General features: G+C 32.9%; 4 protein-coding genes, 1 non-coding gene and 1 pseudogene across 5 annotated transcripts; 1 reads left to right on the top strand and 5 right to left on the bottom strand.

Annotated features, from left to right (window-relative positions):
• Positions 1-2,540: 2,540 nt before the first annotated feature.
• LOC110660132 (stemmadenine O-acetyltransferase-like) lies at positions 2,541-4,021 on the top strand. The gene has a single exon (XM_021818320.2). It carries the CDS (start codon positions 2,578-2,580, stop codon positions 3,853-3,855), a length of 1,278 nt encoding a protein of 425 aa, XP_021674012.2. The 5' UTR covers positions 2,541-2,577; the 3' UTR covers positions 3,856-4,021.
• Positions 4,022-5,793: 1,772 nt separating this feature from the next.
• LOC110660133 (vinorine synthase) lies at positions 5,794-7,228 on the bottom strand. Its single transcript, XM_021818321.2, has one exon. The coding sequence runs from the start codon at positions 7,203-7,205 to the stop codon at positions 5,895-5,897; it is 1,311 nt and encodes a 436-aa protein (XP_021674013.2). The 5' UTR covers positions 7,206-7,228; the 3' UTR covers positions 5,794-5,894.
• Positions 7,229-8,697: 1,469 nt separating this feature from the next.
• On the bottom strand, positions 8,698-10,023 carry LOC131169460 (vinorine synthase-like). Its single transcript, XM_058128691.1, has one exon. The coding sequence runs from the start codon at positions 10,021-10,023 to the stop codon at positions 8,713-8,715; it is 1,311 nt and encodes a 436-aa protein (XP_057984674.1). The 3' UTR covers positions 8,698-8,712.
• A 1,627-nt stretch (positions 10,024-11,650) lies between these two features.
• LOC110660191 (BAHD acyltransferase BIA1-like) lies at positions 11,651-13,335 on the bottom strand. Its single transcript, XM_021818397.2, has one exon. It carries the CDS (start codon positions 13,175-13,177, stop codon positions 11,735-11,737), a length of 1,443 nt encoding a protein of 480 aa, XP_021674089.2. The 5' UTR covers positions 13,178-13,335; the 3' UTR covers positions 11,651-11,734.
• A 1,805-nt stretch (positions 13,336-15,140) lies between these two features.
• LOC131169592 (BAHD acyltransferase At5g47980-like) lies at positions 15,141-16,450 on the bottom strand (annotated as a pseudogene).
• A 6,762-nt stretch (positions 16,451-23,212) lies between these two features.
• Positions 23,213-23,319, bottom strand: LOC131170160 (small nucleolar RNA R71). Its single transcript, XR_009141099.1, has one exon. It is a non-coding gene; the product is annotated as a small nucleolar RNA R71 (small nucleolar RNA).
• Between the last annotated feature and the right edge of the window lie 37,629 nt (positions 23,320-60,948).

The following is a 60,948-nucleotide window of genomic DNA, read 5'->3' as shown; positions in this document are numbered from 1 at the left end:
TATTGATGGGTTAGGGTTTAGTTGGGCTTACTACGAGTTTCGGAGGCTTTATGCTGATCCAAGTTCTAGTGCCGGTTCAGCCCATAATTTGGGTCATAACACAAAAGCTTTATAATTTTTACCCCAATCTGACATGAAATATTGACCATTATACTCTTTTAAAGTTTCTTGAGAATATATTTCTTTTGGTTGTTAAAAAATGACTTTAAGAAGTATGCAAAGGAAAAAAAAAAGATTTGTATTTTTTTATTTGTAGCCAAAATTTCCAGTTTGTATCATTTGGCTTGCCAGCAATTGCAAGATTTACCTTCAAAATTTTGACTATTTGAAGGTGCACCTAGATGTGCCAAAAATTGATTTTACTCATCATTCGAACTTGTTCAACCTAAAATTAATTATTTGTAATTCATTTTAATCCATATAAATTCAAAATGATTTGAATTTCAATGGACCATCCAAAACTGACATGTTTGAGTGAGTTGATTCAAAAATTAAAATGTTTATATATATATATATATATATATATATATATATATATATATATATATATATAAAGCTAGAAAATATTTTCATGATACTGTTATGTGGCATTATTTTTCATGGTATTACTACATGATATTATCTATGGTATTATTATATATTTTTTTAAATTTAATAGAGGTAGCTTTTTTTTTTTTCTCACTATAAAGTTGAATAATTTTAAAAGAATAAATGAAGAGACTTGAATTTGAGACCTTCCACTCTCTTAAGGTGGAAAAAGATCAACAAGCTTACTCTAATTAATTGCATAGAATTTTTTTTCTTACTGCTCATTCATCCTAAATAAATGTCAATAATAAGAGAGTGAGATTTAATTAGTGAGAGATTAGTTGGCAAGTAATAAGAAAATAATTTAACTATTATATGCATGACAAAAAGAAGAGTACACCTTGAGTATATAGAGTTCAAGAAGTAAACTAAGAACAAAGAAAATTTGGCACAAAATTATTAAAATAAAAGAGTAGTTAACCGTCCTTATTAGATTGTTGGAATGACATATCTTACAATGGAAAAATAGAAAAATTAAAGAGTAAATATAAGTAAATGGCTTATAATATTAACTTAGCTAATTATTTTAATGTATAAAGTCTAAATTAAAATGAATTAATACGTAATAGGTCTAGTTATAAGCTACCTGCTTCTCCTTGTTTTATATTTCCATTTAATAAATTATTGATTATAAAAAAAAAATTGAGTTGATAGAGTACGCCATAATTTTTAGCTATTGTTTGACTTTTCTTACAGTTACTAAGATAAAACATGCTTCCAAAAAACAAATGGAGTAGAATTTAGGATAAGGATGCATATGGAGAATAAGATAAACGAATTGATGAAGATTTTAAGAGAGAAAGATGAGTCCCTCTTCCGGTAAAAACAGCCCAAACATGCTTAAAATTAAACCTAAGAAAATACAAGTGTACACAAGCCTATATCCGTCTAGCTCAACAAGATCATCAATAAGATAAGCATATGTAAACTAGCAAATTATAAGGTCCTCTTGATCCACGGTGCATGTATACTCTATAAAGAGATAGCATCATACCTTTAAATTCAAAGTAAAATTACTCTTTTTGTAAGTAATTGGTGTACTATTTTTTAATACCTTCTATCAGCGAGGCATTCATAAAAAACTAATTAATATATATGAATTCAATCGCCAATGGACGAAAAGGGTGCAGAAATTAGCAAAGCTTCACCACGGCCTTTAATTAGCCACCGCACCAATATGTTAATTAAATCTCTTGATATATCATATGAGTGGCAGAGGCATTCTACTATCCTGTTGCCTTTTGTGTTTTCTTGTAATGCAGGAAAAAAATTATTCTATTGCTAATTTTACACGTTTGCCCAAAACTTGATTGAATCAAATATTTATTTTATTATTGCACCTTTAAACTTGTACAGAAGCAAGGAGGATTTGGATACTTTTATATTGCATCAATTGAAATCTTATCTCAGTAGTTTTGTCTATATTAGAAGATTTAGCTTGATTGATTTTTATTTTAGTGATAATGAATGAATTCGGTATGTAAGATTTTGATAAACTTAGCCTGATAATAAATGCATTTACCAATTTAATTAGATAAGCTTTAACAAGTTCAAATTCTCTTTTCCCACCTTTTCAAAGCAAAAACAAATAAAACAAAATAAAAAAAATCTGAGGCCATGGTGCTATCTTCATCTTTCTTGTTCATGTGACCATATAGGCTGTAGCCATGATTTTCCTCATTGCCAGAAGAAAAGAATTATACATGAAACTTCTAATTGTAAAGTAATAAAAGAGTGTAACGTGCAAAATATGATTCAATTAAAATAATTTACATTGGTACGTAGGTAAGGATATCCAGAACCCAGTGTTCAATAATTGCACTAAAAAAAATTGATAGCGACATTGTAAGCCCTCTCTGCAAGGAGAAAACATCTTTTCATGCCCACACGTAATGCCATACGGTTTCTATATATAAGTTTCCTTGCAATGGAGGCACTAGAGAGAAATTACACTTTCTTTTGAGTAGGTTAAACTTTGCTGGTGAAAAAATGAAGCTTGAAATTGAAATAATCTCCAAAGAGATAATCAAACCATCTTCTCCAACCCCTGATCACCTCCATCATTACAAGCTTTCCTTTCTTGATCAATTATCTCCCCCAGTCTATAACCCCTTGATCCTCCTCTATCCAACAGATGGTGAACTCAAATTCAACAATCTTGAAAAATACAACGAGCTCAAGCAATCTCTATCTCAGATCTTAGCCTATTACTACCCATTAGCAGGACGAATTAAAGACAATCGTTTCGTGGACTGCAACGACGAGGGTATCCTTTATTTGCAGGCACAAGTGTCCTCCAAACTTTCTGATGCAGTTGATAATACAGAGCCCACTGAATTCAAGAAGTTGCTTCCATTTGAACTAGATCAAGCTCAAGAGTTCCCATTAGGTATCCAATTCAACATCTTTAAGTGCGGTGGAATTTGTCTGGGTTTGTGCCTCTCACACAAGATTGCTGATGCATTATCAACCTTAACATTTGTCAAAACTTGGGCTGCAATTGCCCGCGGAGAAGTTGATATAGCGTGCCCTGAATTTGTTTCAGCCACCCTTTTCCCTCCCAGGAATATATCAGGCTTTAATCCGGCTACTGGTATCACTAAAAATGTTGCGACAAAGAGGTTTGTGTTCAGGTCCACCTCAATAGAGTCTCTGAGAGCAAGATATGCTACAAGTACAAGCTTGGAGAATCAGCGACCACCCTCACGCATTGAAGCTTTATCAGTTTTCATATGGAGCCGGTTCACGGCTGCCACCGAGGTAGAATCAAGCCCAAGTAAGAAATACTTGATGCTTCACCCAGTGAACCTGCGTAGAAGGATGAATCCACCATTGCCAGAACACTCTTTTGGGAACTATTATCGGCTTGCAATAACTATTCCATCCACTGATTCCTCTAGGGAAGAAAATTGTGATCTTGTCAACAAGATCAGATCGTCAATAAGCAAGATTGATAAAGAGTATGTGAGAAAACTCCAAGAAGGCAATGAACACTTGGATTTTATCAAGGAAAGAGCTGACAGTTTCATTAGAGGTGAGATGGCTACGCTTAACTTCACTAGTTTGTGCAGGTTTCCCTTATATGAAGCAGATTTTGGATGGAGCAAACCTATGTGGGCAGGGTCACCCAGCTTAACATTCAAAAATCTGGTTGTTTTCATGGACACTGCCTGTGGAGATGGAATAGAGGCACTGGTACACCTGAAGGAGGAAGACATGGCAAAATTCAAAGAGGATGAAGAGTTGCTTCAATTTGTTACATGCTAAAGACTATATATATAGATAGTAAGTCCATATATATGTAATTGGCATATTCTATAGCCTTCTTTGTTAGGGTTTAGCCAAAATTGTTGATTTTATGTTATGATGTTACAATCTTCAAGTATTGCAATTCGAATTTAAATGGACAGTCACTCATTTGTTTGGTGTATTATTCTCAGTGTAGGAATTATTAAAAAAATTTTCAATAATATATATGCATTAATTTTTTTCTAATTTTTATTCTAGTGGAAGATTAGAAAAGTAGAGATTCAAATCTAAAGTGATTAGGCTGATTTTTCATTACTAATTAATAGAGTTATTATGTATTTTTAATAATAATATATGAGAATATAATTTTTAATAATAAAAAAATAAGAATTTCTTTTAAATGGATACTTGTTCATTCTGAAAAACTTTGATTAATTTCTCAATCAATGTACAGAATAAATAATTATTTAAGAAAGAGGCGTATAGTTTATATCTAATTAATTAAAAAAATAAAAAATTATATTTTGTTATGAGACTCATCATATTTTATCATATTATTTTAATAATATGTCAATTATTAATTAGATGAATATATATAAATAAAAAGTATCTAATAGAAAGAAAATGAAATTTTCATAAAAATTATTCTTTTTTGTCCGAATTTGGTAAACAATTTTATTATTCAAATATATCTTGGCTGTAATTTTTTTTTAAAAAAAAAAAAAACAGGTTTGCTGTAATTAAATAAAAAAATTAATTTTATTTTTCTGGTCTAAAAAAGGGTAATTTTCAAAATATAAGATCTGATTCTATAATATATAGGGGAGAAAAACAAAAAGATAACTCAGAAGGGCATTAAAAAAAAAAAATCAGAAGGACCTACAATAGGATTTGAAGATCATCATACCCATTTTTATTATCGTTTACCGTGAAAGGAAAGAACACTAAAACAGATATTTGATTACCATAAATAATATTAATAAGATTAATTTAAATAATAAAATATATAATAATTTTTTAGTAGAAATAAGAGTGACAACCTAAACTTAGGAATGAGTTATATGTATTTAATTATTCAACTAAATCAAGTTAAATAAATATATAATAATATTTAAGTAATAAAGATGTGGTTACAATTATTTTTTTACTATAATATGCATATTTAGAAAGAAGTAAATCCTACGCTGATGGGGTTGCTCAACTTTAATATATATTAATTTTATTTTTATAATTAATATTTTAATATTTATTAGATTATAATTACATATATTTTAATAATATCATCAACAATTTATATAATAACATTATTTAAATATTTTTGTTCTCAACATCTATAATTAATATATAAAATAAAAATAATATTAAAATTGAATAATCATCTTCTGAAATGTGGATTATATATTAAAAATAAAAAATAAGATGAATAAAAGAATAATAACTAAATAATATATAATTAATTGATTAAATATAAATTTTAAAATATTGATATAATTGATATTTTAAAAAAATATTTGATTAAAAAATTTTAAATTCATTGGATTAATAGTTCATTTAGTAAACGGGTCATTGATTTAACCATTGGATCATTTAATTTTTTCGAGTCAATTTTTTATTTTATTTAATAAAAAATTAATTCGATTTTATATCTAAGTTATCCATTTATAAGTCGATCCAAGTTAATAACCGCAATTTTTTATATAGTAAATTAGTAAAAATTCACTTAAACTTCCATTAATTTTAAGATTTTTTTATGAGCAAATGAATTTTATTAACATTAAATATTTAGAAAAATCATAGAATATATGTCATCAGACCTCACCTAATTTAAAATAAAACATTTTAAATGAAAAAAACCAACACAAGTTAAAGATTTTAAGCGATTATTTAATACAACATAAAAATTAAATATAGCATAAATATAATTAAAATATATTTATTATTATTTTTTTAAATTATTTTCCACCAAATGTGTACCTCACTTATGTAATTTTTCTGCCCCCTTTCTAGCATATGACAGGAAGTATATGATATTTCTGTTAAAAAAGAAAAAACAATAACTATATGATACTTGGATTAAAGGTAGCATATGCAAGTAGCTCTTCATCATGTTCGAGCAAGGCCATGTCCTCTTCGCTCAGGCATAACCAAGCTTCTATTCCACCGCCTTCCCTTGTATCCATTATTGTCGCAGCATTATATACCTCCATTCTAGGGATAGCAATCCAAGTTGGCTTTCCCCACCCGAAATCAGCTTCATATAGTGGCATTTTACACCAACTAGCAAAGTTGTAGAAATCAGTACTCCCTTCTCGTGGCATCCCAGAAATTTGCTCTAAGAGCCCAACAAACGCAGACAGTGGATCATTTCTTTGAAAATGTTCCAACCAGGTCTTGCTAAATTCTTGTAATCCTTTTCTCAAGGAACTAACCAAGCTTTCCAACTCTATTATCTCCCTGACCGAGACAAAATAGCATGCCAAAATGTTTCCAACAGCGTTTTCAGGCAAGCTTTGGACGATTCGTTTACGTATATTAACCGCTTGGGATGCTACAGAGAGCTTTGGAAACCCCGAGTTCAATCTTGCAGCTTTGATTGAATGTTTCCAGATAAATGCAGTCACAGCTTCTACTCTCGTTGGGTTAGGCACGCTTGAACTGGCAGCTTTTGCCTGAAGAGCAGCAATACTTGAGGCATCTAACACCAATCTTCTTGAGGTGGGCTTACTTGCTATGACCTTTATCGCATCAGCTGGTAATATGAGAGGTACATCCATAGGCGGTAAAAACGAAGATGCAGTGAGATTTGGAACAAGTATCTCCCTGGAACCATCAGCAGCCACCGCAGCCCAGCCTTTAAGGAAGATTCCAATGGTGGCTGCATCAGCAATCTTGTGTGAAATTTGAAGCCCAATTGCTATTCCACCACATGTGAACAAGTTTTCTTGGACAAAGAGTAAAGGCTGCTCAGTGCGCACTTCAAGAGATTGATCAATTCCAGGAAGAAATCGTTCAAGTACCTCAACTGGTGGAGGCTGTTTTAGAATTCCTGAGAGGGGGCAATTGACTTGAGCTTCAATAAAGACAATTCCTTCATCGTTGCAATTAATTGAGCTATGGTCTTTGATTCTTCCTGCAAGAGGGTAAAAAAGAGTAAGATACCTTGAAAGTGACAATTTTAGATGCTGGGACTTATTTGAAGCAGGTGTGGAGTTTTTATCCATGGAGTAGAAGAGAAGTATAGGTGTGAAAAAAGAAGGATGAAGCTGGTCAATAAGGGAGAGCTTGAAGATTTTAAGTTCTGGGGAAGTTGGAGAAGATGGTTTTATCATCTCTGTGTTCTCAATCTCAACCTTCACTGCCTCTGCCATTTTTATCTGTGCTCTTTCTTTTACACAACCACCCTTTTATAAAGGGAGTCTTTTTCCATTTTTTAGAATATATAATGAGAGATTTTTTAATAAATTCAGTAGATTACATTAATCAAATTGCTCTATATTATCCATATTTTTTCATAATTATATATACATGAAAGGATAATTGAAAATTAAATCACATGTTTATTTATGATTATATTATCATAAATTAATTTAATTGATTTAAATTCTATCTAATTTTTTTTTTTTATAAAAGTAAATTTTTCTTTCTCATGAAAATTATTATGGTAGGTATTGATAACATTTAGAGTGGGGCTATTTAATTCTCATGCTTTACTTGGTAAGTATTGGTAATATTTGCCTGCTGTAATCTGCTTTTCTGTTCCTTTCCTTTCTTGGAGAAAAAAACAATTAAGCCTTAATTAGTAAGTATACTCTCTAAAAAAATATTTAATTTAATTAATATGTAAAAAAAGAAAATTATACTGTAAATTTGATATATATATATATATATTAATTTATTATAATCTTTGATTGTATTAATAAGTTTCACCATGATTAATAATTATAATAAAATTAATAATTAATAAAATTATTAAATTTATTTCGATTTATATTGACTGACCTACTAAATATGCAAGCAAATATTCACAATCAATAATAATTTAATGGATAGTCCAATTAATAGAAAATATTTAATTTATTTCTTTTTACACTGATGGTATATAATGGTGGAAATATACCACTACTTTTATATGTTAATGATTTAAATTTCTATTTTTATAGTGAATGTGATTTTTTTTTTTCATCATTTGCTTTGCTTCTATTGATTGTGATATTTATACAATAATTTTAATAAATCATTAATTAAGAAGAAAACTTCTTGCAGCAACAAGGAAATAGCAAAAATGTTAAATTTAGACGATACAACAAGGCAAAGATTGACATTGAGTTCGGAGCATTAAAATTATTTTTTTAATAAAATTATTATTTTAAATGCTATAAAAAAAGAGTTTGAAAAAAATTATTTTGTTATTTTTATATTTTTTATGATTAAAATTTATTAAATTTAATTTTAAATTATTTTTTAATATTATCAAATTAATATATTTAAAAAAGTAATTTTCAAAGCATAGCATCAAACACCAAAGAGATTGCACAAAGTAACAAAGGAAGTTGAAGGACAAATAATTAACAAATAGCAAGATTAAAAGCCTAAAACAAAGTGCCCCAAACAGAGCTCTTCAGAATAAAACATCCAAACAACCAAATGCCAAAGACCAGATAATTCGTTAAGACTGGACTCAAAACTGAAAATAAACCTGAAGAGAAACACTGCTCCCTGAATGAGAAGCCTCACCAAAGAATCAAAAATTGAAGACAAATGACTATCCACTATGCATAAGAGAGAAAACATTAATCTCAAATTCTGCACCTTAAAAATAATGAAACGTAATTGATGTTTAATTTTTCTGCCCCCTTTTTTAGCATACAACACTAACTATATGATACTTGGATTAAAGGTAGCATATGTAAGTAGCTCTTCATCATGTTCCAGAAAGGCTATGTCCTCTTCGCTCAGGCATAACCAAGCTTCTATTCCACCACCGTCTCTTGTATCCATTATTACCGAAACATTATATGGCTCCTTTATAGGTATAGCGACCCATGTTGGCTTTCCCCACCCGAAATCAGCTTCATATAGTGGCATTTTACACCAACTAGAGAAGTTGTAGAAATCAGTACTCTCTTGCTCTGGCAACCCAGAAATTTCCTTTACGTGCCCAAGAATTGCAGACAGCAGATCATTTCTTTGAAAATGTTCCAACCAACTCTTGATAAATTCTTGTAACCCTTTTCTCAATGAACTAACCAAGCTCTGCAATTCTATTTTCTCCCTGATCAAGACAGAATAGCTTCCCAAAATGTTTCCAACAGCGTTTTCAGGCAAGCTTTGGACGATTCTTTTACGTATATTAACAGCTTGGAAAGCCATAGAGAGCTTTGAAAACCCCGAGTTCAATCTTGAAGCTTTGGTTGAATGTTTCCAAATAATTGCAGTCACAGCTTCTACTCTCGTTGGGTTTGGCACGCTTGAACTTGCAACTTTTGCCTGAAGAGCAGCAATACTAGAGGCATCAAACACCAACCTTCTTGTTGCTGGCTTGCTTGCTATGGCCTTTATCGCAACAGCTGGTAATTTGGGAGTTGAATCCAAAGGCGGTAAAACAGAAGATGCAGTGAGATTTGGAACAAGTATCCCCCTGGAACCATCTGCGGCCACAGTAGCCCAGCCGTTTAGGAAGGTTACAATGGTGGCTGCATCAGCGATCTTGTGTGAAATATGAAGCCCAATTGCTATTCCACCACATGTGAACAAGTTTTCTTGGACAAAGAGTAAAGGCTGATCAGTGATCACTTCAATAGATTGATCAATTCCAGGAAGAAATGGTTCAAGTACCTCAACTTGAGGAGGTTGTTTTAGAATTCCTGAGAGGGGGCAATTGACATGAGCTTCAATATAGACAATTCCTTCATCGTCGCAATTAATTGAGCTATCGTCTTTGATTCTTCCTGCAAGAGGGTAAAAAAGAGTAAGATACTTTGAAAGTGATGATTTTAGATGCTGGGACTTATTTGCAGCAGGTATGGAGTTGTTATTCGTGGAGTAGAAGAGAAGAATAGGTGTGAAAAGAGAAGGATGAAGCTGGTCAATAAGAGATAGCTTGAAGATTTTAAGCTCAGGGGAAGTTGGAGAAGATGGCTTTATCATCTCTCTGCTCACAATCTCAACTTTCATTGCCTCGGCCATTTTTGATCTTTTGCTCTTTCTTTTACAAAATCAACATTGATAGATTCTTTGGTAAATTTTAGCATTTGTATTTTTTTAATAATTATATAAATATAAAAAAAATTAAAAATTAAATTACATATTTATTCATAATTATCTTATGGTATGTGTAGATAACTTTGCTTTAATTAGTAAGTATTTAACACTCTCTCTCTTTGAGTGAAATGAGAGAGAGCTAAGTGTCCCAGTGTGGCCCTAATTAAGGTTCGCAAATTAATCGAGTTGCCTATGGGCTAATCTTTCAGGATCCCATATCGGATATAAAGTGTGTTATATAGAAATAAGGACTCTGTTAAATTTATAAGTTTTAATAGCAGCTCATTCCCAAGGATGGCAATGGATCAGATTTTTGCGGGTACCCGATTTGACCGAATCCTAATAAGACGGGTTTGGGTAGTATATAATTAGATTTGAAACGGGTTCGGATTTGAAATTTAATATCCATGACGAATTCGGATTTTATATGTTGAGTATCTGTTATCTGAATCTGTTTAGATAAATATTTAATTAAATATAAAAAATATATTTTTTAATAATATTTATAAATTTTTATATTTTTTATTTTATATAAAACAAAATTGAAATATTTTATGAAATTATTAAAATTTTAAAATATAAATTATTAATAAAAATAATTTTTATATAGATTATTAATTAAATATATAAAATTAAACGGGTTTGGATATTTTTCAGGTAATAACAATAGAGTTTGGAACGGATTCAGATAGTTAAAAATAAATTTTAATCGGATTCGAAACAAGTTCGGGTTTTGAAAATATTAATTGGGTTCGAGTTCTGGTATGATGATTTTAGCCGATACCCTACCCGTTGCCATCGCTACTCTTATTTTAGTCTAATTAATATGGAAAATATTTAATTTATTTCCTTTTATAGTGATGCTATTGTAGTAAATTTTTTTTCTCCATTTATTTTTTTAATCAAAGATAATTACATTAAAAGACTATGAAAGGCTCAGAGATGTATGTTTTTATAGGGCCATGGCCGAAATGAAACATTAAAAGACTTGACTACAAAGGCTCTAGCCCATGTTTGTGTAAAACACATCTCCCCACCAAGGCCCAGATCCCTGCCCATGGAAAGATTCCTATCAATTTAAAAATTATTTTCTGAATATTAATTTCAATTATAGAGAAAACTTTAATTTTTAATTTTTACTTTTTAATTGAGCTCAGTTAAGCCCTCCATTTCGCAAGCGGCAACAACATTCATGCAAGTCCAGCAAATTGGAATTGCTGCCGATAATGCCGACTAGGCTCAACGGTCCCTTATAAGAAAACTATGTGTGTTTTGCACAAGCTAGTTTGCTGCGTTAGAGTCTAGGGAGGCATGAAGAGAGAATGAATGCATAAATTAATTATTTCTTGACTTTTATTAGAGAAAAAAATTTGATAACATTTGTATGTCTTATTTCATGGGATTTATGTTGAAATTTGCCTATTAAATATAAGAGTATTACATAAGAATAAGAATCGAATTTAAAAAAAAATTTCTTAAAAATAAAAATATCAAATATATTTTTTATAATTTCTCGTGAAAAATGAACGATGGCAATTTTTATATTTCAATGGGTACCAACTTATATGTCCTGTTGCATACAACTCAGAAAAGTACAATTACCACACCCCAAGGCAAATCATGGATAATCAATTAGTCAAGGCAGCTGCCTACCCACAATACTACAATGCTCAAAACAAAACAAATCAAAACAACAATACGCGCGCATATATTTCTTAATATTTAGAGAGAAGACTTGGGGGGTGATGGGGGTGGAGATTACACTAGGATTCAAAGAAGCAAAAGCAAGCAGCTCTTGATCTCGTTGAAAAAATGCCATGTCTTCTTCACTCAGAGTCACCCAAGCTTCAATTCCATCCCCATCTCTGCTATCCATCATTAAAATAACATTCTTGAATGCCCCACTTGGAATTGTGACCCAGGCAGGTTTTCCCCACCCAAAATCAATACCATAAAATGGAAACCTGCACAAACTAGTGCTTATATAGAAGTCTATATTAACTTCTTGACGCATGTGTACTGCTTCCTTGAAAGATTCACGATTTGCCACAAAAGCATCATCTCCTTGAAGTTTCTTCACATAATCCTCTCTGAAATCTTTCATCCCTTTTCTCAGCTGACCAACCAAGCTTGACAATTCTATATCGCCCTCTGTTGCCAGTGAAGCAAAGTGTCCTGCAAGATTCCCAATAGTATGTTCAGGCAAGGAAGGCACCATCCTTCTGCGCATGTTCACAGATTGGGACAGTATAGATAGCCTGAAATCTGTGTTTGATCTTGACGCATTCATTGCGCATTTCCAGATAAGCCCTGTCAAGGCTTCAACTCTTGTTGGATTTTTCACACTTTCGCTGGAAGCTTTAGCCTTAAGAGCAGTGATCTTGGAGGCTTCAAAGAAAAATCTCTTTGCAACGTACCCCTCTTTCTTCAGCTGGGCAATTGGCATTTTGAACGAAAAATTTTGAGGCGGAAAGATCGATGATGCGTTAAATAATGGGAGCAGAGCCTCAGCCTGCAGGGTTGACCCACAACCAGCACTAGAACTAGCACTAGCAGCCGTGGCTGCCCAATCCTTGATGAATATGGTCGCCGTGAGTGCATCTGATATTTTCTGCGAAATGCACACTCCAATCGCCAATCCACCACAGGAAAAGCAATTGATTTGAACCTGTAGCAAACTGCCCGTGCATGCTTCTGGGGATTCAATTTCAATAGGAATCAATTTTGTTATCATCTGGGCATCAGGTTCTCCCAGAAACGTTGAGAGAAAACAGTTGATTCGTGTTTCAACGAAAACAACCCCATAGTCGTTGCATTCGATTGATGTATCATCTTTGATCCTACCGGCTAGTGGGTAGAATCGGGTTAAGGTTTCAGATAACGATGTCTTTAGAATCTGGGATCTTTCTGAAAGTGTCAGCTGGGGATTGATTTGGGCATTTAAGGAGTAGAAGAGAAGCAGGGGACCATAACATACAGGAGCAAGCTGATCGAGAAGAGAGAGCTTGAAATTCCTGAGGTGAATTGGGGTTGGGAAGGATGGTTTGATGGTTTCTCTAGTAATGATCTCCATTATCATCTGATTAATTTTTCTTGCAAAAGGATCAAGAATTCAACATGTCAGTTGTCACATGGGAAGATTAATAGTTTGGTAAGGTTTGACTAGATTATCTTTATTTGTTTTCTTAATTGTTTCAGTTGTTAATTGTAAGCAGCAATCCAATCCAACAAAGTGCATAATGAAACTCTGTGGGAAACTGCTAAAATAATTTAAGATAGCCCCTGAAAGGTTTCAAACTCCAAGACATCTAAAACACACATTTGGAATCAGGTTCTTAAACCTGACTCGATCATTGAATTGTGGAGGCAGAAAGATAAGATTTAAATTTAACCAAAATTTTAACCGATATATAATTAATAAATATTATAAAATTATTAATAATACTATTTTATTATAATTAATAGTTATATATATATATATATATATATATATATATATATATATATATATATATATATATATTTTATAGTTAATTATTAAAATAAAATTAGCTAATTTTAATATGCATTTTTTTAAATTTTTTAATTAAACTTTTAAATAATAATATTTAATTATTTATAATAAAAGATACTTAAAATTAAAATCTTATAATAATAATTTATTCATACTAATAAAAAATAAATATTAAAATAATAAATTATATAACACAATAGATGATATTTTATAATAATAATAATATAAAAAAATAATTTAATAATCCAAGTTAAGATACTAATATAATAAATTATTTACATCATAAATTAGTCAAAAGTGGGAAAATTTTTTCAGCTTCATTTGAATTATTTATGTGTTAATAGATATTAATTATTTTAAATTAATATAATATAATTTCAATTAATGAAAGAAATAATTTTATTTAATAATTAAGTTATTAAATTTAATAAATATTAATGTTGTTTTTAACAATTGCCAAGGTGGCGTAAATTAAAGGGTTGGTTTTCTTGCATCCTAGTTTCAATACTCAGTGCTGCCCATTCTAAAATTTTTTGATTGAACAGCTAAAAAATCAATTTCAAACCAGGCTGGGTTTCCTGGCCGATTTACAATCAATTCACTCCGATTCTTAAAAATCAGATTTAATAGTTAAATCAAATCAGAACAGATTCCAATTAGTCCAATCCGATTTTCAAAACTATTGGCTACATAATATATATTATTAGACATGGCCATTAATATGATTTGAATCAAAATTAAAAATTTTAATTTAAAAGAATCAAAATTGAGTAACAAAATCCTTTGAATTTCAATTTCAGTATGATTTAATTTTAATCAAAATTAATAATTTATTTTTTCAAAAAATTATTTTTATCTAAAACTAAACTAAATAATTCTGATTAATCACTTTTAAATAATTTAATTTTAACCAGTTTCTATCCAATTCTAGATCTAATTATAGGCGGATCTTATACAAATGACTAAAGAGTATAAGCATAATTCTAAGATGAGTATTAATTTTTAATTTAATAAATTTCAAATTTAAGTCTCTCTATTTTTCTCTCTTCCTTTATCTTATAAAGACAATAAAAATTGAAAAAAAAAAAGGGGGAAGAGCATGATAGGCCTGCTTTGACCTTGAATTCTCTATGTATAGCCTTATACATCTTGTATCATGATTATCAATAGACCATGTTTGAGTAAGAAAAATTTGATATTTTTAAAATTTTTATAATATTTAATGTTAAAAGAATACCTAGTTCAATTGAAGTACTTACAATATGACATCTCCTCATGTTTCAACCCAATCTAATGAAGTTCAAATTTAATTATAACATCTTTCCTAAAAATCCCAATAATCTTTTACTAATCATATTTATTTGGTATGAGATTTATTTATGCTTGGGAGAAAGCCTCATTTATTTGGCACAAACAAATCCGACAATATTTAACACACAAATGACACTATACACAATCATAAATACAGCAACTGCAAGACCAAATTAACCAGCGACAAGCTCTAGGAAGAAAACCTATTATGAGATATTTAGGGAGAACACTTGGGCATGACACTGTCAAATTCAAGCAGTTCTTGATCACGTTCAAACAATGCCATATCTTCTTCTGTCAAAGTCACCCAAGCCTTAATTCCATCCCCATCTCTGCTATCTATCAATGCAATAATGTTCTTGAAAGGGTCACTAGGAGAAGTCACCCAGGTAGGCTTTCCCCACCCAAAGTCGATACCATAAAATGGAAACCTCACAAGCTGATGAATATATAGAAGTCTGTATTTCCTCCATGGCGCAAGTTCTCAAATTCTTTCAAAGCTTTAGTGATAGCGATCACAAGATTGCCTTCTTGGAGTTTCTTCACATAATTATCACCAAAATCTTGCATTCCTTTCCTCATTTGAACAACCAAGTTTGCCAAATCTATGTCACTCTCCGTTGCCCTTGAAGCGAAGTGATCCATCAGGTTTCCCATGGTGTTTTCAGGCAAAGAAGGCACCATTCTTTTGCGTATATTCACAGACTGGGCCAGAACAGATGGCCTCGACTGCTTTGAGTTTGATCTTGATGCTTTCGTTGCACATTTCCAAATAAGTGCAGTCACTGCTTCCACTCGAGTTGGGTGTAACACTTTCGCTGGTAGCTTTTGTCTGCAGGGCAGCAATTTTTGAGGCTTGAAAGACACATCTTTCTGTAACACACTTCTCTTCATTGAACTTGACAGATAACATTTTAAACGGCAAATTCTGCGGTGGAAAGATTGATGATACTTCAAATAGTGGCAGGACCGCCTCGTCATGAGCCCCATAAGCTGCGGCTGCCCAACCCTTGATGAAAGTGCTTACTGCGCTTGCATCAACTATTTTGTGAGAAATAGACACACCAATCGCCAACCCACCACAAGAAAAAAAGGAGGCTTGAACAAGTAAAAAGCACTGTCCCTGTGTTCTTCGGAGGATTCAATAATGTCAACAGGAATGAATTTTCTGATCACCTGATTATTAGGTTTTTCAAGGAGCTTGGAGAGGAGGCAATCAACTCTTGCTTCAACAAAAAGAGTTCCCTCATCGTTGCATTCGATTATGGCATTGTCTTTGATTCTACCAGCCAATGGGTAAAATCGAGTCAGGATTTCAGATAATGATCTCTTTAGTTGCTGGGATCTTTCAAAAACCGCAAAATGTTGATTGGCAGTACCAATTATCGAGTAGAACAGAACCATAGATCCATAAGCTGCATGCGAGAACTGATCCAGGAGGGAAAGTTTGAAATTTCTAAGGTGATTTGCGGTTGGAGATGATGGTCTTACGATTTCTTTCTTGACAATCTTAACATTGATCTCCATAGCCTTTCTAGCTGGCGCTTCCTGCAAGATCAAACTCAAATTTAGCTCCCTGGATTATGTCACAATTAAAGGATAGATTATAAAAGCATCTCTCTATATGGGAAATTCAGAAAATCCTTATTTTCAAAAAAAAGAAAAAAGGGAAAATCTTTATGTATTAAAGATGTCTTTTGCAGCCAGATTGACGTTGCCGATAGAGTTCAAGCGGCCGCTTACAGGAGAAATTAATTAATGGCAACAATCTATATTATAATAATTTCAGTTTTGACATTAGCTAGTGGCTAGCTTTGTTGGAGTTGACAATAAGATTATTTGCAAAATTTACAGCGTACTTCGCACTGTTTAGTATTATTCTTGACACTATTACGGAGGAAAGTAATTTTTTTAAATATATAAATTAAATAGTATTAAAATATAATTTAAAATTAATTTAAATAAATTTTCATTTTTAAAATATTAAAATAATAAAATTATTTTTTTAACAACATTACAATACATGATAACGCCAACAATATTTTATATAAAATATAAGAAAACAAATTTTTTATTTGAAATTGAGTTCTATCATTCTTAGTTTTTCTTATAATAATTTACCCATATTATGTTTTATTAAGTGAATTTTATTTTGATCAAATGTTTACTTTCAACAATTTTATTATTATTTTATTGTTCAATGATTGACCACTTTCTTAAATTTAATGAGTATAATTCTTAATTTAATTTCTTGCAGCACTCATCATTGTCAATATTATCTAAAAAAAAAAATAAGATTACGTTTCTACGTTTACATTTTAAAGAAAATTTTTTTTTTCTAGATCTTAAGGAAATATTTTGTTCTTTGTCGTAGATGTTCTATGCATGACCTGCCAAAGTTTGCACAACTAATTAAATTTTAATTGTTTATGGATATAATAAAATAAAAATAATAAATTGTCATAAGTAAAATATTAATTTAATAATATTAAATTAAATGCTAAATACATATAAGTGTATAAATGGTCAGTTAGATTTTTGAACTGAATCAAATTAAAAATTCAAAAATTGAATTTCATCTAAAATTAAAACCAAACCAAACTACAAAAACAACTAAAACAAATCAACAAAAAATAAAATGATTTAGTTTGGTTCAAGTATTCAGCTCTTTTAAATCTCCATTTTTTTTTCTTCTATGCTCGAATGTTAGATTCAATCATTGATTTCAACATTCATAACAAAATAATAACTAAAATTTTTTTCTCATAACCGAACCAAAAAATTTATTTCTTAAATATTTTAAATCGAACCAAATGTTTAAATTAATTTGGTTCGATCAATTTTTAGATTTGAATTGAATTCTACCCATCCCACATTATAAGTGTATAAATTAAATCATACATTATAGTTACATAAGCTATGCAAACCATAGTTTCATATAATTAATACATGATACTATAATGTGTGCTAGATTTTTCATCAATTGCTCCTTATAATTCAATTAGTACTTAAATTAATTATTAAATATATTGTAATTAAATGTGCTATGTATACCTAACTCTTTATAATTAATACATAGCAATATAATATATGTTAAATCTTTTATCAATTGCTCTTTATAATTCAATTAGCATTTAAACCATTCATAAAAAATATTATAATTAAATGCATTATTTATATCTTAGCTCTATATAATTAGTACATGACGCTATCATATATGTTAGATTTCATTAATTCTCCTTATAATTCAATTAGAAATAGTACTTAAATCATGTAACATATTATAATTAAATGTGCTATGTATATCTTATCTCCATATAATCAGTGCATAACAATATAATATGTGCTAAATCTTTGATTGATTGGTCCCTATAATTGAATTAGTACTAAGTCAATTATGAAAGAAATTATATAATTTTTAATTATAAAGTATATATATACAATTAAAGATTATGCATATTAACTAATATAATAGCACTCTTATAATTAAGAATTATTTTGTGATTTAACGTGCGTGTGTGTATGTGTGTGTGTATATATATATAATATTTAAAAATTATAGAAAAATATATGTATAAATGAATTCTTGATTCAATTATGATTTGATGGTTATTTTATGGTTTTCATTGGATTATAAATGAAGAATCAAACCTAATGCAAAATAGTAAAATAAGTTAGATTTAGTTTCAACTTTTATCTCTAATGAGACTCCATATTGAAATCAAATTATTTCACTAATTTATTTTTCATTTTTCTCTATTATGTCACGACTCAATCCCCGGGGCCAGACTGGCACTAGGACCTGGATCGATATAAAACTCCCGAGACCCGTAATAAGCCTTACTATTCTCAAGTCCATAACCAGGGCCAAAATTAATGCCCAACATGCAAATAAATTAAAATAAAATATTATATTTTTATTTGAGCTAACCCAACTCAATAACCATCAGAGACTAAAGTTAGAGAAGCCCACCTCAACTCTGATGCCATTATTTATAAACTATTTAAGTATCATAAAAAAAAATTTCATTTATTAACACTAACAACTTAAATTAACACAGTCCTTGACTAGATCAATGCTACTACTAATACATGCAGAGTTCTAGATTATAATTTAAGGAAATAATGATACAAATGAGTAGCTACTAATAAACCTGTAAGAAAGGAAGCAGATTATTCTGAAAAATAAATTCTTCTATAGCCTGGAAAAATATGGTAAACAGGAGTGAGCGTTTGACTCATAGTGTAAGATATTGATTTTAAATACAATTTCTATAACTATCTAAGTCTAATGCATTCTTAAGAATGAAATGCAACATATTCATATATTTCATCAAGTCACATAATATTCACACAAAGGGTAATTTGGAGCACTCACAAATTCATATGTCATATCCACGTATAAATATACATATGGGGGCTGATCTCCTGTACAGCTCTCTTAATTTTAATCTCTGTCAGTGATATTAACTCAAAGTCAGATTTTCTCTTGATAATTGGATGTGAGGGTCAGCGAGATTAGCTCAAAACCGTACTCACCCTGACTTATCCACAAAAAAGGAGGAGTCCCAGTGAGTCAAGCTCCAGCCGATCTATCCATCCTACCCGTATCCAATACCACACCTCACGCATGCCGACACACGCACACAGCTCCAAATTACCGTAAAGAAACATCCATAACAATTTCATCATATAATGCAGTACAAGACATACCTAAAAATTTAACTATATACATATATCTATAAGTGAATGCATGAGCATGCCTTACATATATAATAATATTAAAATTGTAAATAAAATCAATATCTACTTATTGATCACCGGAGACTACTGTGGTGGCTGGGTGGAGGAAGATGGCTAACCCTTATCATCTAAACAATTATATTATGTATTTATCAGTGCTAACTCAAATCAAGAATTTAAAGAGGCAAAGACACCCTAATTTATGCCAAAAAATCGACAGAGTCTCCCTTGTACCTAGGACCTATCCAACCTACAAAGTGTCTCAAACAACATTTCTAAGATCACAATCCTCAAATCCACATATTAACAACATCACATGGCCCCTCCTGGGCCCTCCAAACCAAATAAAACTCATGTAATCAGACAAATTAGTTATAAGGCTTAAGACTAATATTTTTCAAAAAAAAATCTAAAAAAACTTTAAAAATTCTATAAACTCACCATTTAGTCCTTAATAATATTATAAGACTATTGCAAAAGGAATCACAAATTTTTGACTACCCACAAATATTTTATGAATTTTATTCTAAACCTAGTATTAGGCAAAAATGAATAACTTAGAGTTCTGATTTACTTATGTCAAATCTGACAACTGAAACATGTCCGAAATGTCTGAAAATACTAGGGTTGACTGTAATATTGACTATGCTCCAAGATGGGCCGCCAGGCGGATTGATCTAGCCAAAAACTCAATCCTAGGTGCTGGTGAGCTATCATCGATCCGATCACACTTAAATAAAGCCAAAAAATTATCAATAATTATCATAAAATTATTTTTAATTTTTGAAAATTGAAAAAGCCCAAAAATCTCATCAAACAATCTAGACCATCCAATGATTGCCCCTTTTAAACGGTGTCCGAACCGAACGAGGTCGGTCCATCTCAAAGGTCTCGATGTGCTGAGTTCATCGGTGGTCTCGGATCATTGATCCAATGGCCAAATCATCCTAGATCTGATTGGAAAGCTTAAAAAACCTAAAATTTCTTTCTACCATATCTCACTCATCTGACTACCAAATGCTGTAAAATTGGTATCAAAAGAAAGCTCTTGGAATAAGCTTTCCAATGCCACTTGAATCGCCTTGATCGGACGTTGGATGAAGACAAAATCGTGTCGAAAAGATTCTGCCCTTGTATTACACTCATTTCATATAGGCATTTTAGGGTAGTTATGCATTCATTTTATCCTTATATTTTTAGTATATTTTATGTTTTTAGCTTTATTTTAGCTTATTTGTTAACTTTAGATACTTTATATTTGATTTTTGTAATTTTGTTGTTTTTGATAGGATTTTGTGGCAAATCGAAGATCAATGAGTGCATTAGGAAGTGATTTGAAAAAATTGGGAATTCTTTAAGCATGGAGGAAAGTTGAAGAAATCAAGCTTTGAAAGAGCAAGTTAGCTGAAATTTGCTTAAGACTTTGCTTATGATGTTGCTTAGGGTATGTCATATAAGCTTAACCTTAGCACAGATCAAGCTGAAAGTCAAGCGCGGCTTAAATCCTACATATTCAAGCTTTTACTCCATAACCTGCCGAGAATTGCTTAAGATCCTACTTAGGGTAAAGTGGCAGTGCTTAAGGTGCAGCACAGATCAAGCTGGAAGTCATGCATAAGCAGAAAGAAAACCCATTTCATTCCAGTCTGCCGAGATTTGCTGAGGGTCTGCTTAACCTTAAGCAGATAGTGCGACTAGAAGCTGAAATTTGCTAAAAAGCTGCTTAGGGTTAAGCCGAACCCTAAGCAGACTGCCCAGAACGTGAATAATGCTGCTGACTTGGATAATTTTACACCTCATTTCCTATCCACTCCTTGGCTCTTATTTACTTTTAGGCAACTTTTTTTGGGACGATATAAATTCATCATTTCCTAGTTTTTGCCACAAGAGGAAAGGAAGGAAAAACAAAAAGGAAAGAAAATTTAATAGAGAGAGAGAGGAGACGCCATTTCTTTTGGGGAGGAGCTGCTGCAACCATTTTTGGAGCTCCAGAAACCAGAGTTTTGGGTTCTTCTACTTGGGTTTTTCTATTTTAGTTCTCTTATCATGTTTTTCTTTACTTTTCCATCAATCTTTCTTGTAAATACCATCATGAGTGAGTAAACTCTTTAGATTTCAGAGTTGGGAAATATGTTTTAGATTAATTTGTGGATTTGGACTGGGTATTTCCTTATTTTACATAAATATGAGTTTTGATTTCTTCCTTGTGTGCTTGATTTACTTGCCTAATGTTGGTACCCATTGGGTATTGTGTTAATCTTTGATTGAAGGACCGAAAGTTGAAAGTCATTAATAGATAATCAAGGATTGGAACTTAAAATCACCCAGATTTAGAAATAAACTTGGGTTTTAAAGAGGAATTAATGATTGGTTACAAAACTTAATGGGTTTTAAAGTAATCAAATAACATACGAAAGTAGGTTTGGTTATTTTAGAACACACTTTGGTTTGCTTGAAAAAGATATCAAAGGAATTTAGAATCAATTTCCTTCAAACTCTATTTTTCCCTAAAAATTGGAATGCCCAAGATAAATCCCAATTAATTTATGCATAAACCCCTAACTCTAGAATCACTTTTAACATAATTAGACTTTCATTTAAATTACCCATTATCAATTTAGTTTAATTGCAAACTAGATTTAGAATTTATTTACTTGCTCTTTACATATTCCAATTAGATTAATCAATTTACTTCGCTCATTTACATTTACATTTACCATTCATTCATTAATCATTAGCCCAAATAATCGCTTCATTCATAGTTTGGTACTCAAACTGTAAATCCTCGTGGGAACGATACTTGATTCATCACTTTATTACTTGAGATGACCCGTATACTTGTGGATTTGCCACATCAAGTTTTTAGCGCCGTTGCCGGGGATTTGATTTTTGTTTGATATTAAACTATTGTTTGTTTGGTTAATTTGGGCGTTTTATTTTATTTTCTTTTTACCATTTTACTTTGAGAATTTGTTTATTTTATTTTTTCAGGTACTTTATTTTATGAGAAGGACAAAAAGTGAAGAAATCAATTTATTCTTTGATCCAGAAATAGAAAAGACAGCAAAAGCTTTAAGAGCAGAATCTAAAAGGAGAAAAGCTGAAATTAAAGCTCAACAACAACAAGAAAGAGCACAAGAGCAAGAGCAATTACAAGAAGAAATGGCCAACAACAATAACAACCGCTCTGTGAAGGATCATGCCTATCCTAACATTGGGGATTTCATGCCAAGTATCACAAGACCAAGAGTAGAAGCTAATAATTTTGAACTGAAGCCTGCACTCTGTCAGATGGTACAACAATCACAATTTGGAGGAAATCCAAGTGAAAGTCCATATGTGCATCTAGCACACTTTCTTGAGATCAGTGATATGTTGAAGATAAATGGAGTTTCTGATGATGTAATTCGACTCAGATTATTTCCTTTTTCTTTGAAGGACCGAGCTAGAGAGTGGTTACATTCTTTGCCACCGGGTTCTATCACAACATGGGATGAACTTTCTCAAGCATTTTTAGCTCAATATTTTCCACCAAGCAAGACAGCTAAGCTAAGAAATGAGCTGACTTCTTTCAAACCTAGAGATGATGAGAGCTTGTATGAAGCATGGGAGAGGTACAAGGATTTGCAAAGGAGATGTCCACATCATGGGATTCCTAAGTGGATGCTTGTTCAACACTTTTACAATGGAGTTTCACCAGCTATTAGAAGTACAATTGATGCATCTTCTGGAGGAGATCTTATGGAGAAATCTAAAGATGAAGCTTTTTCTGCTCTTGATAAAATTGCTTATAACAACTACCAATGGAGTTGTGAGAGGAATGAGATCAAGAAACCAGCTGGTATGTTTGAGCTTGATGCCATGAATATGATTAATGCTAAGTTTGATGCTTTGACAAGGAAAATGGACAAGCTAAGCATGAAAGTAGATTCTTCAGCTGGAGGTTCTAGTAATTCAGCAGAAGTTGGAGCTACAAATGTCAATTGTGCAGCTGATTTTTCTGCACTTAATCAAGATTTTTCAAGTGAGCAAGTGGATTATGTGGGGAACTACAATCAAAGGCCAGGTGGTAACTCATTTTCTGCAACTTATGATCCAGCATGGAGAAACCACCCCAATTTCTCTTGGGGAGGTAGACAAGGATAACATCAAAATTTTCAGCAACCTTCTGGGTATTAACAACATCAGAATTTTCAGCAGAATAGAGGTCCTCCTCCTGGAATTCCTAAACCTCAAAATGCACTTGCTTCACCTCTACCACAACAAGCACAACCAGACAAGACAGCTAGATTGGAAGCCATGATTGAGACTCTATTAGTGAGCCATCAAAGTCAACAAGAAATGATTTCTCAATTAGCATCTAAAGTAGATCAAATGGCAACACACAACAAGATGTTAGAGAATCAAATAGCTCAACAAGCTAGCTCTTCAAATAACAAAGCATTTGGGAAGCTCCCTAGCCAGCAAGAAAATTCAAGGGAGCATTGCAAGGCTATTACATTGAGAAGTGGAAAAATATTGGAGAATGGAGATAAAAAGATTGAAGAGAAAATTGAAGAAGAGAAAAACAGAGAAGGAGATGAACAAGCTGAAGTTGAAGCTAGAATTGGAGCTGAGAAAGAAAATTCAGTGGAAGAAAAAGGAAGTAAGGAGAGAGAGAGCAAAGAGGAAGAACCTAAATATGTAGCACCTAAAGCCTTCATGCCACCTTTACCATTCTCACAAAGGTTCCAGAAAGCGAAATTGGATAAACAATTTGGGAAGTTTTTGGAAGTATTGAAGTCTTTGCATGTGACTATTCCTTTCACTGATGCCTTAGCACAAATGCCTTCATATGTTAAATTTTTGAAGGAGATTTTATCTAACAAGAAGAAATTGGAGGAATTTGAAACCGTAGCTCTCACGGAAGAAAGCAGTGCTATTTTGCAAAATAAGCTTCCACCCAAACTGAAAGATCCTGGAAGTTTTTCCATACCATGTCACATTGGGGATATCAGTATAGATAAGGCTTTATGTGATCTTAGAGCCAGTGTCAGTCTAATGCCATTGTCTATCTATGAGAAAGTGAAGATTGGAGAAATGAAGCCTACTACCATTTCACTACAGTTAACAGATAGGTCTATTAAATTTCCAATTGGGATAATTGAGAATGTTCCTCTGAAAGTTGGAAAATTTTTCATACCAGTGGATTTTGTGGTATTGGAGATGGAGGAGGATGTACACATTCCTATTATTCTTGGTAGACCTTTCCTTGCTACTGCTAGAGCTGTGATTGATGTAAAAAATGGAAGGCTTACATTAGAAGTTGGGGAAGAAAAAGTTGAATTTAATTTGTTTCAAGCAATGAAAAAGAAAGATGATTCAAATTCATGCTTGAAAATTGATGTGATAGATGAAGAGGTCAGAGAAGTGCTCAAAAAGCAATATCCTGAAGATCCCTTAGAAGCTTGTTTGGTTTATAACATCAAAAAAAGGGATGAGATTGAAGAAGCTGCAGAATATGCTACAATCTTGGAAGGAAATCCACCTTTGCCTATGGCTAATACTGAGAAGATTGGGGATTTGAAGCAAGATACAACTTCATCATCAAAGCTTGAAAAAAGTGAAGCACCGAAGGTAGAGTTGAAACCTCTTCCAACAAATCTCAGGTATGCTTTTCTAGGTCAAAATTCTACATATCCTGTAATTGTTAATGCTAAACTGAATGATTGTGAAGTTGAAAAATTATTAAGAGTTCTTAGAAAGCATAGAAGGATAATCGGTTATACCATTGATGATATTAAAGGAATACATCATTCTGTGTGCATGCATAGAATTTTATTGGAAAATAATCATAAAGCCTCTCGAGAGTCACAAAGGAGATTGAATCCAAATATGAAAGAGGTTGTGAAAAAGGAAATCTTGAATTGCTTGATGCAGGTATCATTTACCCTATTTCTGACAGCAATTGGGTAAGTCCAGTTCATGTTGTACCCAAGAAAGGAGGCATCACAGTAGTGAAAAATGAAAATGATGAACTAATACCTACAAGGACTGTAACTGGATGGAGAATGTGTATAGACTATAGGAAATTGAATAATACAACTAGAAAGGGCCATTTTCCATTACCATTTATAAATCAGATGCTTGAAAGACTAGCTCATCATTCTTATTTTTGCTATTTGGATGGCTATTCAGGGTTCTTTCAGATCCCTATTCACCCAAATGATCAGGATAAAACTACCTTCACATGTCCTTATGGTACCTTTGCATATCGAAGGATGCCATTTGGACTATGTAATGCCCCTGCCACATTTCAAAGATGCATGATGTCCATATTTTCTGACATGATTGAGGGTATTATGGAAGTGTTCATGGATGATTTTTCTGTGTATGGTAAATCTTTCGATGAATGCTTATCTAACTTGTCTAAGGTTTTGCAGAGATGTGAAGAGTTCAATTTAGTTTTGAATTGGGAAAAGTGCCATTTTATGGTACAAGAAGGAATTGTTTTGGGACATCTTGTGTCAAACAGGGGTATTGAGGTGGATAAAGCAAAGGTAGAAATTATTGAGAAAATGCCACCCCCAACATCCGTAAAGGGAGTGAGGAGTTTCTTGGGGCATGCTGGATTTTACAGGAGATTCATTAAGGATTTCTCTAAGATTTCTAAGCCTCTTACCAATTTATTGAGTAAAGATGTGGAATTTCATTTTGACACTAATTGTATGAACGCTTTTTGCAAGATAAAGGAAGCTTTGATAACTGCTCCTATTATGCAGCCACTCGATTGGTCATTACCTTTTGAGTTAATGTGCGATGCTAGCGATTATGCCATTGGGGCTATTTTGGGAAAAAGGAGAGATAAGAAGGTGTATGCAATATACTATGCAAGTAGGACCTTAGATGATGCTCAAATAAATTACTCTACTACAGAGAAAGAGTTTTTGGCAGTGGTATTCGCAGTAGACAAATTCAGGTCCTATCTTGTGGGGTCTAAGGTAATAGTATACACAGATCATGCAGCTATCAAATATCTCCTTCAGAAAAAAGAGGCCAAACCTAGGTTAATAAGGTGGGTGCTACTCCTTCAAGAGTTTGACTTGGAAATTAAAGACAAGAAAGGAGTAGAAAATGTGGTAGCAGATCATCTGTCTAGATTGAGGCAAGAACAAGGAGATAATTTGGGAAAAGAGCCCCTAATAGATGATTATTTTCCTAATGAGCAACTGTTAGTAATCATGAATGCAAAAACCCCTTGGTATGCAGATTTCGTGAACTATCTGGTGTGTGGAATCCTTCCACCTGACCTAACATGGCAGCAAAAGAAGAAATTTCTTTTTGATGTGAAGGATTACGATTGCGAAGAGCCATTTTTGTTCAAGAGATGTGGAGATGGGTTGATTAGAAGATGTTTAGCTGATGAGGAGATAGGGAATGTTATTAAAGATTGCCATTCTTCACCTTATGGGGATCATATGAGTGTGACAAAGACTGCAGAAAAAGTTCTTCAAGCAGGGTTCTTTTGGCCACATATGTTTAAAGATGTGAGAAAGTTTGTAAATGCATGTGATAGGTGTCAAAGGATGGGTAATATCTCAAAAAGAGATGAAATGCCCCTCCAAAATATATTGGAAGTGGAACTATTTGATGTGTGGGGCATTGATTTCATGGGACCTTTTTCATCGTCCTTTGGACACAAATACGTTTTAGTTGGGGTAGATTATGTGAGCAAATGGGTTGAAGCTATACCATCTCCAACTAATGATGTTAGAATTGTGATTAAATTCCTTAAAAAGTTCATTTTTACAAGATTTGGAACTCCACGTGCCATTATAAGTGATGGAGGTTCTCATTTTTACAACCATCAATTTGAAAGATTATTACAAAAATATGGAGTAAAGCATAAGGTTGCAACACCCTACCATCCACAAACTAGTGGTCAAGTGGAGATCTCAAATAGAGAGTTGAAAAGAATTCTTGAGAAAACAGTGAATAGTTCAAGGAAAGATTGGTCACTAAAGTTAGATGATGCTCTTTGGGCCTATAGAACAGCTTTTAAAACTCCTATTGGCACCACCCCATTTAGATTGGTTTATGAGAAAGCTTGCCATTTACCTTTGGAGTTAGAGCATAGAGCATATTGGGCCATAAGGACACTGAATTTTGACTTAAAAACTGCATGAGAAAAAAGAATGCTGTAACTAAATGAACTTGAAGAACTTAGATTGGATGCTTATGAAAATGCCAAGCTTTACAAGGAAAGAACTAAGAGATTGCATGATAAGCATATTAGGAGGAAAGAATTTCAGGAAGGGGATGTTGTTCTCTTATATAATTCTAGGTTAAGGTTATTTCCCGGAAAATTAAAGTCAAGATGGTCAGGGCCTTACACTGTTATAAAGGTATACCCCTATGGAGCTGTTGAGATAGGCAATGAAACCTCAGGGACTTTCAAAGTTAATGGGCAGAGATTAAAGCATTATATTGTTGGAGAACCCACACAAAAGGTTGTAGAGGTTTCATGGCTTGGTTCCCCAATTAGGGATATTTAGGTGATTTGGAGTGGAAGGTCAAGCTTAAGACCTTAAACAAGCGCTTCTTGGGAGGCAACCCAAGCGTATCCTTTTATAGTTTATTAATCTTCTATTTCATTTCATTTTCAGTTTTTACCCTCATTAAACTCAAAAGTGACATTTGTTTATCTTTTGTAGGTCATTCATGAAGATTGGGCAAATTAACACATGTAGCAAAAAGAAAGAATTGAAAGGGAGCAAGTATAAGCAAAATTCTGCACCTTATCCAGTACCTGTGAACAGTAACACCTTTAAACTTGTGCTAAATTGCTGATATTGCAATCTACTTGATAGTACATGTTTAATTTTGTGTCTTGTGTAAATTTTGTGAAATGCAACTTAAATAAGGATCAATTTTGATATTTAGAACTGATGTGAGCTTTATTAAAGTGCAAAAATAGTGTTTGTTAAGTTTTACCTTTTAGTGTATATATAGTTTTTGTAGTCTGTTAGAATTTGCATGTTTTTGTTTGAATTGCTGCTAGTTTTTGTAGTCTGCTAATTTTTGTTACTGTTCATGCTGCTTAAGAAGTCAATTTCTATGTCTTTTCTGCAAATTTTGAATGTCTGGAACTTGTCTCAAATGCTGCTGAAAATGTGCTTTGGGTATAAGCTTGAAAATCAAACCATTTAGTTGGGTTTGCAAAAAGGTAATTACAATCCATGCTTAATTTAAGTTGTTTGCCTTTCAAATCTCTTCATGGTTATGTTATGTTTGATGAGTTCTAAGAGATGATGAGCTTAAATTCCTCAATTTTATGGTGTTTGTGTGTATTTGGTATTTGCTGAGGGTCATGATAGCATTCCATATCATTTGGACTGTTTTTGGTAAGTAAAACCACAAATTTTTTCAAAACATGCTGAAACTTGCTGATGATGTTGCTTACTAAGCTATACCCTATGCAAATTCTGCTGAACCCTAAGCAAATTCTGCTTAACCCCAAGCATAACCCAAATTACCAGATGTCTGCCCTACATTTTAAAAAGCCCAAAATTTTCGCCATTTTTTTTATATGAAGCCCTCTCGATAAACCAAAGCTTCATTCCGCCGACCCCCTCCCTCTAACATTTTTTCTGGCATTTCTAGGGAAGCTGAAGAGTTTATTTCTCTTCATTAAATGGTGAGAACCAAGATGTGGTCCACCCACAAACCCAAACCCAGAAAATCTAAACGCTCTGTCAAATCAAAAATGGCTACTCCATCTTCTTTTTCTGCGAACCCTAACCCCAGTCCCAGTCCACCACTACCTCAATCGCCAATTGTAACACCCCTCACCCGACTACAGTGTAGCCGAGCAAGACGTGCTACAATTGGTGCCGGAGCACCCTAACTTATCTTACTTTATTTTTTTAATAATTTTGAATTTGTTTAATTTAATATTAATTATTTTTCGACGGAGAAACTAGTGGAGTTTCCCCTATTTTATTATCGTTTGGCATATTTCAATATTCACCTGTTTGAGGTTCAACAATATTTTAAAATAAAAAAAAAATATCTCATCTATGCTAATCATAATTATCTCATCAATCATTCTCATAATTTTCTCATATTTCAAATCTCATCCATACATTTCAATTTCATGATCATTTCCATACTCATATCATCATTTGGAAAATCATTATGTAATTCAAATCTATACTCATTTGTACAAATTCATTCATGCTCCATTCTTATAGCAAAATTCTCAAATTTGCATTAATTTACATCATTTGCAATAATTAAATAAATCCTTAATTTACATGATATACAAATTAATTACAATTTGCTAATTTATATTATAATATAAGAAATAAATAACATACACAAAATACATGATATGCTTAATGTGAGCCCTATCTACATGCATTGCTGAGGAGGTGACAACCTTGAACGCTCTGCAGATCAGAACTCCAAAATCTCTGTTTAGGAAACAATTCCATCGCGCTAAGCATTGCAGCTTAATGGTGCAATAATATACAAGGAAATAATATACAAATAAAGATAGAAATAAAACATAATTTAAATAATTAAGATTTATTTATACTTCACATGTGGTTCTAAAATTTAATATGTTTTATCCTAATTTAGTCTTCTTTGAAAGGGTTTATTTCGCCAATGTACAGTAATAATGTACAAAGAAAAATGATCTAAAAATAATAAATTTATGCTTATATTATTATATAAGTCACATTTGCAATATTTATTTATGTTATAATTTTCTTTGCTAATCTTTTAGCGTTTTCTCTATACTTGCTAGGTTGTCTCAGATTATCTCATAATAAGTAAATTTTGATATCGGTCCAGTTCATTTCGATTCTTCCTAATAAATAACTATTCTAATTTATTTTAGGTCATCTTACTCATTTATTTTATTTAATTTCTAATATTTTTAATTGCTAGTATTCTTAACTTATTTCAATAAATTTCACTGCCCATGTAACCTATGACAGGCTGACTAAACTGGATAACGGGTCGTTGGCACTGGACACCGCGGTGTCTCGGGCCGTCATACCATGGGACGCAGAATGTCAACCACGTATGCAGTCAGTATGGCTAAAAAGCCATGATAACACATAATTGGGCATAATAGCCATGAATGTTGGCATAAAGCCATGAATACGGGCATATTAATATATTGTGTTTTATGAGTTTATTATTTCATGATAAATTTCAATTATAATTCATACATTCATTTGATCATTTATATGATCACAATTCACATCAATTATCCTTTTATACCATTGTACTCAAAATACTTCTCCTCTCTATAATAATGAGAACTAATGTCTCATTCATAAATTAATATGGTTCATTTATTCATTCATTATGTTATTCATATTGATCACAATTCTAAACAATGGTTCACATGTACCATTGTATTCAAAACATTCTTCCTTTCTCTTATAACTAGAACTAATGTTTCATTTATATTTTCATGTGATTCATTTATTCATTACAATATTTATATGAATTCATAACTCATACAAGGTGTTATTATCTTATTTGTAATGGAAACATAAATCCTAATCTAAACCTCATCCTATTTATACTCAACAATCCATTTAGTTTAATTTCATTTCATATTCAAGTGGTATTACTTATGTTTTGTTAGACCTACTAGTAAGGGGAATACAAATCTTAATCATATACTCACATAACTTAAATGTTTATTAAGTCATTTAGGTAAATTATTATTTCTATTCCAAGTAATCCATGAATGTTTCATGGATTCCAAATTTCATACCTTAATTTCCTCTACCAATTTAGTTATTATACTTTGTGTCTTTGTATTGCTATTCACAATGCTATGCACTCAAATTGTTGACTTTTTAATACATAATAAATTTATTGAACCTAAGTTCTCCAAGATACCACATTTTGCATTCAAAATTTGTTGGTATTGGTTGCCAATACCATTTCCAAGCTTAATGTTAATTGGGCAGAATTTTTAGTTTTTCATGCCTTGTCTTACTGTTCCATTGGTCAATTTTGTAGTGGGAATTTGGCAAACTGATCAACATGAAAGTTGTTCCTCATTTTGTCTAGTTGAATTTCTTTTTTTGAATCACTCCATTTGGAGTTTTGTAGCTCAAGTTATGGCCTAAAAACCATTACTGGCCGGATTGGGCAGAACCCAAAATTCTGGGTAAAATTGTTTCTGCCAGATTTGATAACTCAAGTTTGGTTGGCAATTTGACTAGGTTATGGCCATAATTTGGGTCAGGTTTCTTCATGAAAGTTGTTGGTCTATATCTCAACTTGTTGCTGGTAAAATTTCAGGTCAATTGGACCTTTCTACACTGAGTTATGGCCAAATGACCAAACACTGTTCATTTGGTCATTTTGCCCAGGCAGACTGCAGGTCACCTAGATTAGGGCAAACTTTTGGTCCACTTGGTTTGGTTTTCTAGGCATGGTTTCTTCACCAAAGTTGTGCCTTTGTGTGTCTAGTTTCATGTCCAATTGGCCAAACACCAATTGAACCTCTACAATTCAAGTTATGGCTGCCCAAACCTGCTGGACTCATGTCCAAATCTGCAGGTCACCATTGGGCAGCATACCATTTCAATTCCAATACCACAATGGTCTCCAATTTAAGGTCAAAATTCATCAAATGGCCACTAATTGACCATTAGAAATCCAGTTAACCATTCAAACACAATATCTCTAATTTTCATACTAACCCTAATTGATCAAATCTCATTCTCATACAAACTCAAAAAATTCAACTCCATTAAACTCCAATTCATATATATGCATTAATTGACATTAATATACCAACTTAATTGCAATTAAACCATCAAAACCCTAACCCTCTCTTGGCTGCCACAATTCATACATACTCCTACATAAGTGTTTTATTCAATTTCTTAACAATTTCTTATTCACTTGAACTTCCTAACATGGAATAAAAAGAAAAATGTAAGAGTTAGCACTAACCTTTTTTTGAGCAGAATTTTCCCAAGCAATTCCTTCACTTTCTTGACTTTTCTTGGCTGCCAAACACTCCTACAAGGTGTGGGGGTAATTTTTATTGAAGGGATCTAGGGTTTTTGGTGCAAGATAAGCAAGGTTTCCAAGCTTGGAAGCTTGAACTATGGTGGAAACCCTCTCCTCTCTCTCTCTACGTTTTGGCTGCCCAAGGATGAAGATGGGAGTGCAGATTTGGTCTTTCATTTTGTCTCTTTTTAATTAGTTTTTATCTCTTTTAATTAGTTTGTCAAGTTGTGATTGGGTGGGGGCATGTTAATGACATCATGTGATGTCATAATTCCCAATTTATTTCATTTTTCTTTTCTTTTCTTTTCTACTCATTTTCAATTTAAATTTTAACAATATTTATTCATATTTTAGATCATAATAATTATTTACTTAACTGGACAAGTCGGTCAAAAATCACCTCTGAAGGCGAAATGACCAAAATGCCCTCCGTTTGGCTTAACAGACTAAAATTGTCTGTACCGATTGAAAAAATTTTCTAAGCATTTTCTGTGCATTCTAATGCCATAGAACCCTCAATGACTCTTCTCTGGAGTCTCAAAAATTATTTTACGAATTTTCTCCCGGGTCTAGAGCTCCTAGTTGCAAGAACCGCAACTTCCCACTGGGTTACCCATCGCTAGGGCACCGGCTCATTTAACTTGGTTCTATTTTATTTCTAAAATTTTTCCTAAATTTTTCTTATTAATATTTGAGTTATTTATGACTCCTCACTCTAGTCTAATTATTTTTCCAGACATTCTAGCTGTCCGGACCGACATCGATCACCGGAACAGTAGAATGTGCGGAATTGTTACAGTGAGGGTGTTACAATTCTTCCCCTCTAATTTAAATTTCGTCCTCGAAATTTACTGGGTGTAGGTATCTGAGATAATTCTTTTACCTTTCTATTGCTCCCTCTGTCTACTTCTTTTATATATATATGGTACTATTTAGTCTTTTTGAATCTGTCATTATACACTTAGGCATATCATAAAGGAAATACTTTACCTCAAATTCACATCTGGGGCTTCTTGCTCCTCTCCGGCTTGGGTGACATTTGGAAGTGGTGTTACTATTATACTTGGTCCTTCCATGACCTCTGTCTGGGTCCGTGGTAAATTCCTCTTAGGACAATCTTTCAGACGATGGTCTATGGCCCCACATCTATAACAGGCTCTAGTCAATCCCCTACATTCACCTTTATGCCACTTGTTACAATGGCCAAATTTTCTTGCTAATCCTGGCGCACTCACTATTAGTGTTTCTGGTTGATCTCTTCTGGGTATAGGCCTGGGTCTAGATCTCCTACTTTGATCAGATGTCTGACTTAACTGTTCTCTTGGCCTCTTATTACTAGACTGTCTAAATTTCCTCTTTTGCTGATCACCACTCCTCTTCTGTTCCTCTTCATGAACACAGCTAATATATTTCTTTCTGAACTCTATCAGAAAGAATTCCCATGTTACGTCGGCTGGTGGTACTACCTTGGTTACGGCATCCCACCATCGATATGCAGCTTCTTGTAACAACGAAACTGCACACTCCAAACTCTGTTCTGGTGTGCAATGGAGTCTGCAGACTCTTTCGTGCCTTTCTAACCAATACTCACCATGAAGAATCGTCTTCCTTTTTACCATTGAAATCTACAGCTCCATACTTCCTAATTTTTCCTAGAGGTGATTTCTGCTGAGACAGTGGTGGAATAACCCCAGTCATCTGTCGATAAAATTCAGTCATCTGCTCACACAAGGCCTGTTGGGGTTGTATAGGCACCTCTTGCACTGGTGGAGCAGGATCTCCCCGATTTCCAATATCACTCCTAGTCGGGATACGGCTTACTACTTCTTCTTCTACTGCCCTCTGCGATTCTGAGTCCATTCCTTAACCTAAAATAACCAAGAAAATAGATCTGCATTAGTGTCACCTCAACTCATATGAATGCAATGCATGTTATGCACACAATCTTATTCTATCTATCTATGCCTAGGAACGCCTAAACCGTGCTCTGATACCAATAAATGTAACACTCCTCACCCAACTACAGTGTAGCCGAGCAAGACGTGCTACAATCGGTGCCGGAGCACCCTAACTTCTTACTTTATTTTTTTAATAATTTTGAATTTGTTTAATTTAATATTAATTATTTTTCGACGGAGAAACCAATGGAGTTTCCCCTATTTTATTATCGTTTGGCGTATTTCAATATTCACCTGTTTGAGGTTCAACAATATTTTAAAATAAAAAAAAAATATCTCATCTATGCTAATCATAATTATCTCATCAATCATTCTCATAATTTTCTCATATTTCAAATCTCATCCATACATTTCAATTTCATGATCATTTCCATACTCATATCATCATTTGGAAAATCATTATGTAATTCAAATCTATACTCATTTGTACAAATTCATTCATGCTCCATTCTTATAGCAAAATTATCAAATTTGCATTAATTTACATCATTTGCAATAATTAAATAAATCCTTAATTTACATGATATACAAATTAATTACAATTTGCTAATTTATATTATAATATAAGAAATAAATAACATACACAAAATACATGATATGCTTAATGTGAGCCCTATCTACATGCATTGCTGAGGAGGTGACAACCTTGAACGCTCTGCAGATCAGAACTCCAAAATCTCTGTTTAGTATTCGCTGGGCTTTAACTTCAGTACCTACGCGAGGAAACAATTCCATCGCGCTAAGCATTGCTGCTTAGTGGTGCAATAATATACAAGGAAATAATATATAAATAAAGATAGAAATAAAACATAATTTAAATAATTAAGATTTATTTATACTTCACATGTGGTTCTAAAATTTAATATGTTTTATCCTAATTTAGTCTTCTTTGAAAGTGTTTATTTCGCCAATGTACAGTAATAATGTACAAAGAAAAATGATCTGAAAATAATAAATTTATGCTTATATTATTATATAAGTCACATTTGCAATATTTATTTATGTTATAATTTTCTTTGCTAATCTTTTAGCGTTTTCTCTATACTTGCTAGGTTGTCTCAGATTATCTCATAATAAGTAAATTTTGATATCGGTCCAGTTCATTTCGATTCTTCCTAATAAATAACTATTCTAATTTATTTTAGGTCATCTTACTCATTTATTTTATTTAATTTCTAATATTTTTAATTGCTAGTATTCTTAACTTATTTCAATAAATTTCACTGCCCATGTAACCTATGACAGGCTGACTAAACTGGATAACGGGTCATTGGCACTGGACACCGCGGTGCCTCGGGCCGTCATACCATGGGACGCAGAATATCAACCACGTATGCAGTCAGTATGGCTAAAAAGCCATGATAACACATAATTGGGCATAAAAGCCATGAATATTGGCATAAAGTCATGAATACGGGCATAAAGCCATGAATACAGACATAAAGCCTTTCGCAGTACTGCTAAAATAATACCCTATTGGCATGCCAAACTATCCAATCTGACACACATGTCTAGGCAATACAAGGGCACATAATATCATTAAATATTAATATATTGTGTTTTATGAGTTTATTATTTCATGATAAATTTCAATTATAATTCATACATTCATTTGATCATTTATATGATCACAATTCACATCAATTATCCTTTTATACCATTGTACTCAAAATACTTCTCCTCTCTACAATAATGAGAACTAATGTCTCATTCATAAATTAATATGGTTCATTTATTCATTCATTATGTTATTCATATTGATCACAATTCTAAATAATGGTTCACATGTACCATTGTATTCAAAACATTCTTCTTTTCTCTTATAACTAGAACTAATGTTTCATTTATATTTTCATGTGATTCATTTATTCATTACAATATTTATATGAATTCATAACTCATACAAGGTATTATTATCTTATTTGTAATGGAAATATAAATCCTAATCTAAACCTCATCCTATTTATACTCAACAATCCATTTAGTTTAATTTCATTTCATATTCAAGTGGTATTACTTATGTTTTATTAGACCTACTAGTAAGGGGAATACAAATCTTAATCATATACTCACATAACTTAAATGTTTATTAAGTCATTTAGGTAAATTACTATTTCTATTCCAAGTAATCCATGAATGTTTCATGGATTCCAAATTTCATACCTTAATTTCCTCTACCAATTTAGTTATTATACTTTGTGTCTTTGTATTACTATTCACAATGCTATGCACTCAAATTGTTGACTTTTTAATACATAATAAATTTATTGAACCTAAGTTCTCCAAGATACCACATTTTGCATTCAAAATTTGTTGGTATTGGTTGCCAATACCATTTCCAAGCTTAATGTTAATTGGGCAGAATTTTCAGTTTTTCATGCCTTGTCTTTACTGTTCCATTGGTCAATTTTGTAGTGGGAATTTGGCAAACTGATCAACATGAAAGTTGTTCCTCATTTTGTCTAGTTGAATTTCGTTTTTTGAATCACTCCATTTGGAGTTTTGTAGCTCAAGTTATGGCCTAAAAACCATTACTGGCCGGATTGGGCAGAACCCAAAATTCTGGGTAAAATTGTTTCTGCCAGATTTGATAACTCAAGTTTGGTTGGCAATTTGACTAGGTTATGGTCATAATTTGGGTCAGGTTTCTTCATGAAAGTTGTTGGTCTATATCTCAACTTGTTGCTGGTAAAATTTCAGGTCAATTGGACCTTTCTACACTGAGTTATGGCCAAATGACCAAACACTGTTCATTTGGTCATTTTGCCCAGGCAGACTGCAGGTCACCCTAATTAGGGCAAACTTTTGGTCCACTTAGTTTGGTTTTCTAGGCATGGTTTCTTCACCAAAGTTGTGCCTTTGTGTGTCTAGTTTCATGTCCAATTGGCCAAACACCAATTGAACCTCTACAATTCAAGTTATGGCTGCCCAAACCTGCTGGACTCATGTCCAAATCTGCAGGTCACCATTGGGCAGCATACCATTTCAATTCCAATACCACAATGGTCTCCAATTTAAGGTCAAAATTCATCAAATGGCCACTAATTGACCATTAGAAATCCAGTTAACCATTCAAACACAATATCTCTAATTTTCATACTAACCCTAATTGATCAAATCTCATTCTCATACAAACTCAAAAAATTCAACTCCATTAAACTCCAATTCATATATATGCATTAATTGACATTAATATACCAACTTAATTGCAATTAAACCATCAAAACCCTAACCCTCTCTTGGCTGCCACAATTCATACATACTCCTACATAAGTGTTTTATTCAATTTCTTAACAATTTCTTATTCACTTGAACTTCCTAACATGGAATAAAAAGAAAAATGTAAGAGTTAGCACTAACCTTTTTTTGAGCAGAATTTTCCCAAGCAATTCCTTCACTTTCTTGGCTTTTCTTGGCTGCCAAACACTCCTACAAGGTGTGGGGGTAATTTTTATTGAAGGGATCTAGGGTTTTTGGTGCAAGATAAGCAAGGTTTCTAAGCTTGGAAGCTTGAACTATGGTGGAAACCCTCTCCTCTCTCTCTCTACGTTTTGGCTGCCCAAGGATGAAGATGGGAGTGCAGATTTGGTCTTTCATTTTGTCTCTTTTTAATTAGTTTTTATCTCTTTTAATTAGTTTGTCAAGTTGTGATTGGGTGGGGGCATGATAATGATATCATGTGATGTCATAATTCCCAATTTATTTCATTTTTCTTTTCTTTTCTTTTCTACTCATTTTCAATTTAAATTTTAACAATATTTATTCATATTTTAGATCATAATAATTATTTACTTAACTGGACAAGTCGGTCAAAAATCATCTCTGAAGGCGAAATGACTAAAATGCCCTCCGTTTGGCTTAACAGACTAAAATTGTCTGTACCAATTGAAAAATTTTTCTAAGCATTTTCTTTGCATTCTAATGCCATAGAACCCTCAATGACTCTTCTCTGGAGTCTCAGAAATTATTTTATGAATTTTCTCCATAGTCTAGAGCTCCTAGTTGCGAGAACCGCAACTTCCCACTGGGTTACCCATCGCTAGGGCACCGGCTCATTTAACTTGGTTCTATTTTATTTCTAAAATTTTTCCTAAATTTTTCTTATTAATATTTGAGTTATTTATGACTCCTCACTCTAGTCTAATTATTTTTCCAGACGTTCTAGCTGTCCGGACCGACACCGGTCACCGAAACAGTAGAATGTACGGAATTGTTACAGTGAGGGTGTTACACCAACACCGCAAACACCACCACTACCTCAATCGCCACCACCGCAAACACCACCACTACCCCAAAGCCAAACACCAACCCTCATTCCACCGACCCCCCTCTCGCCACAAAATGAGCCACAAAATGAAACACCCATTTTCGAAACTCAGTTCCAAGAACTAATGTCTGAACCTGCGCCAACTCAAACCAAATCTAAAGGTAAAACTAAAAAGGCTGCGGTTAGACCCAAGAAAGCCACTATCGAAAAAAGAAAAGGAACGCCCTCTGTTCCTTTGGACTTAAACTCTCCACCTCAACTTCCCTCTGAATCAGTTAGCAAAAGAACTAGGTCCTCCTCGCAAATTTCATCACCAGCGGTTCAAACCCCTGTACCTCAGTCACCCTTAAACTCTCCCCAGCCTGCCACTGCTCCAGCAGCACCTGCGTCATTTGCCAATGATATAGAGGAGGTACTTTCTCCATTACCTTGGGCATTTAAAGACATGGATATGAAAAATGCTTATGAGAGTTTAGCTTCTAAGCCTATTTTGGCAAACAAATATATGGATGAGCAGATTTTAAAAGAGTTAGGCATTTATGACTCTGTATTTGCTAATTTAGACGCTGCAACTGGACTAAGTTTGCTAGGATTAGGGAACCAGTGTACAAGGATTTGACCTTGGAATTTTTGAGTTCCTTAAGGCTGAATTTCAAACCAACAGTACCTGAGCATAAGGATGTTATCTATTTTCGATGTGCTGGCATTGATAGGGAGTTAGACATGGATTCTATGAATGAAATTTTTGGTTTTCAGGGTTTGGGCTATAAAAGTATTGAGTGGCAACAAACCATCGATGACCCTGTTCAGTTCTGGAAAGAAATTGCACCTTATGGGGGTTATTACAGACAAAGGACAGCAAAAGCCTCTAGGATAGTCGATCATGTGTTGAAATACCTCCATAGATTTATCTCTTACCTTTGCTTTAGGAAGGGGAGACGATGGACATTGTGGGTCTTTGGAGATTTATTTTTCTTGTGGTGCATGAAGGAGAGAAAACAAGTTAGCATAGCCCATTTCCTAGCTACTCATTGGCACCAAACTATCACAAAGCATACCAAAGGTAGCATAGTCTTTGGAGGATATATAACTGCCATAGCCAATTCATTTAGCTTTGATGCTAGTCTATATAAGCTACTGCCAGTGTCTGGTGAATCATATATAGACAGCACAATGTTGCTACACATGGATCTTTGTGAGAAAGTAGGACATACCTATGCTTTGTTACAGCAGCATGCTGAAGCCAGTGGTACTGCAGAACCAACTACCTTTGCACCAGCAGAACCCCAAACAACCACTGCCCATGATTTTAGTGAATATTTTGTCCCTCTTAAGATCCTTAGAATCCAAAGTAGCCAGCTTCACTGTCCAACCATCTGTTCCCTCACCTGACACCATAGATATCCTTGCAACTTTGAAGAGCTTAGAAGTTAAAATTGATACCATGGGTCAGCAGCAGGTCAACCAAAAGAAGAAGCTAGAAAAGAAACTTAAAAAGAGATTTTCATCTCTTAAAAAGAAGCAGAAGCAGCAACAACTTCAAATGTTGGAGCTCTACAACAAATTGGCCCAATCTTATAACAATTTATATCATTGGGGCCAAAACATGCTTTAAGAAATGAAAAACCTCACAGAAAATTTGGAAACTGCTTCTGAAGCTTCAGATCACAATGAACCTACCGCAGAACCTGGAGCAGACCCTGATACAGCAACAAAGCCTTGACAGCAGAGCTTGAACAGTAGCAGTAGTTTAGTACTAGTTTTAGTTCTTCAATTTAGTTTTAGTTTCTGTTTTAGGTTTATTTTGTAATCTGTTTATTTTAATCTTCAAACTTTAGTAATAGCTGTAATACTTTGGTAATTAGTTTTTATGATTATATTTGCACTTCTTTCCTTTAGTTTAGTTTATCTTCTAATATGGATATAGTTATTCTATGAATGCTCTTTGGTTTAATTCTTGATTTAACTGTTAGATCTTATTTCATTACACCTTTTCATCTTCTTGCACATTATTTTTGTACTTTATCTTTTATTCAGTCCTAATTTTGTTGATATTGATGAGTTGCACAATTTCCTTTGAGCTGCATATGTTTAACATCATTTTGAGGTAACAGCTTACCCTTTTACTATTTATGCTTATGGTATGTTGCCAATGCTTATGCTTTTGCTTACCCTACGCAACAGGTTAAGCAACATCTTAAGCAGTGTAAATTCATACATTTGGGATACTTTTTCACATTTTTCTCTCTAAAGCTTCATTGTTAATATCATTTTGAGCTAATTTTGGAATTCTTGAGCTTGTATTGATTTAATCCCCAATTGTATATATTTCATTCATTGATTAGTTCACACAATTTTGCCCATCCTTGCATTCATTTTAGACATTGAGGACAATGTTTCATTTGAGTTTGGGGGTGAGGGCAAAATTTTTAAAATTTTCTTTAAAATTTTCATTTATTCATTTATTGCATTTCATTCATCCATATATAGATAATCCATACACTTATACATATACCACACACATGTCTATACTCATACACATACATTTGCATATAGTTTTCATATAGATTACACTTAATTTTAATTTGATTTATGCATTCATTTTAGGATCATGCATATCATAAAAATAAATTTTTACCTTATCCTTAGAGGATTGAGAGTTGCTTTGAAGAGCAATTAAGCTTACTTTTAGAAGGGTTTGATGGATTGAAAGTTCTAGATAGGTGCAAAGTTATTAGATTCTTGCTTTAGTTTATATCTTCTTAGCTAAGGGCCACCCAATCAATTGCATTGACTTTGAGTGCTTAGAGAAAACTCTAGGGTGAGAAGTAGCTAATTGACGTCTCACCAATCCTAGAACAATCTTTCTAAACCTTTCAAGGCGAAATCATATCATACACTTGAAAAAGAAATGATCTAGGCATTCTTTGAATTTTAAACCATTATTTTAGCCTTAGCCAACCTCACTTCAAAATTTCCCTTTGAAACCAATTTGAGCCTACATTTATCCCTCTTATTTCTTTGGAACCCACATTAATGCCTAGCCATAAACCCAAACACTTACCTACCCTCCATGAGAATAATTCTTTGAGTGATAGATACTCTTAAAAAAAAAAAAATTTAAGGGCTAGCAAATTCAATTATGGTATGTAAAGTAATTCACCACCCAAGTATACAAAGAAATGAGTTTGGGGGTGAATTGAAAGGGACAATTGTAATTCAAAGTCAATGTTATTTATGTAGTCCCTTTAAAAGCTTCAAAACTATATGCTAGCATTGGTGAATAGTTGTAAAGTTCCTTCTCCCAAATGATTTTTTTTTTAAAAAAAAATTGTGTGTCTTGATCTTTTAATAATTTGATTATTCTCATATTTTATTACCTTTATCCTTTTCTTGTTAGCCACATTATCACCCCCTTAGCCCCATTACAACCCTTGAAAGTCCTTTTGATTTTTTGATGGTGTTTTTCTACATTAGTGGATATTGGAATAGGAGAATTGCCTATGGGATTGTGATATCACTAATCCATTCATTTACTTCCATCATTATTTGAGACACTTTAGTTTATGGATTACCCTATAGTCTATTTAGGCATGATTATTCTTTGTGATTGATTGGTTTGGGCTTGATGATATGGATAATTGACCCAAGGCTAAGCGGTGATAACTTTGGTAAGAATTAAACTCTTTGTATCTTGAAAGTGGGTATATGGTTTGTTGGAGGCTAAAAGTAAGTTTGAGAGTTTGGATAAGTAATTTTCATAAATTTAAGGTAAGGTACCCCAAATGCATTAATTGATTTTTTTTTTTTTTAATTTGCTTGAGGACAAGCAAAGGTTTGAGTTTAGGGGAATTTGTTACACTCATTTCATATAGGCATTTTAGGGTAGTTATGCATTCATTTTATCCTTATATTTTTAGTATATTTTATGTTTTTAGCTTTATTTTAGCTTATTTGTTAACTTTAGATACTTTATATTTGATTTTTGTAATTTTGTTGTTTTTGATAGGATTTTGTGGCAAATCGAAGATCAATGAGTGCATTAGGAAGTGATTGAAGAAATTGGGAATTCTTTCAGCATGGAGGAAAGTTGAAGAAATCAAGCTTTGAAAGAGCAAGTTAGCCGAAATTTGCTTAAGACTTTGCTTATGATGTTGCTTAGGGTATGTCATATAAGCTTAACCTTAGCACAGATCAAGCTGAAAGTCAAGCGTGGCTTAAATCCTACATATTCAAGCTTTTACTCCATAACCTGCCGAGAATTGCTTAAGATCCTACTTAGGGTAAAGCGGCAGTGCTTAAGGTGCAGCACAGATCAAGCTGGAAGTCATGCATAAGCAGAAAGAAAACCCATTTCATTCCAGTCTATCGAGATTTGCTGAGGGTCTGCTTAACCTTAAGCAGACAGGCGCCGTGAAATTTGCTAAGAAGTCGCTTAGGTTAAGCCAAACCCTAAGCGGTACCTAACGTGAATAATGCTGCTGACTTGGATAATTTTACACCTCATTTCCTATCCACTCCTTGGCTCTTATTTACTTTTAGGGCAACTTTTTTTGGGACAATATAAAGTCATCATTTCCTAGTTTTTGCCACAAGAGGAAAGGAAGGAAAAACAAAAAGGAAAGAAAATTTAATAGAGAGAGAGAGGAGACGCCATTTCTTTTGGGGAGGAGCTGCTGCAATCATTTTTGGAGCTCTAGAAACCAGAGTTTTGGGTTCTTTTACTTGGGTTTTTCTATTTTAGTTCTCTTATCATGTTTTTCTTTACTTTTCCATCAATCTTTCTTGTAAATACCATCATGAGTGAGTAAACTCTTTAGATTTCAGAGTTGGAAAATATGTTTTAGATTAATTTGTGGATTTGGACTGGGTATTTCCTTATTTTACATAAATATGAGTTTTGATTCCTTCCTTGTGTGCTTGATTTACTTGCCTAATGTTGGTACCCATTGGGTATTGTGTTAATCTTTGATTGAAGGACCGAAAGGTGAAAGTTATTGATAGATAATCAAGGATTGGAACTTAAAATTACCTAGATTTAGAAATAAACTTGGGTTTTAAAGAGGAATTAATGATTGGTTACAAAACTTAATGGGTTTTAAAGTAATCAAATAACATACGAAAGTAGGTTTGGTTATTTTAGAACATACTTTGTTTTGCTTGAAAAAGATATCAAAGGAATTTAGAATCAATTTCCTTCAAACTCTATTTTTCCCTAAAAATTGGAATGCCCAAGACAAATCCCAATTAATTTATGCATAAACCCCTAACTCTGGAATCACTTTTAACATAATTAGACTTTCATTTAAATTACCCATTATCAATTTAGTTTAATTGCAAACTAGATTTAGAATTTATTTGCTTGCTCTTTATATCTTCCAATTAGATTAATCAATTTACTTTGCTCATTTATATTTACCATTCATTCATTAATCATTAGCCCAAATAATCGCTTCATTCATAGTTTGGTACTCAAACTGCAAATCCTCGTGAGAACGATACTTGATTCATCACTTTATTACTTGAGATGACCCGTATACTTGCGAATTCGCCACATCACCTTGCACATTGGTTGAAGGAGGAAATTTCCTCCATTCGTGCCACTCTCGACATTTCTCCGGCTAGCTAATGGTTCACCGGTATCGCCCAGGATGGGCGGACTCCTTGTCAACTAGCCATGGTGGCTAGTGGCTCGCCAACCACAAGAAAAAGGGAGGGAGGGGGAGAGTGACGAGAGAAAGAGAGAGTTTTGTGTGGGGGGAGAGGGGTCTGTTTGCTGCAAATTTTTTTTTTTTTTTGGGAATGAATCTGGACATGCACATTGTCTAGATTCATTCTGGGAAATTTTAAATTCTTTTCTTCTTTCTTCATAATAATAATAATAATAATAATAATAATAATAATAATACTATAAAAAAATTTAAAAAAAAATTTATATTTTAAAATTTTGGGTTATTACAATCTTTCCCTTTTAAAAAAAATTTGTCTCCAAATTTTCAAACAAACAGGGGATAAAGAAAGGAAAGTTATTAGAACAGGTGCGAACATTGCTCCTCTAGTTATGTAGAGATAGTTAAAAACACTTTGCTTGCAACTGTCCTTGTTGTAGCACGCTAGCTACCATTCTCCATTTGAAACTAAGCCATTATATCTGAGTACTCGTTAATCTTTTGCTAATATCTTTAATAGTCACAATGCTTCCATTGCAGTCTGATATGGTATATATCAATACTAGTCTTGGTTCTCATCTATTACTAATCTCTGTGGTACAAAGATGTGACTCATACTATCTGCTTCACAAAGTCTTGTGAAGTGCCCTTTTGAAATAAGTACTTTTACACGTACTTTGCCCGAGATCATTACTGATTTTGTTAGCCATTGAAACTTCAGTAATAATTTCTTCGTGCCAAAAGCACCTGTACTTCTTAATTCCATAATATTGTGAGCTTCTAGCCTACTTTTTGCCATGAGATACTTGTACTAACTCCTGCCTCTCTTATGTGCCAACTGTGTAGACCTCCATCTAAATGCTGAACATCTATATTTTATTTATCAACATTAGAAAGTTGACTGAGTCTCTTTTCTAATCTGACAAAAGTCTATGTATTCTAAAATAACTTAGTTAGCACGACTTTATCATTTCTCATTCCTCTAGAATTAGAGTTGTTTGACTTCAACCTGAAATTTTCTTACTATTTGACATACTTTCTAACACATTGGAACTTAGATTGAGGCTTCACTACTCTCTTAACCTATTATTTTTCATAACTTTTCCTTTTTGACCCATGTGTCTCTTTCTTTGAAGATGTCTATCCCGTCATCAAATTTGAGCCTTTATTTATTTCTTAGTCTAACATGATTGCTAGCTTCATTATTTCTAGAATTTTAATGCTGCGATTTGTTCCCACTAACACATACAGCCTATAGTATTACACTACAGCACTAATCTACAACTAATTTTATAGAACTCAGGCAATTCACCATGGGTGATCCTTCTTGTACCTCCTTCCTAACTTGACCATCAAAATATTATCGTTCCCCATTGTCCTTTATAGGAAATTGCTCTTTATAGTTAGATAGGTATCCTTGTACCTATAAGTTCCACATGAACTAACATGACAATGGTGAACATGTGTTCTGTCACAATCCCTGACAAAATATCTTACGCATTCCTTCTCTTTGATATAGCCACATCTTTTGATTCTATATATATTTAAAAATTCGAGAATGAATTTTTCTTAAGGGGAGAAGAATGTAACAACCCGATTTATATATATATATATATATATATATATATATATATATATATATATATATATATATATATATAATATTTAAAAATTTGATTATAAATTTATTTCTATTTTATTCAAGGTATTAAATTCGTATTTTCATAACAATGATATTTTACTTTATGAATGTTATTTTTACATGTATTATTATTACTATTATTTTAAATTATCATTTGTAATATGTAATATTGTCATTATTAAAAAAAAACTAAAGTTAATTAAGACTAAATTAAAATAATAATAATAATCATAATAAATTTCTTTACAGTATATTTTTTTATTATTATTACTAAAGTTTTATTAATTCAAATATAATAAAAGAATTTTGGACCAATAAGATAATTAAAAAAAAAAAGAGAAATTAAAACGCAAGTGCTCCTCCCCAATTCTCTCTCTCCCCCCCCCCCCCCCCTCTCTCACTTTCTCCCTCTCATTCTCCCTCCGGTTGGCTAGCATTAGCGCCGACGAGGCATTGGCAGGCTTCCCCCATGTCAGGACAACCACCAGACGGTGGCAACACCCAGCAGTAGGTAGCAAAGAGGGAGAGAGAGAGGAAAGAGAGGAGAAAGAGAAATTGCACAACAAGGGGCCTGACTTCCCGACACCATTCCAGCCATTTCCAGCAGCCATTTCTGGTGATTCCAAGTGCTATGAACTCTTGGGATGATGAGCTTTCGAATGGGACTAATGGCACCCTGTTTGGTGGCCGGAGGAAGGAGTACCGACAAGAGAAAGATGGAAAAAAAATATATAGGTTTCACCGCTTTCTGGCCACTTTTTTTGTGATCCAATTGTCGGATCGAAAATTTGAGACTACAGATGAACTCAGCGCGATGAAACCTTCGAGGTGGGATTGACTCCGCTTTGATTAGACACCGTTTGAAAAAGGCGTTCATCGGATGGTCCAGATCACTTGGTGAGATTTTTGGGCATTTTCAATTCCCAAAAATTAAAATAATTTTATGATAATTATTGATAATTTTTGGGCTTCATTTAGGTGTGATTGGATAGATGATAACTCACTAGCATCCGAGACCGAGTTTTTTGCTAGATCCGACTGCTCGATGGCCAGTCCTGGAATATGGCCAATATTACAGTCGATCCTAGTATTTTTAAATTCTCTGGATGCATTCCAGGTGTCAGATTTGACATAGGTACATCCGAACCCCAAGTTATTCATTTTTGCCTAATACCGGGTTTAAAATAAAATTCATAAAATATTCGTCGATAGTCAAAAAATTGTGATTTCTTTTGCAATAGCCTTATAATTTTGTTAAGGACTGCAAAGCAAGTTTAAGGGATTTTTAAAGTTAGTTTGGATGATTTTTGAAAAATATCAATTTTAAGCCCTATAATTAAATTGTCTGATTGCGTGAGTTTGGAGGGCCCAAGAGGGGCCATGTGATGTTAATAAAATGTGGACTTGAGGCTTGTGATATTAGAAGTGTTATTTAAACTACCTTGCAGGTTGGTTAGGTCCTAGGTACGGGGAAAATTCTACCAAATTTTGGACATAAATTAGGTTGTCTTTTGTCTCTTTAGAGTCTTATTTTGAATTAGTACTGATAAATTTATAATATATTTATCTAAGTGATCAAGGTCAGCCATCTTCCTTTACTCAGCCACCATAGTAGTCTTCGATGTAATGTGAGTAGATATTAATTTTATTTATAATTTTAATATTATTATACATACAAGGCATGCTCATGCATTCATTTATAATTATATGTATATAGCTATTATAGGCACGCTTTGTGTTGTATTATTATTTGATAAAATTGATGTGGGTGTCGCCTTAGGGTAATTTAGAGCTCTGTGTGTGTGTCAGCGTGCATAAGGTGTGGTACTGGATATGGGTAGGATGGGTAGATCGGCTTGAGCTAGTCTCTCTTGAGGCCCGGTCCTTTTTGTGAAGTCGGGGTGACTACAATTTTGAGTTGATCTCGCTGACCTCCGGATTTGGATTATTAAGAGAAAGTTCTGTTTGAGTTGATCTCATTGACAGAGGTTGAAATTAGGAGAGCTGAGCAGGGGATCAGCTCCCATATATATATCTGATTGATGTGACACACAGGTGTGTGAACGCTCCAAATTATTCTTTGAGTGAATATTGTTTGAACTTGGTTGAGTGCATTGGTATATATTGCATTTCATCCTTAGGGATGCATTAGCCTATTTAAAATCAATATCTTACTCTATGAGTCGAATGCTTACTCTTGTTCATTCTATTTTTTTCATGTTATAGGAGAGTTTTACTTTCAGAATAACCTGCTTTCTTTCTCGCAGATTTTGTAACACCCTCACACTAAGTAGTTCCGTACATTCTACTGTTCCAGTGACTAATGTCTGTTCAGACAGCTAGAATATCGGTAACCATACTTAAATCACATAGAAAAGCCATAAATAAAATTAATAAAGATCAAATGAGATTGAAGGAAAATAAAAAAAATGAAGTACAAATAGGTTAAATGAGCCTAAGTTTCGCCGATGGGCGATCGGTCCGGGAAGCGACTGTGAGTTCAGTGGCTACCTTAAATTCGTATGGAACTCTATAGATCCTTTAAACAAGGATTAATTTATACATTATTGGGAATTTAAAAATCAAAGAAATGAAAAGAGAATAAGTACAAATAAGGGAATCAAAATCTAAAGACTCATTGGGTATTAATAAAAAAGATGGACTATAACCCGATGAGGGGCATTTTGGTCAATATACTTCAAGAGTTGACTTTTGACCTAAATGTCCATCAAAATGAGTGAGATTAAAATATTAGAATGAAATTGAATTAATGGAGAGGTGCATAAAAATTATAAAGGACATACATGGAATTAATTAAATTGTTATAATAATAATAATTATTATAATTATATATATATATATATATATATATATATATATATATATATATATATATATATATATATATATATATATATATATATGATAAAATGGGAAGAAGACAAAATGCAATTAATTCAAACTCATTTTCTTCCTCTCTTCCTTCATTTGGCCTGCCACCTTGCTCCTCCTTCTTCCTCCATTGTCATCCCATTTTAAGCTTTTAAAACTTCAATTTCTCTCATAAATCCCATAGTTCATCAAGAGAAAAAGTGAAATTGGACCTTGTTTTAACGATTGGAAGCAAGAGAAGTAAGAAATTTGAAGAGTTTGGAAAGAGGGAAAAAGTGTCAAGTGAGGTAAGTTGACTTTCAAGTTAAATTAGTTGTGTATTCCTTAAATTGAAGTCAAATTGTGTAGAATTTGTAACGAAAATTGAAGAATCTTGCATGTTATGAGGGTATGATTTTCGGCCAGCCTTGGTAGGATAGGGTTTTGGTGGTTTGGCTTGATTAAACATGATTTTCTAGCATTGTTGGAGGTGTATGCATGAATTAGGTAGTTGAATTGGATTGGGTTTGTTGAAATTGGAAGATGAGAATTTAGGGTTTTGTGAAATTAGGATTTTTGTGGTATGAAGTGCAATTAGGGTTATTGAAGTTAAATTATGGTCATTTGATGTGTAATTAATGAGAATTGGTGTTGGTTTAGTGAAGAGAATTAATGGAATAGGAATGTGATCAATGTGCTAGAATCTGGACACTTGAGTCCAATGTGGTTAGAGGCTCATAAGTTGAGCTACATAGCTCCAATTGGTGTGAAACCAATTGGAAATGAAACTTAAGACATAATGCTCTAACTTTCATGAAGACCACTTGCCCAGAAAATGACCATAGCATACATCAATTAGGGCTTGAATTTGGGTTACCAATTCTGGACCTGGAGAAAGTGATCAAATGAGTAGTACACACTTAATTAAGTATAACTCACTCTAGGAAATTCCAATTTAGATAATTCTAGAATCTATGGAATCCTGAGACATAGAAGAACAATTCTGATGAAGATCATGAAGCCAAATTATGACTCTAACTTAATCAAATTGCTTGAACAAATTAAGTTCAAGAATCTGCCCTGATTCTGGACTAAACCTAAAAATGTGAGTAATTGGTCATCCGACCAGTTTTGGCAAAATTTCCATAACTCAAGCTACACAATAGAATTAGGTGATTCTAAAGCCAAAATAACCATAAGACATAAAACTACAAATTTTATATAAAAATAAATCCAGTTCTTAAAGCAAATTAGGGGAAATATTAGAGTAAGTTTGAAACCTCAAATCTAGAAATCCTGCATCTCAACAAAATTTTCCCTTTGACCTCCGGATAGTAATTAGAGTATAACTTTTTCTACAAAACTTCAATTTAGGTGATTCAAAATGATTTGAAAACCTAAGACAAAGGTATAAAATATTGTTTCAAGTACCTGGTCCAAATTCTAAGCATAAGATGCTCGTATATAAAATGCAAATTTATTATAAAAATCTGAAAAACCTGGAATTTTAGGATATGGCACCCGGAATAGTGTCTAGTATTTTGACCATAACTAGAAATCCAGAACTCCAAATTGAGTGATTCAAAAAGGAAATTAAACTAAAACATAGAGGAACAACTTTTATGAAGATTGCATTATCAAATTTTGACTGGAACTAAGTTGAAATTGGATTCTACAGTGAAGGTCCAAAACTGTCCAGAACCCAGAATTCATTTAACTTGCAAAGTTAACTTAGGAATTCATTAGAAAATTATTTAATTAGTTATTGGTTATAGTTAGAAAGAGTATTGAGACTTTGTAATTATGTGTTTCAATAGAAAATGAGACCTTGAGAGACAAGAAGAAGTAAGTCAAGGAAAAAGGAGATTCATATAAGGTTTGTGCACAACTAGATTCTCTTTTGTTTTAAAAATTGTAAATTGATTGAATAGACTTTGTCTAAGCCAATTATGCTTTTCTTTTGCATTTGAGAATTATTTACATTGTTTTGAGAATTTTTGAATGGGAAATGAATTTATGATTTTAGAAAGGCAGATGTTGACTATTTGAAATTATTGTAGCAAGGGGGTGAGCCGGGGTAAATGCCTTTTGAAGTGTTTTGAGAATTTTATGTGTTGCCAACCTACATGTGGATTTGTGACAATTGAATGTGATTATTTGTTTTGTAAATGTGATTATTCCATTGGTCATTTATACAGCAGGAATTTGGCAAAATTGTCTTCATGAAAGTTGTAGGTCTATGTCTCAGCTTTCTGCTGGTAAAATTTTAAGTCAATTGGACCTTTCTACACTGAGCTATGACCAAATGAATAAATACTGTTCATTTAGTCATTTTGCCCAGGCAGAATGTAGGTCACCCGAATTAGGGTAATTTTTAGGTCAACTTGGTTTGGTTTTCTGGGCAAGGTTTCTATACCAAAGTTGTGCCATTATGTGTCTAGTTTCATGTCCAATTGGCCTTGCACTAATTAAACCTCTACAATTCCTTTTATAACTGCCCAAACCTGCTAGACTCATGCTTAGTCCTGCAGGTCAGCCAAGGCAGCTCACCCATATACAAATGCCAAGCCTCAACTCACTTCATTTCCTCATCATACACATTCAAATGGTCACTAATTGACCATTACAAGGTTAATGAACCATCACATAAGCAAACCCTAGAATTGTTCAAGTGTCTAATTTTTTTTCATTTCATACATGCACAATTCTTGCATTTCACTTACTTAATTATGTTCAATACCCCATCCACTACCAAAGGCTGCTCATAACCATTGTTCTACCAAGAAAAATCATCAAACCCTAGCTAACCCTAGCTGCCAAAAATTTTAAGTTGCACACACACACTTGTTTGTTTTATTTCCTTATATTTCCTACACAATTCATGCCATTGAACATGAATTAAAGCAAAAGGAGTAAGAGTTTGGTCACTTACCTTGTTGGGGCAGAATTTCTCCCTTCACAAACTTTTTTTTTTCTTCCTATTTTGGCTGCCTAGAGAATAATCAAGTTGCTAGGTTAATTTTTTGTAAAGCTAGGTTAGGGTTTCAAGTGAATTTTGGGTGAGCTATAAAGCTTGAATAAGCTTTAATGGTGGTTTTTGGTGGGAGGAGGGAAACAGCAGATTAGGGAAAGAAGAAGAAACAACAGATTTCTTTCTTTTTTTCTACCCATTAAAATATTTTAAATAAGTTAGTACCATGTGTCAAAGTTTGATTGGGTGGGAGGATGTTTAATGATATCATAATGATGTCATAATTCCAATTTCTTTCATTTTCTTTCTTTTTCTTATCTACTTAATTTCAATTTAATTTTTAGCAATATTTATTCACATTTTATGTCATAATAATTATTTACTTAACTGGACAAGTTGGCCAAAAATCACTTCTGAATGTGAAATGACCAAAATGCCCTCCGTTTGGCTTAACAGACCAAAATTGTCTGTACTGATTGAAAAATTTTTCTAAGCATTTTTTTTGGCATTCTAATGTCATAGGAACCTCAATGACTCTTCTCTGGAGTCCCAAAAATTATTTTATGAATTTTTCCCCTGGTCTAGGGCTCCTAGTTGCTAGAACCACAACTTCCTACTGGGTTACCCATTGCTTGGGCACCGGCTCATTTAACTTGATTGTATTTTATTTCTAAAATTTTTCTTAAATTTTTCTTATTAATATTTGAGTTAATTATGGTTCCTCACTTTAATTTAAATATTTTTTCGGACGTTCTAGCCGTCTGCATCGACACCTACGAATAAAGAGAATGTACGGAGTTGCTACAGTAAGGGTGTTACAATTCCTTTTGAATTGTGATTGAGGAAATAATTTGTCATTGCTTGAATTGATGAGATTAAATTATACATTTTATTATAGGTTGTTTTTTTTAATAGGTGTAAATTTTAGTTTTTTATGAAATTACAGCCGTAAGCACGCAATTTTTCTGCAAAATAAAATGAAATAAGATTCTTTAAATGGGAAAACACTTAAATGATTTCTTAACATTTCCTAAATTTTTCAACAATAATTTAACTTAAAGGTGAGTTTGATTTGTTTAAAATCCCTTGTAGTATATTTAATGATTTATCGGTACGTGAAGTTTGGTATTTTATTAGGTATACTATGGGATCATATCATATCTTACAGAGGGGTAATGTGTGACAGGTTTATCCACAGTTACTCAATTGTATTATTATTTCCTAAATTTATAGTTTAAAACTCCACATGTGCTAGCAGTAGCATTGATCTTATCAGGAATTATATTAATTTAAGTTTTTGATATTAATAAATGAAAAAAAAATCTTGATATTCAAATATTTTATAAAGGATGGTATTTGGGTTGAGCTGGGCTCCCCTAGATTTAATTTCTTATAGTTATTGGATTAGTTGGCTCAAATAAAAATATAATATTTTATTTTATTTTATTTCATTTGTATATTGACCCTCGGTTTTTAGCCTTTGTTATGGATTTAGGAACAGTGAGGCTTACTACTGGCCTTGGGAGCTTTATACCGGCTCAGGTCCTAGTACCAGTCTGAATCAGAATTTGGGTCGTGATAATGTCTTCTACAAGGTTTAACATTTCTAGAATTTTCTCCAAGTTTCCAAGAAGCTTGAGGCAGTGTTGATTCTTCAATACTCTTCTTAGCACTGACTCTCTATTACTATACTTTCATTCTCTTACTTTAAAACTCCACGTCCATCTTAATCATAATAATCTTCAATTCTTATATAGTTGTCTTTAGCCTTTATGTATTGCAATGCATCTTTATGTTCTTTTCATTGGCTAGTATTACGAAGTATCTTCTTAGTTCTTTTACGTTTCATATGGTTTCTTAACTCTTTCACAATACCCTTTGATTTTAACTTTTCCTTTTCTTCATGTATTATTACCACTTCTTCCACTTTAGCTTGCCCTTGCTTTTGTTTTGTAATTCCATCTCCAATTTCTTCTTTACTTATAGACCATGAAAGCTCCTCCACTAAACTGACAATGTGTTGCACTTCTTGCATTTCCTCCTTACATTTTTTTTTAATGCTTCTTTTTCTTTTTCTCGGTCAAATTCTCTAATTGATGTCAATGTAGAAGTGAATTCCTTATCTTCTTCCATAAGCAGATTTAGAGCTACCTCATCAATGCTTGGACTTGAATTTGGCTCATGAATTCTTGCTTCGTCAAAGTCAATTTCTTCTTCTAAAAAAACTTCTTCAAAGAAGTTTGCTGTGGTCAAGTCCCATTCTTCTTCACTTTTAATTAACTTCCATATCCCATTCTTCCTCGCTGTCATATTACACTTCATAACTTCTTGAAGTAACCACATTTCCTTTTATTAACTTCTTATTGAGCCATGGTAGTGACTACAATCTCCCCTAATAGTTCCACATGATGAAATCTATAAACTCTTCTAATAGAGTGGACTCGTCAATATCATCTGCCTCTCTAATGTTACAAATAGCTTGAAAATCCCATTCATCTTCAATTTCGACTTTGGACTATGAGGTTGTCGCAATGTTCCCTTCTACTCTTTTATTCTAGCAATCTCGAGCATAGTGGCCTCTTTTGCCACACACATAACACTGATTATTATTGCAACAATCTGTACTGTACTCTAATTGAATTGTGGTTGTGTTGATAGTCGTGAGCACCCCCTTATTGCCAACTCCTTGGTTGACAACTCTTTTGTCCTTCATGTTTTGATCTTCTCCTAGTTCTTGATATCGCAACTTTTGGATCCTTCTCCTTACTCTTCTTTTTATTGAAGAGAGCTTTCTCATTTTCGTTGATTGAGACTTTAAACATTTAATTGTCTAGAGCCTCCTAATTAGCTAAAATATTTTCCAACTCATTCAAATTTGGCTCTTTAGCCCATCCACAGGTTGCCACGACAATGGCATTGAACTCGGGGCGCAATCCATGGATTATGATTCTCCCCATTCTTGTCTTAGTAATTTGATTTTGAGGATCCAATTTTGAGATTTCTTGACATAGAGATTTAACTTTAGTGAAATATTCACTCACCTTCATGTCTTGTTGTGAAATTGATAACAGCTCATTCTTGAGTTGTTGCAGCTTTGCATCATTTGTCCGAGTGAATAACTTAGCAAGAATGTCCCCCGCCTCTTTTGGGGTCTTTGCATCCTTGATCCATTGTAACAATTCATCCTCCACTGATATTGACAAAGCTACTTGGCTTTACCATACCTGACATTCCATTTCTTAAGGTCTTTGAAATTTGTTGAGGGTGACATTTCAGCTCCTCCAGCGATCTCTCATAAATCTTGGCCAAGCAAATAGAACTGCATATGATTACTCCAATTACTATAATTATAATTATTGGGTTTTTCTAGAGTGCTTACTAGAGTTGACATATCCACCAAATTGACTTGGTTATTTCCTCCAATTAATTAACTAAGTTTGGTCTCTAACCAACAAGCTCTACAATCCTAGACAATCTATGAGTAGAATCTCCTTGGATCCCAAATCGATGACTAGTAATTCCACTCCTTGGCAACTTAACACAATTTTAACTCTCGGCTTTTAGCAGACCTAGTCCTAGACCAATGCGTTCCATAGTCCGGCTGTGTCCGATAGAGTCTCCTTTTATAGCACTTGAATTTTCTCAGTTCCGGACCATTGGCTCTAATATTGGTCCCTGACCACCAGGCTCTGATACAAGCAAAACTTCGAGTAGCACTTCAATGACTACTATAATTAACGGCCCCATATCTTCAGGCTCTAATACCATTTGTTTGGATATCTTTACACTCTAATACCACATGTTGGATTTCTTTATGCTGTGATACCAAATGTTGAAAATTGGAAGATAAGAAGGATAGACTTAAATGAAACTTTTATTATGAGGACTAAATTTAAAATTTACAATACAAGAACACTCACACTTCTCTCACTTGCACACCACTTTCAAGAGACGGTCACATATACTCTCGCTTACACACAAGACACTCTCCCTTATATGTTAATATTATCTCTAACTTTAGCACTCACACTGATCACTTAGGCATTAGGACACTCCTACACTCACACTTGAGAATTTCTCTCACACAAATGTGCTCACCACACTTCCATTTGTATACTACATTAACACACACACAGCACATATTTATAGTAGCATATGGACGGTGGACAGATAATTCTAGAGAAAACTTGGAATCAGTGGAATGAAGCTCCAAATGCTGGTGCAAAACTTCTCCAACTTTCTTTAAAGTCGGTTTTGAATTGATGGTTCTAGTGTCTTCTACAAGTTTTAATATTTCTAGAATTTTCTCCAAGTATCAAAGAAGCTTGCGGCGATGCTATTCTTCTTTGAGCAATTTCTAATTGAGCTTTTTTCATTCAAATATGGCTGACATTTCTCAAAAAATGGCTAAAATTAACAAATATGTTCTTAATAAATGAGCATCATTAATAAACAAAGTATCAGAAAAATTGCAACGAGGAATCATTTTTTAAAATCACCCCAGCTACAATGTAATTTTAAAAAAGAAAATTCAATCAAGGTAATATTTTTCATCTTTGCTCTTTTGATGTTATCTAGTTAGTGCACAGAAAACTACTACCATCTCACTTACTGTAGCAAGCACATGAGATGAAGCCATTGAAGCTAACAAGAAGAGGCACTCTAGCCACCGAAATCATGTTTCAAGGGGAATTTATATTTTGGCCCCTGAATTTTTCATTATTTTATATTTTAGTCTTTAAATTTTAAAAAATTAATTATTTAATCTCTAAATTTTATACTATATTATATTTTAATCTCTAAATTTTAATAAATATATTATTTAATTTTTTTAATTTTAATGATTAAAATGTAATATAAAATAAAATTTAAGATTAAATTTTAAATTATATATATATAGTCTCTAATACAATTAAAAATATCCCGAGTCAATTTATTTTCTCCCCGCAATAATTCAAGTCTAGGACAAGAGTACTCCAAAGTCTATATATTATGTCACCTCAGGGGATCCATACACTTTAATAGTACCTTTTTTTAAGTACCTTACATACATTGAATATGGCTCATATGTTCTTTATTATTATTATTATTATTATTATTATTATTATTATTATTATAAACTGAAATATTCATTAATTGCATCAACAATTCCATCACCTTACAAAGCAAAAGCAATTTAACTTCTCAAATTGATTATTGACCTTCACTTACTTACAACCATACATTTCCTTTTACTTGCATTTCATTAAAAATGTTCAATGAAGATATTAAGGGAAACCCATCAAGAAAATTGACATTTTGTGTCAATAACTCCAAAATTTATTAGGACTTTTCTTTGGCATTTGATTCCTAAGTTTGCTTTCCGCTAATGTTTACATGTGCTCATAAACGGCAAAATTAAGAATTTTTTTATGTATATATTCATGTATAAAATGTCTAGATTCGAAATTTATACCTTTAAATAAGTCTATTTGATAAAAAAAATCTAATTATGAAACCTTCTTTATCTTCATTTTAATGTTTCTATAGTATTTTTTTTTTCAACTCTATATATGATTGTTCACTCAAAAATTATCAAGCATATATATAAGGCTATAATTTTCTATGTTTTAGTTTTTATATAATTAAAATTATATTTACATATTGAAATCAACTTGAATAATTCGGTGGAATCCACAGTTCTAAGAAGTTACAGGGAAGATGAAATAATAATATTGACCTTGACTTATTTACGACGACACAAATTCTTGGTGATAATAGGATGAATCTTTTAAAAAACAATTTATGGACTTCATTTTTATTTATTTATTTATTTATTTTCTTACTTGTTGTTTGTTCACATTCATGCATTGACTGAACTAATAAAAAGATTTTTTTACCAATAAATTTTAATTTAATTATATTTAAATCATCTTTAAAATTATAATTAATAAAATATAATAGGAAAATAATATGGAGAATTTTGAATCAAAAACCTCAAATTTTAACATTTCTTTAGAATGATGAGTGAAGATGGACTTATATGGCCATGCAAGTCTCTGTGCACATTTTGACAAGCTTTAATCTCCCTCTTGTTATTGCATAAGCAGTTGTATGGCCATGCAAGAGGCTGTCCAACTTTCGACAACTATGGATTTCAGCTTTTTACATAAGCGGTTGCATAAATTGTGTAAGTTTCGGCAACCTGAAATTGCTCTTCAAATTTTTGCATAAGTAGTTGCATAAGTTATACAAGATCCTGTGCAACTTTCGATAAAGTTGGAGTTATTTTCTGGATTCTTGCATAAGCAGTTGCATAGCTTATGCAGAAAGTTATGCAACTTTCGGTAGAATTCAGCAAATTCTCTATTTTTTGGATGCGGGTTGCATAGACTGTACAACTCCTTATGTAATTTTCGACAACCTTTAAATTCAATAATTTTTACACTTCATTTTCGACATCTGTGGACTTAGAATTCATCTTTCAAACATGCAATTCACTCTTAACTCCTTAAAAATACCATTTAACCTCCAAATCAAGAACACTTCATGAATTAAATTAAAATTAATAAATATAAAAAGCTAATTAAATAACCAATGAAATTAACTAAAATTAATCAATAAAAAAGTAAAATAATTACGAAATCTAACCTAATTAATTACATAATATGAAAATATCAATGTTTTAATTTGGTAAATTTGCCATTTATATTGCTGCAGTTGAGCATTTTCTAAATCAATTGAGTTTTTTTTTCGATGAAATGTGGCTGAAATTTCTCAGAAAATGGCTGAAATTAACAATCTGCATCTTAATAACTGAGCATCATTAATAAACGAAGTATCAAACAAATTGCAACCAGGAATCACTTTGCTACACTGCAATTTTAAAAAGAAAATTTAATTAAGATAATATTTTTCATCTTTACTGTCACGACTCGAACCCATGGGCCGGACTGACATTAGGACCTGGGTCGGCATAAAGCCTTTGAGGCCCGTAGTAAGCCTTACTGTTCCCAAATCCATAACTAAGGCCCAAAAATTGAGGCCCAACATGTAAATAAAATAAAAATTAAATATTTCATTTTAATTTGAATCAACCCAACTCGATGATTATCAGCTACTAAAGCGAGGGGAGCCCAGCTCAACCCTATTACCACCATGTACAAGTTATTTATGCATCATAAAAATTTTTATTCAGTAAAAACTAATAACTCAATTTAATACTGTCTCTAACAAGATCCATAATACTGCTAATAGATTGTTTGCTGGTTTTTCAACCCCGCAAGTGCACGGATCGCTAACAAGTAATAAAGTAGTAAGTGAAGTATCGTCCCATGAGAAATTTAGTTAGTAAGTACCAAACTACACAGTAGTTCTGACTGTTTAGGCCACCGAATATGAATGAAGAGTATATTAAACTTATTTTGTATGCTGAAAATAAACTTTGAATAAAACTATTTATTGAAACAATTCCAGAATTAAGATTTCACACTATAATTTTATTATGAATTTTAATTTCGTCTATTCATTGGATTGAGGATCGTCACTTTGATGGAAATTAATCCTAAGATATCCTAGGTCCTCTCTCAAGGCACCTAAGATGTGTTCCAATTAGAGCCAAACCCTACTTTCATTGGTGATTAGTCCTAATAAAACCCTTTAAGATCTATAATTAATTTTGGAACTCCACAAAGGTCATCAGCCTATCTCTAGGTCAGATTTTCTAGATTCAAAATCTTGATTTTCTAATATTAATCTTTACCTTTCAGTCCTTCAATTAATATTTGTAATCAAACTAAGTGGGTACTAACATATAGCATGCATTAAGATCACAAGAAATTGAATCAAATGGCAAAACTCAAATCCAATAAATAAAACTCAGTATTCGTCCATAATAATAATTCCAAGTGTTACTCTCCCAATTCCAGAATCAAGGATTTACTCACTCATGGTGAGTTTAACGAACATAATAAAAATAAAATAAAAGAACATGAACGGTCTTAAAGAAATAGAATAAAAGAACCGATGAGGATTTTCTATAGCCTTGAACTTATGGAACTTCGGCTGAATGCTTCCCTCTTGTACTGATGATCTACTCTCCAAGACGACTGTGAAGGATGTGAATATAAAGGTGAGATTAGGTCTGGAATTAAGGTTTCTCTCCTAAAACTTCAAAACTAAAAAACTCCCTTCTGTTTTCTGCGGCTCCTCTATTTATATTAAATGATCTAGGGTTAGGTTTTTAGAGTTTTCAAGGCATTAGGAGTCTCTTCTCTCTATCAAAGCTGGAGCTAAAACCAATTCAGGAAACTGATTGTCGCGTGATACACGACCCGTGTGTCACTACACGGCCCAGGGCCGTGTATTTCACTGGAGCTTAAATTATTGCATCTTGTATCGGGATAGGACTTTACACGGGTCTCAGGTAGTTACACAGGCTTGATTACACGGTCCGTGTACTTTTATATTTCAAGGAAATCTTCAAGCTTGGTCCGGCAGAGACTCACACGGGTCTTCACATTTTACATGGGGCATGATACACTGCCCGTGTAGTTTGATTCTTCCTTGGCTCTTTGTCTTTCTCTTGGTAGCAAGTTACACGAGTCTGTGGCTTTGATTACACGGCCCGTGTAAGGTGTATCAGCAACACTTCTCAATTCTTTGGCCTTTCTAAGCTCTATACTCTGCTCCTATACCTTGGAACCTCTTCAAAACACTTGAAAACATACAGAAAATATAGAATTCAGAGTTTGGTAATGGAATTTACAGAAGTACATAAAATTGATGATTATGCATGAGATTACTTATCTAAATACTATGAAATATTATACAAATATACTTAAAAATATCTATATAATACAAGGGTATCAAATACCCCCAAACTCAAACT

Source organism: Hevea brasiliensis, chromosome 10 (genome assembly GCF_030052815.1).
Source record: "Hevea brasiliensis isolate MT/VB/25A 57/8 chromosome 10, ASM3005281v1, whole genome shotgun sequence".
Classification (NCBI taxonomy): domain Eukaryota; kingdom Viridiplantae; phylum Streptophyta; class Magnoliopsida; order Malpighiales; family Euphorbiaceae; genus Hevea; species Hevea brasiliensis.
Note: the sequence above shows the minus strand (reverse complement) of the source record. Positions and strands in the feature narration are given on the sequence as shown.

Excerpts from the sequence above, each read along its gene's own strand:
- LOC110660132 (XM_021818320.2), top strand. The coding sequence starts at position 2,578 with ATGAAGCTTGAAATTGAAATAATCTCCAAAGAGATAATCAAACCATCT.
- LOC110660133 (XM_021818321.2), bottom strand. The coding sequence starts at position 7,205 with ATGGCAGAGGCAGTGAAGGTTGAGATTGAGAACACAGAGATGATAAAA.
- LOC131169460 (XM_058128691.1), bottom strand. The coding sequence starts at position 10,023 with ATGGCCGAGGCAATGAAAGTTGAGATTGTGAGCAGAGAGATGATAAAG.
- LOC110660191 (XM_021818397.2), bottom strand. The coding sequence starts at position 13,177 with ATGATAATGGAGATCATTACTAGAGAAACCATCAAACCATCCTTCCCA.